Source organism: Leptodactylus fuscus, chromosome 6, assembly GCF_031893055.1.
Source record: "Leptodactylus fuscus isolate aLepFus1 chromosome 6, aLepFus1.hap2, whole genome shotgun sequence".
NCBI classification, from domain to species: Eukaryota; Metazoa; Chordata; class Amphibia; order Anura; family Leptodactylidae; genus Leptodactylus; species Leptodactylus fuscus.
In genome coordinates, this window is record NC_134270.1 from 11,047,829 (window position 1) to 11,109,466 (window position 61,638).

At 45.6% G+C, this 61,638-nt stretch overlaps 2 protein-coding genes across 4 annotated transcripts in view; both read left to right on the forward strand.

Moving 5' to 3' along the window:
• The window catches only part of SDK2 (sidekick cell adhesion molecule 2), a 495,641-nt gene extending 489,046 nt beyond the window's left edge, over nucleotides 1–6,595 (forward strand). For all 3 annotated transcript variants that reach the window (XM_075279361.1, XM_075279362.1, XM_075279363.1), the window contains one exon: nucleotides 5,843–6,595. In XM_075279361.1, coding sequence (XP_075135462.1) covers nucleotides 5,843–6,193 — 351 coding nt within the window. In that variant the 3' untranslated portion in view covers nucleotides 6,194–6,595. The remainder of the gene's footprint in view (nucleotides 1–5,842) is intronic.
• Nucleotides 6,596–32,851: 26,256 nt separating this feature from the next.
• CDC42EP4 (CDC42 effector protein 4) lies at nucleotides 32,852–58,472 on the forward strand. Its single transcript, XM_075279367.1, has 2 exons — nucleotides 32,852–32,954; nucleotides 56,407–58,472. The coding sequence occupies exon 2, from the start codon at nucleotides 56,589–56,591 to the stop codon at nucleotides 57,522–57,524; it is 936 nt and encodes a 311-aa protein (XP_075135468.1). The 5' UTR covers nucleotides 32,852–32,954; nucleotides 56,407–56,588; the 3' UTR covers nucleotides 57,525–58,472.
• Nucleotides 58,473–61,638: the final 3,166 nt, after the last annotated feature.

The window sequence follows — 61,638 nt, forward strand, 5'->3', positions numbered from 1 at the left end:
ATATACAGTGATAGATACAGAAGAGTATAACAAGACCCTATATACAGTGATAGATACAGAAGAGTATAACAAGACCCTATATACAGTGATAGATACAGAAGAGTATAACATGACCCTATATACAGTGATAGATACAGAAGAGTATAACATGACCCTATATACAGTGATAGATACAGAACAGTATAACATGACCCTATATACAGTGATAGATACAGAAGAGTATAACATGACCCTATATACAGTGATAGATACAGAAGAGTATAACATGACCCTATATACAGTGATAGATACAGAAGAGTATAACATGACCCTATATACAGTGATAGATACAGAACAGTATAACATGACCCTATATACAGTGATAGATACAGAAGAGTATAACATGACCCTATATACAGTGATAGATACAGAACAGTATAACATGACCCTATATACAGTGATAGCTACAGAAGAGTATAACATGACCCTATATACAGTGATAGATACAGAAGAGTATAACATGACCCTATATACAGTGATAGATACAGAACAGTATAACATGACCCTATATACAGTGATAGATACAGAAGAGTATAACATGACCCTATATACAGTGATAGATACAGAACAGTATAACATGACCCTATATACAGTGATAGATACAGAAGAGTATAACATGACCCTATATACAGTGATAGATACAGAAGAGTATAACATGACCCTATATACAGTGATAGCTACAGAAGAGTATAACATGACCCTATATACAGTGATAGATACAGAAGAGTATAACATGACCCTATATACAGTGATAGCTACAGAAGAGTATAACATGACCCTATATACAGTGATAGCTACAGAACAGTATAACAAGACCCTATATACAGTAATAGATACAGAAGAGTATAACATGACCCTATATACAGTGATAGCTACAGAAGAGTATAACATGACCCTATATACAGTGATAGATACAGAAGAGTATAACATGACCCTATATACAGTGATAGATACAGAAGAGTATAACATGACCCTATATACAGTGATAGATACAGAAGAGTATAACATGACCCTATATACAGTGATAGCTACAGAACAGTATAACATGACCCTATATACAGTGATAGATACAGAACAGTATAACATGACCCTATATACAGTGATAGCTACAGAACAGTATAACATGACCCTATATACAGTGATAGATACAGAAGAGTATAACATGACCCTATATACAGTGATAGATACAGAAGAGTATAACATGACCCTATATACAGTGATAGATACAGAAGAGTATAACATGACCCTATATACAGTGATAGCTACAGAAGAGTATAACATGACCCTATATACAGTGATAGATACAGAAGAGTATAACATGACCCTATATACAGTGATAGATACAGAACAGTATAACATGACCCTATATACAGTGATAGATACAGAAGAGTATAACATGACCCTATATACAGTGATAGATACAGAACAGTATAACATGACCCTATATACAGTGATAGCTACAGAAGAGTATAACATGACCCTATATACAGTGATAGATACAGAAGAGTATAACATGACCCTATATACAGTGATAGATACAGAAGAGTATAACATGACCCTATATACAGTGATAGATACAGAAGAGTATAACATGACCCTATATACAGTGATAGATACAGAACAGTATAACATGACCCTATATACAGTGATAGATACAGAACAGTATAACATGACCCTATATACAGTGATAGATACAGAAGAGTATAACAAGACCCTATATACAGTGATAGATACAGAAGAGTATAACGTGACCCTATATACAGTGATAGATACAGAAGAGTATAACGTGACCCTATATACAGTGATAGATACAGAACAGTATAACATGACCCTATATACAGTGATAGATACAGAAGAGTATAACATGACCCTATATACAGTGATAGATACAGAACAGTATAACGTGACCCTATATACAGTGATAGATACAGAACAGTATAACATGACCCTATATACAGTGATAGATACAGAAGAGTATAACATGACCCTATATACAGTGATAGATACAGAAGAGTATAACATGACCCTATATACAGTGATAGATACAGAACAGTATAACATGACCCTATATACAGTGATAGATACAGAAGAGTATAACATGACCCTATATACAGTGATAGATACAGAAGAGTATAACATGACCCTATATACAGTGATAGCTACAGAACAGTATAACATGACCCTATATACAGTGATAGATACAGAACAGTATAACATGACCCTATATACAGTGATAGATACAGAACAGTATAACATGACCCTATATACAGTGATAGATACAGAAGAGTATAACAAGACCCTATATACAGTGATAGATACAGAAGAGTATAACGTGACCCTATATACAGTGATAGATACAGAAGAGTATAACGTGACCCTATATACAGTGATAGATACAGAACAGTATAACATGACCCTATATACAGTGATAGATACAGAAGAGTATAACATGACCCTATATACAGTGATAGATACAGAACAGTATAACGTGACCCTATATACAGTGATAGATACAGAACAGTATAACATGACCCTATATACAGTGATAGATACAGAAGAGTATAACATGACCCTATATACAGTGATAGATACAGAAGAGTATAACATGACCCTATATACAGTGATAGATACAGAACAGTATAACATGACCCTATATACAGTGATAGATACAGAAGAGTATAACATGACCCTATATACAGTGATAGATACAGAAGAGTATAACATGACCCTATATACAGTGATAGCTACAGAACAGTATAACATGACCCTATATACAGTGATAGATACAGAAGAGTATAACATGACCCTATATACAGTGATAGCTACAGAACAGTATAACAAGACCCTATATACAGTGATAGATACAGAAGAGTATAACATGACCCTATATACAGTGATAGATACAGAAGAGTATAACATGACCCTATATACAGTGATAGATACAGAAGAGTATAACATGACCCTATATACAGTGATGGATACAGAACAGTATAACATGACCCTATAGACAGTGATAGATACAGAACAGTATAACATGACCCTATATACAGTGATAGCTACAGAAGAGTATAACATGACCCTATATACAGTGATAGATACAGAAGAGTATAACATGACCCTATATACAGTGATAGCTACAGAAGAGTATAACATGACCCTATATACAGTGATAGCTACAGAACAGTATAACATGACCCTATATACAGTGATAGATACAGAAGAGTATAACATGACCCTATATACAGTGATAGATACAGAAGAGTATAACATGACCCTATATACAGTGATAGATACAGAAGAGTATAACATGACCCTATATACAGTGATAGATACAGAAGAGTATAACATGACCCTATATACAGTGATAGATACAGAAGAGTATAACATGACCCTATATACAGTGATAGCTACAGAACAGTATAACATGACCCTATATACAGTGATAGATACAGAACAGTATAACATGACCCTATATACAGTGATAGCTACAGAAGAGTATAACATGACCCTATATACAGTGATAGATACAGAAGAGTATAACATGACCCTATATACAGTGATAGCTACAGAACAGTATAACATGACCCTATATACAGTGATAGCTACAGAAGAGTATAACATGACCCTATATACAGTGATAGATACAGAACAGTATAACATGACCCTATATACAGTGATAGATACAGAAGAGTATAACATGACCCTATATACAGTGATAGCTACAGAAGAGTATAACATGACCCTATATACAGTGATAGCTACAGAAGAGTATAACATGACCCTATATACAGTGATAGCTACAGAACAGTATAACAAGACCCTATATACAGTGATAGATACAGAAGAGTATAACGTGACCCTATATACAGTGATAGATACAGAACAGTATAACGTGACCCTATATACAGTGATAGATACAGAACAGTATAACGTGACCCTATATACAGTGATAGATACAGAAGAGTATAACAAGACCCTATATACAGTGATAGCTACAGAACAGTATAACAAGACCCTATATACAGTGATAGATACAGAACAGTATAACATGACCCTATATACAGTGATGGGCATCCTGGTAGTCAGAACCATCTTCGTATACAGATGTGAATATACATTGGGGTACACAACCTGTTTTTGAGGTGACCTCTGTGTCTAAAGTTTGGTACCTGGTGTACCTGAAATTTCCCCATTGTGGGACTATTAAAGGAATATCTTATCTTATCTCTTATTGTGGCTCAGCTTTTGGAGCGGGACAATAAATTAATAGCAGCTGGAGTGGGACATTAAACTGGGGGCAACTAATGGCAGACATGTTTAATGTCCAATTGCACCCAGTTCAATGTCTCCATCCAGTGACCTCCATGTTTTAATGTCCCCCTCCAGCAGTCCTCAGTTTAATGTCTCTCTTAATCTCCCCCTATTTAATGACCCCACCCCTCCATTTGCCACCAGTTTAATGTCCCTCCCCTTCATCTGCCACCAACTTAATACCCCCTTCATCTGTCTCCAGTTTAATAATCCCCCTTCATCTGCCACCAGTTTAATGTTTCCCCTCCATCACTGCCCCAGTTTCATGTCCCCCTACATCTGTCCCCAGTTTCATGCACCCCTACATTTGCCCCCAGTTTCATGTCCCCCCCCCTTCACCTGCCCCAGTTTCAAGCCCCCCTTCATCAGCCTCCAGTTAAATGTGCCCCTTTCATTTACTCTATTTTCATGTGCCCCTTCATCATGTTCCCCTCAAGATACTCCCCTCTCATCGCTCCCCTGTTACTCTGTCGGCAGTCTCTTCTCCCGGAGTGTTCTAGGAGCTGTAGGCGCGATGTGAGTGATGTCATCACATCGCGCCTACAGCAACCCGGGGTCAGAGTGCACGGGGAGCACAGTGGCGGAGCAGGAGCTGTCCGTGGATATCTCCTGCTTAATTCACTATTGAAGTCAACTCATCTGCATCCTCCGGACACAAATGAGTTGAATCCGGGACATTCCTCCCGCCAACTGGGACTGCGGGACACGACCCACAATCCGGGACTGTCCTGCAGAATCCAGGACATTGGCAAGTAAGGTCATACCATGCAAGGACACAGAGGCCTAACTTCAGGGCCTCAATACAACATGTCTAGCCCCACGAGTCCAAGACCCAGTAGTGACTTCTACATCTGCACCCCTATAGCTGCGTCCTTGCATTTTGGGTCCTCCAGAGCAAGAGACACCTAAAGTTTTTTGAGATGGGTCTTCTGTACCAAAACTAAGAAAAACCGAAGGAAATCCACCCCAAGAGTCTAGTGTCAGCAGATCTAAGCAGACCGTCGTATTCCTGACAGGTCACTGATAAAGTCATAGGAGCGGGCATTGTTGGCCGCCTGTCAGAGCTACTAGGCCTCTGTGTTCTGCCAGCGTGAAATGCCATTACTATGGGAACGTCGCTATTCTCTGACTGGGTAAACAAACCGCACCTTCTCCAAGGCAAATAGGCTGCAGAATCCCATGCACGGGGTTAATTCCTCATTTTGCAGCGTGCGGGTAGCAGGATCAGTGCCCGGGGTTGTGTGCAGGTATCTGCTTGTGGATTGGTACCAGCCCTGCTCCTGTGCTCATTCCTGATATTCCTGGTCTGTTCCAGTTCATACATGTCAATAAACCTACACTGGGCCGACAAACACCTCGAAGGGCGTTTTTTTGGGATAACTTGGGTGAGCTGTAATGATAGAATTCAGATTTGACGCTCCAAGGAGATGGTTTTAAGTACAAGGATCCGATGTACTAACCTGTTGTTCCTTTTGCCTTGTAATTGATGCAGGGGAGCGACAGCGAATACGAAGTCGACCAGAACCAGCAGAAAACCCACTCCTTTGTCAACCATTACATCAGCGACCCCACTTACTACAACTCATGGCGGCGCCAGCAAAAAGGCATCTCCAGGGCACACGCCTACAACTACACAGACGAGCCCGAGGACTCTGAACACTGTATCATACCCAACAGCAACAGCAGTCAACACGGAAGCCTGTACAGGCCCAAATCCAGCCGGACTCCAACCCCTCAGCAGCCTCCGAGTCTACCGACCCAGCAAAACCCCCTATACCGGCCCCCCAGCAGTCTCGCCCCATCATCCCGCGCCCCCATCGCTGGGTTTTCCTCCTTCGTTTGATGACAAACCTTGCATCCTTTTACCATTGTTTCTTTGAATTTTTCGAGAAGCAGATAAATATATATTATATATAAAGAGGTATGTGTGTATATATGCATATACATATATAGAGGAAGAGGAGGAGGAGACTGCTGGAGATTGTGTTGGAGACAATCAGTTGCGAATGGAGTTCTTCATTTTGCTGCTTCAGTTCTGTAGAATATTCCAAAGGTTTTGGGTGCAAAAAAAAAAAAAACACAAAAAAACAAATACAATGGATGCAATGAACCAAGGAAACCTTCATCCTCATGAGGACAGTGGCATCGGTTGTCCTGCCATTGCTTCAGGATATCGTCTTATATAGCTGACGTTTGGTGCGGCCATGACACGCCCTCCGGACTGAACATGGCTTCCCTGAGGACCGTAACCCTCGCCACCCCATGAGGACACTATGGCTATAGGGACACACAGTGTTGGTGTACATTATGCCACCGTTGCAAAGATGGCGCCAGGGCTACAGCCAAAAAACTCAACTTCTAATATGGGAGGACGGTGGAAACAATAAAACATTTCTTGTAGCTACCAACCAGGGTACAATCAATGGTAGGTGACGCCTTCAAGTGCTGAAGGAGCAGGAAATCACATCAGATGCAACCGATATCATAGCCACATTGTAGTCCAGGTGTTATCACGTGCCCACTGAATCCTGACTAGTGCTAAACGTTCAATGCAGAATTTCCCAGGATTCATAGCTATTTGTACATAGGCCTGTTTGCTACCAGACAAGGGTATAGATACAGTAATGGCTGCCGGTAGAGTTGCACAGGTTGGCCCCATTCCTCTTCGCCAGGTGAACTTTTGCAGTCTCTTCTATAGACATGGCTACAAGATGGGGGGGGGGGATCAGCCTATCCTGTAGAAGGGTTTGGGGGTTGTGATGTTCTAGGACCCCCTCTCTGGATGGGTCGGTCATGATGTTGCCACCCACCTTACCCTTCTCCATCGTGTAGGCCCCTACTAGACGTTGGAGTGACGAGGTGCTGCGGTGGTTTGGATTATCCTCTGACATGTCATTGGTGGGTTTCAGGATCTGGGGTCTGTAGTTGGCCCCTTCTCTCCCAAACTCTGTGTCCAAAGTCCAGTCCAGTTTCATTGAATTTCCTTTGACAACGAAAACCCAACTCAAACGCCAAGGCGCATGGCACCTGGTAGAAGGGAATCCCCAGTCCCCGCTTATGGACCCCCACCAATGCCATCATCTAGAGGATAGGTAAAGTCAGAGCTTCACTTTAAACCAAGGATGATGGAATTGTACCTAATATAAGGATTGTGGTGGTGATAGTGTTTGGGGTGTGAACTGGTTGCGAGGCCTGTAGGACCTAGTACTATTACAGCAATCCTATAGGTTATCAGGTTGTATTGCTTTACTCTAGTCCTAGATATAGAATATTTAGGGGTAATAATATGGCTATAACGCTACTCTGACTGTGAAAGTGCTGCTGCCCACCAGTAGTCCTTGTATCTTCTCAGCGTCCTCACGTCCCACGGCATATTGTGGGCAGGGTAGAGTCGTGAGCATTGGCAGAGGCCAGAGATAGTGGTGGGATAGGGTTAAATACCGACCATGTGTGGCCGCCTGGTGGATTGGATTGCCTTTAACGTGTTTGCTGTGCTGGCGTGGTGGGCCTAGGCGTCCAGTGGATATGGTATTTATAAAATAAGTTGGGGGCATCACCCTGTAACCTTCCCTAGCTCTATGGATGGTCCAGTATTAGGATGTCCCAGGGCTCACCCCCTGCACCCAACTAGTCCTGACTATGAGGCCTTCTACTCACCCGCCTCCTGCTTGTAGGTTTGTGCCCAAATATTTCTTGTTTATGGTGGATCTCGCCATCTTCAGGAGCATCTGACGACCAGCCCTGGGCAAGGCTCGCCTCTCTGCAGATCAGTCGATTACACTTTTATAGCGGATCCTTTATTGTTTTGGCGGCGGACATGGTGTCCGGTCGCCATTACCTCTTCTCCCTCCATAGGACTAACACGGATATTTGGCATAAGGTGATAGGACACCGGAGGTTCTCTTCAACCTAGACTAGACAATAGAAAAGATGAAGAGTAGTAGTGGTGACCCTCACAGGAGCCTATACGTAGAGGTAGTAGATGTTTATACACTTAAAGGGAGTGTCACCAGAACCTAGTGTGTCAGCTGAGCCCCGCAGATAGATAGGTTACTGTCCGTGTTTCCTCCATGTGGCCTCCATTGCTGAGTCTTTTTTGTCAATATATAACTGATCTCCTTGGAGCAACGAGGACGTTGCCCTGCCCCCAGTGCTCTAAAGAGCTCATTTGCATATTGATAAAACTAGCACTAGGGTTGAGCCGATCATGAGATTTCAGGATCGATTTTAAAATCCAATTTCCAATCATTTTCCAGGGTGAAATTTGCTTGATCGCCAATTGGAATCCGGATCACTCAACCCTAGTCAATGCTTCTCTATGGGAAAAGTCACTTTTAGGATTGAGCCGATCTTGAGATTTCAAAATCCGATTTCCGATAATTTTCCAGTCGATCCCAATCGTGAAATTTGCTCAATCGCCGATCGAGATCCAATCTTTTCCGATCCCGATCGCTCAACCCTATCTAGCACTGATTCACAAGGGTTCCTACTAGTGTTTGCACTACGTCCAGGGATTCCATTCCCCTCTCCGCATTTTTCGTTCCTTTCAGTGGAAACCACATGGACCCTATTATAGTCTATGGTGTCCACAGGATTCTGGGGGTAACCGTTCATGGGATCACCAAATGGAAACCCGAACATAGATGTGACCCTCGCCATAGGTTAGGGTTACCTAAATCAATCTATCTGGAGGGCTGGGGATAAGATATTAAACTATTGCCAGACACCTCAGATGGCGACTTGTCTCTCCTGAGAACAATAGGATCAGACATGATGAAATGCGACTACCCGAGGTTGATCTCCTTGGACATCTGATGAGGGTCTTGGCACCCCCAAAACATATTAGACGGTTGGCCTGTCCTGGTGAGGTCGGTAGTTTTGGACTAGTTGTTGGGCTCGTAGATGGTTTGTACCCGGGGTAGCGCTATTATATGACATTTGGCCTTACACATAACTTTTTGCTTTCTTTTTGTTCTGTTTTTTTCATCCGTTACACACTAGGACTCCTACACATTGATTGTGGTATCAGCTCATTGTCTCGTGTGGCGTGCACGGACGGAATCCGAAAATTTCCACCTCTATGCACGACCTACACTTATACCAAATCATACGGATTAAGAATTCATTGTTGATGAGCCATCAACAGTACATAGGCCCAAAGGTGAACTAGTGAGGGGGATAAGAGAGCATTAATGGTACCAATCAGTGGTTAGGATCTAAGCCCCACCCTCTTGACTCCTTAGAAACAGGAAGTCCCTGTTTCTTGGGTAGCAGAGTCATCTGATTGGCTTAAAGGGGTTCAGGGAAGGGAAATGATGGAACTATTTTAAGAAGCCAATTCTGTCCGCTGTGTTAATGAGGGTCGTCCATTTTTGGAATGAACCAATATGAATGTGGGGGGCAGGTTTCCTTTAACACATAGAAGAGACCTAAACGGAGGCCTTCAAAAAGATGTGCGAAAACCATAAACGCGTAGCAGCCATTAATGTGAGTCGGCCTCACGTGTGCGATACATGCCTGGCAGAGTAAGGGTTCACTTTATCAGCTGGTAGGAAAGGAGGAGGCGGAGCAAGATCAAATGTCCATGTGTTTTCCTGGTGCGGACGGGGTTAATGCGATTAGGATCCCATCACCTTTTAGGAATTCATTGACTGGCCCATTGTGAGAGAAGGGCTGACAAGATGGCGGCTGTGAAGGTTCCCAACGTGTCCCAGCGTACCAAAGAAAATGGAGTTGTAGTAGTAACTAGACAGGCAGGGACTGGACACGAACCTTGTTGTCATCCCAACCCCCCGTCCCGAGTCTTGTTGTATACTGGAGACCCCCGGACATCTAGAGCGAGAGGCGCTGGAGTCCTACCAAAGCGTCACTCCTTAAGTGTCTCATGTAGACATTCCCCAACATGACCAGGACTCCATCGAAACTCCGTACCATGTCACTGCTCCGATACCGGGCCGAATAACTTTATGAATAAGCATGTTCTGCTCCACCCTGACCACTAGGGGCGCCAGTTTCTAGGCCATTCATATGATTTCCATGCACTTACATTGGTGACATTTTCCAAAGATTTCCAAAATCTATAAAAAAAGGCTCAACAATTTTAAAAAACATTTCCTGGAACTCTCTGATCCCATTAGAAGAGGATTAAGAAAGATCAGGCACGACGATGTGTAACTATTATTATAGGGATTCATTTAGGGATTGGCAATACCCGCAGCCGCCATAGTTGGACTGTTCTATCCTTACCTGAGGTCACAGCTGTATGATGGTACTTTTTGGTTTTAGGTAGAGTTGAGCGATCGGGATCGGAAAGGATCGGATTCCAATCGGTGATCGAGCAAATTTCACGATGGCAGTCGGAATTCCGATTCCGATCATTTCCAGCGGAATCGAGGTCGGAGGTTATCTCAAGATCGGCTCAACCCCAGAGAAGCATTGACGGGTTGAGCGATCGGGATCCGAAATGATCGGATTCCGATCATTGATCGAGCAGATTTCACGATCGCAATTCCGATCTTTCCCAGCGGGATCGAGGTCGGAGGTTATCTCAAGATCGGCTCAACCTTAAAAGTGACTTTTCCCATAGAGAAGCATTGACGGGTTGAGCGATCGGGATCAGTAAAAGATCGGTGATCGGTGATCGAGCAAATTTCACGATCACGATCGGCTGGAAAATGATCGGAAATCAGATTTTAAAATCGATCCTGAAATCTCAAGATCGGCTCAACCCAACTTTTAAGACTTTTTTTGGGGGGAACTCCCTCAAAAATAAAACCCCCAAAAAAATCTAATAGAGAATAACAAAATGATAACACTATAACGGAGGAAATATAAAGCGCCCCCCGGAGCTTCGCGGCTGCTTTCACAAAATCTCGCACACCAAATTTTTCCTTTCTGCTACGAATTCACGGATTTTGGTGGGAACTTTTTTCTTTTTTTTTTTGGTATTTTTCTTTGATTGGGTGTGTTTTTGTACTTTATTCCTCGGGTTTCTGCATGATACAATTTCACAAATGACTACAGACATGAAATAATTATTAGAAATCAAGTGTTAAATTTTACAAAAAAAAAAAAAAAATTCACAGCGGGCCTGTTTTATGTTCATATGTTTTGTTTTTTTTTGTTTTGTTTTTTTTAAGAATACCAACCCGTCAGTATTTGATTATTTTACTGGAGCCGTTTTCTTATTGGTTGCACTTTTGTCTTGTTATATTCTGTAATTCCGATGATTTTTGCAGATAATATTTCACTTTTTTTTTTTTTTACTTCCGATTCTCGCACAGAAAAATGTTTTACTTTTATGTCATTTGTATTTTTTTTTCCTACAAAATATAAAATGTTGTGGTTTTTGTTATTCTAGGCTGCCTTCTAGACCAGTGGTGCTCAGTCTGATTATTTCTACAGGTTTACAACTGCTTAAATAACAATTACATGATTTAAAGGGGTTTTCAGAAAATTTACCATCCTTAGATTGGTGGGACTCTGACTGTTCGGACCACTGCTGTGGCCTCTTCATTGTACCAGGTACAGCGCCATACATTGCATGGTGGCCGTGCCTGGTATTACAACCCGTTTCTGCTGTGGCCCCTTCATTATACAAGGTAGAGTGCCATACATTGTGTGGTGGCCGTGACTGGTATTACAACCCAGTCCCAACCACTGCTGTGGCCTCTTCATTGTACCAGGTACAGCGCCATACATTGCATGGTGGCCGTGCCTGGTATTACAACCCAGTCCCAACCACTGTTGTGGCCTCTTCATTGTACCAGGTACAGCACCCTACACTGTATGGTGGCCGTGCTTGGTATTACAACCCAGTTCCAACCACTATTGTGGCCTCTTCATTGTACCAGGTAGAGTGCCATGCATTGTGTGGTGGCCGTTCCTGGTATTACAACCCAGTCCCAACCACTGCTGTGGCCTCTTCATTGTACCAGGTACAGCGCCATAAAGTGTGTGGTGGACGGGACTGGTATTACAACCCAGTCCCAACCACTGCTGTGGCCTCTTCATTGTACCAGGTACAGCGCCATAAAGTGTGTGGTGGACGGGACTGGTATTACAACCCAGTCCCAACCACTGCTGTGGCCTCTTCATTGTACCAGGTACAGCACCATACACTGTGTGGTGGCCGTGCCTGGTATTACAACTCAGTCCCAACCACTGTTGTGGCCCCTTCATTGTACCAGGTACAGCAAACTACACTGTTTGGTGGCCGTTCCTGGAATTACAACCTAATCCCAACCACTGTTGTGGCCCCTTCATTGTACCAGGTACAGCACCATACACTGTGTGGTGGCCGTGCCTGGTATTACAACTCAGTCCCAACCACTGTTGTGGCCCCTTCATTGTACCAGGTACAGCGCCATACACTGTGGTGGCCGTTCCTGGAATTACAACCCAGTCCCAACCACTTCAGTGGTCAGAGTCACAGCACTGACGCCTCCTTCCATCTGCTGATCGTAGGGCCGTGGGATCAGACTCCGACCAATCCAACTTCGACACCCTATTCTTAAAATAGGCCGTCAATATAAAAACCTTGGAAAATCCCTTTAATAGGCAATAACTGGCCCCCATTAGCTGTGGTAACACGACAACTATACAGCAGAGTGTTTGGGGGGGTTATCGGATTTCAATTGGTCCAGAAACGTAGTCGTAGTCAGGAGAAAATCAGAGAAATGTGGAAGTCTGACTGCATAGGCTTCAATGGGCGCCGACTTCCCCGAGTGCCTTGCTGTATTTTCTGACCCTTCCCGCTTCCCGTAAGGACACACAATGTAATTGTTATTTAGGCGACCCTCTAATGTTCTCCAATGATAACTTTATCGACCCCCAAAAAAATAGTAAATCTGAACAATTTGACCCCTCCCCGGGGCAGGTCACATGACTTGGTTGCCGCTGTCCTTAGCATTTCAACGACCGTCTTTATTTTCTAAGATGTGGCATCGTTTTTTGTTTTTTTTTTGCATCGTTGTAAATTCATAAAAGTAAATTTATTTTTGTTATCAAAAAGTGTATAAATAAAAAACGGTGGGAAACGAGAGGTGTCTGCGGGGCGAATACTGTGTGTGAAGATATGCAATGTAAAGGGTGACGGGCGCTTTCTTCTCATGTTCCTGTTCTTACCCTGCGGGGGTTTTGGGAGATTTTATCATGATGCAGATGTCACTATAAAAGAAGAATATAACCCCGGCCTCAGGATTTTCACATCATGTTTATTGTGGGTGTTCCTGGACGCTCGGGCTCTGGAGCAATACATCACATACACACACATATATACACATCACATACACGCTGGCGCCATCACCTTCTGGCCTCCACTGCAAAATCTGTAATGGGTCCCACGCCTGTCTTCTGCCATTTGGAATAGGGGTAAGTGGACCTTTAGGGTTCCCTCCAGGGCCTGGTAGCAACTACTACTACTGGACGCCATGACGGAAACCAGACAGACCCCCGTTATAATCATGGGGATCTATTGAGTGCCACTTGTGTCCGCCATGTCATGCTGTTATTTTCATTCTTCCACAACAATGGCAGAGGAAAGTGTCCAACAGAAGTGTGACCATACCCTTATGGAGCCTATAGATCCATCTTGGGCCATATAGAGATTGGCGCCCATTGGTTAATCCCACCCCAGTTCGTTATTACGCAGGTGCCTCGACAGGGCCCCAGACGTTGAGGCGCCATAGTCACATATAGTAAAGAATATCAGCGTACTCATACGACGCATTGATTTCAATGTGTCTATTCACATGTCCGTTTTTTGGATGGCCCATTTTGTGTCCATTCATGGTCGTCCCGCTATGGTCATGCTCTGTCTGTGGTTTGGGTTAAAAAAGACAGGCCAATGAAATCCATGCTTAGTATGCAGTGAAGAGGTCACAGTGTTATCTGACTGGTGGGGGCACTGGGGTCAGACCCCCTCAGATTTAATAAGAACGCCTCTCTTTGGGCTAGTTCACACGGAGGGGGGGTGTACTGGCGGATTTTGGTCCTGATTCTGCCACGTCAGAATATGGCCAAAATCCGCCTGCCATGACTTCTGACAGTCGTGACACTCCGGTCCAAATGAATGGGCCTAGTCCGGAGTGTGTTGTCGCGAAGCGGACGCCGTGGCTGAATAAGAAGGGCAGCTTGTTTCTTTTTTCCGCTAGCGGCAACATGCCATTAGTGGAAATGAGAACGCTAGCGGTCTCCATAGACCACCATTGTGAGGGGGCGGATTATGACGTGGATTCCGCGCCAAATTCCACCCCCTCTGTCCCCGTGTGACATATCTAAGTGTTAGAAAACCCCTTTAATTTTACTTCTCTTGGCAGTCAAAAAATGAGGTTGGTCATAAATCCTAATCCCATCATATCCTGCTGAGCGTAAATCTGCCCACACACATACAATCAGATATTCTTCTATTCCAACAACAATTTCCTTGAGTCTTATTATTAAGAAAAATTTAAAGGGATTTTACCACTAAACCAACATTTTTTCTATTGACCATGTCGGAATAGCCTTAAGAAAGATTATTCGTCTCCTACCTTGCTCAGTCGCGCCGGCCCGCCGTTCCCTAGAAATAGTGGTTTTTATCGGTATGCAAATGAGTTCTTTCGCAGCAATGGGGGCGTCCCCATTACTGCCAGAGAACTGTCTCCAGCGACGCCTCTATCTTCAGCTGCCTCTTCTGTCTTCCGTCTGGGTCAAACTGCGGCGCCTGCGCTGTTGGCTCTGCCAGTGAGACACCAGCAGAGCCGAGTGTGCATGCCGGCTGGCGGCCATTTTTGGGAGGCCGCTCCTGTATTGAACTACAAGAGCAAGAGCTGCCACCCAAAAATGGCCGCCGGCCGGCATGTGCAGTCGGCTCTACTTGTGTCTCGTCGGAGTTGACCCAGACGGAAGACGACAAGAGAAGGGGAGGATGCAGCTGAAGATGGAGGTGTCCCTGGAGACAGTTCTCTGGCAGCAATGGTGACGGCCCCATTGCCGTTTGAGCGCTGGGGCCCGCCCCCATTGCTGCGAGAGAACTCATTTGCATACCGGTAAAAAACGGTATTTCTACGGAACGGCGGGCCGGAGGCGACTGAGCAAGGAAGGAGACCAATAGCCTTTCTTAAGGCTATTCCGATGTGGTAATTAGAAAAATATGTCGGTTAGTGGTAGACCAAGATTTTGGTATCCACCCTGTAGCCTCCCGTGGTTTGACTGAATAATTCGGACATGATGGATACAGCTCCCCTTTGACATAAAAAAAATTCATTAAAATACAACCTCTAAAGCCTATGAGCTGTGTCTTCATGGGTGCCCGTCTACCTATCTTCAGGGGTGACTCTTCAGTCCAAGCCTCTTGGGTCACACCCTTGGAGACCAAACACTGATACGACCCACCTAATCTTCATTTGTTTTGGCGTTAGATAGAAGTTTTATTTATCTAGTTTAATCCACCATTGGTAGATTTTATATTGGCCATGAAGCCTCATGAGATGACAAATATTTGGCTTCTGTATTGCTGGGCCGGGGTGATATGTGAGGTGACACGAGGCTCCTGATATGGACCTTCCACCATGTGACCACCCTGCTCCTCCGCACTGACCCTCTGGTATCCGCCGGCACATCGGGTTAAGAGATGTCGATGAGTCTTAATAAAACTCTCCAGATTAGCCGCCACCTGCTCCTGTATTCTTTTCCAGCTTTCATCTACTTATTGGGTGCTGAGTCTGTCTTTTCCGTTTCAAGCTTCTCCGTGTCATCTCGTGATTCAACTCCGTACAAAACAAACTGATCCGAGGAGGCGACATCCCTGGTGGAGGAGCGGGGTGACACGCCGAGCCCATCTGCTAAGCAATTAGAAGTTTCCTACACATTGTAAAGAAGATATGGAACGGCCAAGGACATGTTGTCGCTCCGATAGACACGTGATATGGAGCGCTGATCTCTAATATGTGGATCTGCAGATATTGTAAAATACTCCTGTCAGGGCCTGCTAGGAGTTGTAGTGCCATAACAGGTGGAGAGTCAGAGATTAGAGACCTCCTTAACCTAAGAGATCTGCTCAAAGATCTAAGATAGTAGTTCCCCAGAGAACAAAGCCCTGTCCACAGTCTATATCCAGTGGTGGGCGACCTGCCCGTCTATGATAGACCACTGAATCATGTAGCCAGGGGGCGTAACTGGGGACCTAAGGTGAAATGCCCCTTTACTAGACCCACCTGGTGTACTAGCACCCCTTTATATATTATTGTCCCCTTTATTGTCCATCATACAGTGTATTGTCCGCATTACAGGCCCCTCTACTGTAAGGACCCTTGTTACATCCCTGGACATTATACTGTGTGTGAGGGGACACTTAGGGGACATTATACTGTGTGGGGGGGACATTATACTGTGTGGGAGGGACACTTAGGGGACATTATACTGTGTGGGGGGACACTTAGGGGACATTATACTGTGTGGGGGGGACACTTAGGGGACATTATACTGTGTGGGGAAACACTTAGAGGACATTAAACGGTGTGGGGGGACACTTAGGGGACATTATACTGTGTGGGGGAACACTTAGAGGACGCTATACTGTGTGGGGGGACACTTAGGGGACATTATACTGTGTGGGGGGGACACTATATTGTGTGTGGGGGACACTTAGGGGACATTATACTGTGTGGGGGGGACACTTAGGAGACATTATACTGTGTGGAGGGGACACTATACTGTGTGGGGAGAACACTTAGGGGACATTATGCTGTGTGGGGGGACACTTAGGGGACATTATACTGTGTGGGGGGGACACTTAGGGGACATTATACTGTGTGGGGGGGACATTATACCGTGTGGAGGGGACACTTAGGGGACATTATACTGTGTGGGGGAACACTTAGAGGACATTATACTGTGTGGGGGGACACTTAGGGGACATTATACTGTGTGGGGGGACACTTAGAGGACATTATACTGTGTGGGGGACACTTAGGGGACATTATACTGTGTGGGGGAACACTTAGAGGACATTATACTGTGTGGGGGGACACTTAGGGGACATTATACTGTGTGTGGGGGACACTATATTGTGTGTGGGGGACACTTAGGGGACATTATACTGTGTGGGGGGGACACTTAGGGGACATTATACTGTGTGGAGGGGACACTATACTGTGTGGGGAGAACACTTAGGGGACATTATACTGTGTGGAGGGGACACTATACTGTGTGGGGAGAACACTTAGGGGACATTATACTGTGTGGAGGGGACACTATACTGTGTGGGGAGAACACTTAGGGGACATTATGCTGTGTGGGGGGACACTTAGGGGACATTATACTGTGTGGGGGGGACACTTAGGGGACATTATACTGTGTGGGGGGGACATTATACCGTGTGGAGGGGACACTTAGGGGACATTATACTGTGTGGGGGAACACTTAGAGGACATTATACTGTGTGGGGGGACACTTAGGGGACATTATACTGTGTGGGGGGACACTTAGAGGACATTATACTGTGTGGGGGACACTTAGGGGACATTATACTGTGTGGGGGAACACTTAGAGGACATTATACTGTGTGGGGGGACACTTAGGGGACATTATACTGTGTGTGGGGGACACTATATTGTGTGTGGGGGACACTTAGGGGACATTATACTGTGTGGGGGGGACACTTAGGGGACATTATACTGTGTGGAGGGGACACTATACTGTGTGGGGAGAACACTTAGGGGACATTATACTGTGTGGGGGGACACTTAGGGGACATTATACTGTGTGGGGGGGACACTTAGGGGACATTATACTGTGTGGGGGGGACATTATACCGTGTGGAGGGGACACTTAGGGGACATTATACTGTGTGGAGGGGACACTATACTGTGTGGGGAGAACACTTAGAGGACATTATACTGTGTGGGGGGACACTTAGGGGACATTATACTGTGTGGGGGGGACACAGGGAACATTATTCTGTGTGGTGGGGACGTTTAAGAAATATTAGTTAGTTCACATTTATTAATATTTGCTACTTTCGAGGTACTTGGATGGAACTTTTTTCACTAAGGGATACTTCAATGGCACACACAGCGCACAATGTTGGGAGGTGGTTCGTAGATTTAAGAGTTTAGGATCCATCTTGGTCACAGAACAGGATTAGAAGAACATAGCTGCTTTCTTACAAAAACAGCGCCACACCCGTCTAGAGGTTGTGCTTGGTATTGCAGTTGATCCCCAGTGAGTACAATGGAGCTGAGCTGCAGTACCAGACACAACCCATAGACAGGTGTGGTGCTGTTTCTGTAAAAATACTATTATCTTTCTTCACCCTGTACAGTCACTTTAAAGACAAACTAGACCCAGGAGTAAAATGATGATTCGAGGGTGGACAACCCCAAAAATCCTGGTTTTAGTCGAACTCGAGATTTTGGGAAATTCGTTATGGTCTCTCAAACTCAACATGTCCAACCCTTCCATTTGCCAGGAGACATAAGATAGTCCGTCAGGTCCGTAGAGGGTCCGTCAGGTTTGGGGGTCTTCTCTCTCACGTGTATGGGGCCATAAAGCTCCCCTATAAGGTCACATGGTTCCCTATAGAAATACTATAGCAATATGTCCCAGATCCCAGACAGCAGGGCTCCTGTGTACAAAGACTTCTCCAGCGCAGGTAAGTTTTAGGTAAATAAATCTGGCGAGACGTCAAAGAGAAAACCATAAGAACAACAACACGCTACATGTGCCACGTACAAACTGGTTCAGTAGACAGGGATGGCGGGGTTACATGGAGCAATATGGAGGACTAGAGGTGTATACAGGGGAGGCAACAGAGTAAAATCACCGCTGGATCCTGCGTGACGTCACAAGCGGCTTTAGCGGGATATGTTGCGATGACATCACAAGTGGGATCTTGAGATTTCAGGATCGATTTTTAAAATCCAATTTCCGATCATTATCCTGCAGATCCTGATCGTGAAATTTGCTCGATCGCCGATCGGGATCCGATCTTTCTCGATCGCTCAACCCTAGGATTCACTCTTCTCACACTTGGTGGCTAAAAACTGCGGGAAGACCAAAGCCTTATCCCGTACATGAGGAAACCATTGATGTGGTTGTTATGTTTGGAGAATAACACCGCAGGCACCGTCACTGCCGTATACCGTATACTGTTATTCATGTCGTCTCCTATGAAGCCAGCAGGTAAATGCAACAAACCACAATAGACGGAGGCCTCAATCCCTTGTTATAGTGAATGACGGATATACAATATGAGAATTTCTATCGCTACCATCGAGTCCTGGAGCGGCGCTCCTGTGTGAACATGACTTTGGCCTTTAGAGTCATGAAGGGGTTAAGGCTGAAAGCTTGCACGTATTGGAAAGAGAAGAAACTCCTGGCCAGTTTCCCTCCCCGGTCTCATCTCATGGATGAGATCACGGCTTCACATTGTCCCAAACTACATCACCATGGCAATGCCACAAGGCTCCGGCCCCATCTTTACTGCCTCCAAGGAACGTTTGGGGTCACCGAGACTCTCAATAGCCTAATTAGTTTCAGGGATTTGGTTTTTCAGATCTTCCTGTTAGACCGGGACGGGAATCTCTAATAAAATGTGAGTACAATAAAGGAGATCAACAAGTGAGTCTCCTCATCTCCGCCCGTCTTTGGTGGGGCAAGCACCCCGGAATCTGTGTAATAAAACATGAGGCCTCACCACATGCAATACATAATATTATAATACACAATTGTGGGTTATTATAGGGGCATCCATGTTTGGGGCCTCTCCTGTTTAAGACACATGATGGGGCACCTCTTGCTTTGGAGGACTCCACAAGTCTCTGCATTGCACTGATTTCAGTGGTGACTATGCTATTCTTCGTTTCACCTGTGGTGGCGCTGCAGGGATTGGAGACAATTGTTGCCAGGTTTCCCTAAGGCAGATACTGGGGTAGAGATGGATAAACCTCGCGAGACTCCTTGTTTGGTCCGAACCAGAAGTGTGGTTATTATATTCTGGGGTCTTCTCAGACCCCAGTATAATAAATGGAGGCCCGGGGGAGGTGCGGAAACTTAATAAACACTTAAGTCACCATCCCACACCTGTTCTGGGCTTGCAGTCCTCTATGGTCATTTTATGGTCCCTTTTGACCTTCTGAGTGACATTATGGGCCCCTTCTAGTGCACCAATGTCATGGCACTTGCCTTAAAGCGTCTTGACCCTGGTGCCCCCATGTGACTACTGAGACCCAATCACCGGCCACAGCAGTTTTCCAGGGCCCATGACATCCTCCATGGTGTTGTGGTCACTGGTGCACCCTTGCAGTACTGTTTGGTGGTCTTCCTGGGCCCCAGAGGATGGCTGTGGGCTGTGATTGGGTCTCAGTGGTCACATGGGGTACCAACGTCATGGTGCTTTAATGCAAGTGCCATGACATTGGGGCTGAAAGAAACCAGAAAGCGACCATAGATCCCCCTAAGCCCGGGAGAGGTGAAGCATGGCGACTATCGGTGTTTATTATGTTTCCCGTCTTCCCTGGGCCTTTTGGAAAATTAGCAACTAGAGATGAGCGAACACTGTTCGGATCAGCTGTTCCGAACAGCACGCTCCCGTAGAAATGAATGGAAGCACCTGGCACGGCGGCCGGCCGCCGGCAAAGTGTACGTGCCAGGTGCTTCCATTCATTTCTATGGGAGCGTGCTGTTCGGAACGGCTGATCCGAACAGTGTTCGCTCATCTCTATTAGCAACAAATCCAGTTCACTCGCCTCTGATTGGTTGAATTTCAACATGACTAATCCACTGCACTTGGGGGGAGATAAGCGGCCCCCAGGAATGGTTTAGTCTTCTCTCCCCATTAAAAACATATGCACACTTGCTAAATTGAGTATGTATGTGTATGGGAGGATCAGGGGGAATAGCTGTCCTCCGAACAAGTGTAAATGGAGTATATGGAAATTCTAATAACAGATCCAGGTCACAGTATATGATGTGTCAGGGTCTGACACCCGTACCCTGTACAGATCAGCGGTCGCAGCAGTAGATATACCATCCATATCCTAAAACATTGCAATATGACCCAATATACAAAGCACAAAGATGGCGACACTATTGCAGTTCAGGGCTGGATTATCAGAATTTCAGGATTACCAGAAGTCTTTCTCCATTTCTAATGCACATCTCATATCTATATATTACACCACCACCTCCCATTTATTTCCAGGCCTCATCAGAATGTCTCCCGCACCCGCACCGCGCTCCAGCAGGCAATGAACCTCGATTGTACCAGTCATACACTTGAGTGCTCACCACTAATGGGGCACCCCGGGACTAATCCTGTCACCAGCGCCTATAGAGATGGAAGAGAGTCTTGTAAATCAGTCTGACACCGCTGTCTCATGTAGGCTGATCTCTCTTAAGAACTGCTAGACCCGGGCGGAATTGCTTCAGGAGAAGACGTGACATTCCCAGCTCAGCAAAACAAGAGGCCGAAGAGAAGACGCCACAAATAAATACAGAGAATATTCGTGTCAATTCCTGTCGTCAATTCCAAGAATATCCCATGGAATTATCACATCAGGAACCATTGTGTTATATATATTCACCTGAAGATACCAATATATATATATATATATATATATATATATATATATATATATATATATATATATATATATATTTATATAAGATACCGGTATTATATACAGTACAGACCAAAAGTTTGGACACACCTTCTCATTCAAAGAGTTTTCTGTATTTTCATGACTATTCACACTGAAGGCATCAAAACTATGAATTATCACATGTGGAATTATATACTTAACAAAAAAGTGTGACAACTGAAAATCTGTCTTATATTCTCAGTTCCTTTTGCTTTGATTCCTGCTTTGCACACTCTTGGCATTCTCTTGATGAGCTTCAAGAAGTAGTCACCTGAAATGGTCTTCCAACAGTCTTGAAGGAGTTCCCAGAGATGCTTAGCACTTGTTGGCCCTTTTGCCTTCACTCTGTGGTCCAACTCACCCCAAACCATCTGGATTGGGTTCAGGTCTGGTGACTATAGAGGCCAGGTCATCTGGTGTAGCTCCCCATCACTCTCCTTCTTGGTCAGATAGCCCTTACACAGCCTGGAGGTGTTTGGGGTCATTGTCCTGTTGAAAAATAAATGATGATCCAACTAAACGCAAACCAGTTCTAATAGCATGCCGCTGCAAGATGCTGTGGTAGCCATGCTGGTTCAGTATGACTTCAATTTTGAATCAATCCCCAACAGTGTCACCAGCTTGGCCCCCCCACACCATCACACCTCCTCCTCCATGCTTCACGGTGGGAACCAGGCATGTAGAGTCCATCCGTTCACCTTTTCTGCGTCGCACAAAGACACGGTGGTTGGAACCAAAGATCTCAAATTTGGACTCATCAGACCAAAGCACAGATTTCCACTGGTCCATTCCTTGTGGTCTCTTCTGCTTGTTGCCGGTCCTTAGCAGTGGTTTTCTAGCAGCCATTTTCCATGAAGGCCGGCGGCTGCACAAAGTCTCCTCTTACCAGTTGTTGTAGAGATGTGTCTGCTGCTAGATCTCTGTGTGACATTGACCTGGTCTCTAATCTGAGCTGCTGGTAACCTGCGATTTCTGAGGCTGGTGACTCGGATGAACTTATCCTCCGCAGCAGAGGTGACTCTTGGTCTTCCTTTCAAGGGGACGTCCTCATGTCAGCCAGTTTCTTTGTAGCGCTTGATGGTTTTTGCCTCTGCATTTGGGGACACTTTCAAAGTTTTCCCAATTTTTTGGACTGACTGACCTTCATTTCTTAAAGGGGCTCTATCATTGGGAAAAGTCATTTTTAACTAATCACATCCTTACATAGCCCTTGGAAAGTCTATTCCACGCCTACCTTTAGTATGTAGATTGCCTCAGTGGTTTCTGAATAAGTCCGTTTTAATTCATATGCTAATTAGACGGATGCACCTCTTTGCTATTGTTTCCTATGCACAGGCTGATGATGAGGAGGAGGACTCAGCTTCCTGTTTGCACACACACACATAGGAGATAATAGGAGAGAGGAGGCTGCTGGGAACTTCCTGTGCTGGCTGGAAGCTCATTAGCATATGAATAAAAACAGACTTATTCAGAGACCACTGAGGCAATCTACATACTAAAGGTAGATGTGGAATAGACTTTCTAAGGGCTATGCAAGGATGTGATTAGTTAAAAATGACTTTTCCCAGTGATAGAGCCCCTTTAAAGTAATGATGGCCACTCGTTTTTTTTTACTTAGCTGCATTTTTCTTGCCATAATACAAATTCTAACAGTCTATTCAGTAAGACTATCAGCTGTGTATCCACCTGACTACTGCAAAACACAACTGATGGTCCCAACCACATTCATAAGGCAAGAAATCCCACTTATTACACCTGACAGGGCACACCTGTGAAGTGAAAACCATTTCCGGTGACTACCTCATGAAGCTCATCAAGAGAATGCCAAAAGTGTGCAAAGCAGGAATCAAAGCAAAAGGTGGCTACTTTGAAGAACCGAGAATATAAGACAGATTTTCAGCTGTTTCACACTTTTTGGTCATGAAAATACAGAAAACTCTTTGAATGAGAAGGTGTGTCCAAACTTTTGGTCTGTACTGTAAATCACCTGAAGATACCTATATACAGATGAGATTATTGCAGCCATTTTTTGGTCACATGAATAGATTGGATTTATTGCCCCAAGGAAAAATATTTCAGTCTGCTTTTATTTATAAAGATCAAATCCATCCAGTACTAACATTATTGTCAATGGTGTCATTAATATAATACCGTATTAGTATATACCTGCTATAACACTACCTTCAATCTAAAATAACTATGTAAATATATATAACTACTATAATACTACTCCTATGTACAAGAATATAACTACTATAATACTACCTCCTATGTACAAGAATATAACTACTATAATACTACTCCTATGTACAAGAATATAACTACTATAATACTACCTCCTATGTACAAGAATATAACTACTATAATACTGCTCCTATGTACAAGAATATAACTACTATAATACTGCTCCTATGTACAAGAATATAACTACTATAATACTACTACTATGTACAAGAATATAACTACTATAATACTACTCCTATGTACAAGAATATAACTACTATAATACTACTCCTATGTACAAGAATATAACTACTATAATACTACTCCTATGTACAAGAATATAACTACTATAATACTGCCCCTATGTATAAGAATATAACTACTATAATACTACCTCCTATGTACAAGAATATAACTACTATAATACTGCTCCTATGTACAAGAATATAACTACTATAATACTACTCCTATATACAAGAATATAACTACTATAATACTACTCCTATGTACAAGAATATAACTACTATAATACTACTCCTATGTACAAGAATATAACTACTATAATACTACTCCTATGTACAAGAATATAACTACTATAATACTACCTCCTATGTACAAGAATATAACTACTATAATACTACTCCTATGTACAAGAATATAACTACTATAATACTACCTCCTATGTACAAGAATATAACTACTATAATACTACTCCTATGTACAAGAATATAACTACTATAATACTGCTCCTATGTACAAGAATATAACTACTATAATACTACTCCTATATACAAGAATATAACTACTATAATACTACCTCCTATGTACAAGAATATAACTACTATAATACTACCTCCTATGTACAAGAATATAACTACTATAATACTGCTCCTATGTACAAGAATATAACTACTATAATACTGCTCCTATGTACAGGAATATAACTACTATAATACTGACTGTATGTACAAGGATGTAGCTATGGTCATGGGGCCTGAGAGAGAATTAAGTAGACGCTTCTTCTGACCTGATGCTATAACTCCATAATGGAGGGGGTTCCTTTTGCCCTTTGTTCTGATCCCTCACATCTTCTCTATTCTCCATGACAGACAGGCTCTACATAGCGTATATATGAGTCAGTGTATAGGATCAGGTAATCCCCATGGGAGAATTAGTGTAATAGTTGTCAGGACACATCTTGTCTATTAGCTCTCTGTATTACGGTGTGGCACGCTTACCTTTACGTCATTTGTTATGTTGCCCCAAGCGTGACCTTATAGCGTAGGATTACTGTATATGTCAGGTATGTGTGTATATAGTAGATGCGTCATATACTTCTACTATCACAAGGACTCTTTTATAAAGTGCTATCTGTACTCAGGTACGATCCCGGGCCCCAGTGATGAAGAGTGGGTAGCCTGGCAGCCGCAGGGTGATATCAGTAGGGCAGTGATAAAGTTGTCCTAGTGCAGGCGTAGCTGCGGTGAATCAATCGTGTCACGCCTAGGGTTAATGAGTGCGGACCATGTAATGTGGTCAATGACCAAACCAAAGTCTGAGGAATTGCACAAGGCTGGCGATGCCGCCCATGAGACTATAATATCCAGGGCCATGTGGGACGTCCGTATCGGATGGATTTGCAGCTGCTTTCTTACAGCTTCTTCAGCAGCTCTCACCCAACTTGTGACCCGGACTGGGGTGACTTGAGTCCGTCAGTCATATCCATTTCGGGGGGCCGCACTATGACCACTATGAAATATTATCTGACCCTTGTTTGCATATTCCTAAAACTGTGCCAGCCTTTAGTTTTTAACAATAGTATCTTGCTGTCTAGTTCCTGCCCCGAACTGTTCCAATAATGGCGCCCTGTTATCTGGCTCTTGCTTTGAACTAAGTTTGGAGGAAGTACTGGCCCACCCCAGCTGAGGGGCCCACTGATGTAGTCCAATGTGGGCCAGTCCGTGCTTGTTGTGACCTGTGGTAGGGAGGACTAGTCATTGGGGCTCTGCCACCTCTGCACCCCTATATGTACATCTCTTGGTGCCTAAGGGGGTCCACATTGCACATTATATGGCGAGTAGGTTACAGATTTTGCTCTGGTTCCCATCCTGATAGCCTGACATGGAATTACTCCATAGGCCATCCCATACATATAATACATATCCTTTAACAAGGACTACAGAAATCCTACACAAGGCTATGGCGAGGAGGGTTCAGTAATCTGCCAGCCGCTTCTCAGAGCCGTGTCCTTGTCTCGAAGACAAAACACGAAGCCGGCATTTGATACGGAGACACAACACGGAGATCTCCTCTCCAGTTCTGATGCAGATTATCTGAGAATTAGCAGATCAGTCCAGACGCCTGGAACACAGCGAGCAACAATGGCCACCGTCCAAAAGTGAAACCGTGTCTGCTGGAACTTCCCTCTTGTGTCCCCCCACGTGTAATACAAGATTGTGACATCACCAACACTACAATGAGTCATCTTTCCTAAATTCCCCAAGTAGTGGCAATGCTATAAGTTGTAGGAGTTTCATGAAGTCACGTGACTTCCCCCCATACCATAGTAAGGTCCATGGGTCACCAGTGTAGGGATGGACACGTCTACTCGGTACAGTGCACCAAAACACCAGGGTGTCTTCTGCTGGGCCATAATTGTGAGAGCCTGAGCCCCCCGGAGGATCCCCTGATAATGTGGTGGGCCAGTCTGACAATATATGGGGTCTCATCTCAGGAACAAGAAAGATGCCAAGGGGGTCCGGAGAGAGAGCCCGAGACCATTGGTGGAGTGGAGTAGCTGGATCGGAAAACCGGTGTTATCCCATTGAAATTTTTGAGGTCGCCGTTCCAATAATGGAACTCTAGGCATAAACGGGTTAAAGCAGAGACCTGGTGGGATTTGTCCCGGCATCCACATGAGTGGCGTACCCATCCACTGTAATAATGGTTATTGGCCCGTGTCTCCCAACGAGGGGGATGAATTCTTTAAACATCTTTAAACTGGGTCCAACGATTGGCCAAATCCCACATAATATCTACATATCCAACATTGTTGAGACTGGGGGACAGTCCTTGGGGTCGTCCCTTTGTACAATATATCCTGCAATGTTGCTTATACCCAACTCCTACCCCTATTAGAGGATCTGGATATTACGGGGAGGGTCCTCCATTTGGCCCCAGTCTATGAGGCAGAGCAGCCCCCACTATCTTCCATCACATACCCCATGGCTGTCCCCATACAACTTTCCTGGATCACCAAAGGTTAGAGAAACCGAACCTGTGGCCACCAATGGACTGCCAAGGTGGCTTCTTCCTACATAAGGGTATTCAGGATCCCCAAACCTCCCGTACACCATTCTAGCTGGAGGTGCCCTCTGGTTTCTGGGGCCTCCACCTATAAGGGGTTGAGTGTCACCCTATGGTGTTCGGTTATTTCTAGTGACAACTATCTGATGTCTTCTGTTTCTTTCATTTTCGGGACTGCTGTTGTCGGGTGTCACCTCTCTGTGGTTACTTGTCATTGTATTTTGCAATATTCTTAGTAATCTCCGGATTAACTTCCCTCCACTCCCTGAGAAACCCTACTAAATAGTAATGTCCCCGGTTCAGCCTTGTGACCACTGCCGTGTCATTTCTAATGAGGAAATAATGATATCTTGTGCTCCTTCTCCCTTGTGTGTAAGTCACGTCCGTGGCTGAGGTGGATGACTAATATTTGTGGTGTATATTAATATAGAGTGGCCAAGTTTACATTTTTACATATACATAGATTTGATAGAGATGATCACTACCTTTTGGCACTAGAGGGCGCATCGGAGCTACTGCTTACAGATCGAGCTCAGTAACAGTATGCAGTATGCTCCTGAGCTCCCCCTAGTGCTGGATGCAGGTAACAAGGAAGATTACATTTAAAGGGGTTTTATAGACACACACGTGGGAACGTGGTTCTCTCGTTTAACGAAAGAAAACCCCACAATGGTCGCAGAGATAACGGGAATCTGACCAAAGTAATCCTACTAATATTATAAATGTGAAAGTTTGTGTGTTTGGATGTTTGATCCTCAATTTGGCTCAAATTTAGAACATGCATACCTTGGAACCTGGTAAGATACATAGGCTACATACTGAGCCGGTAAATGCCCACACAACGCCACCGCAAGCCCCGAGTTCGCCATTCCGCAAGGTTAATGGAGCTGAGATGACGTCATACGCTCTGCTTCAGCTGCTTTCCGATAGGTCCGCGGCATTGTGTGGATGGCGCTAAGGATGCTGTACACACTGTAGCACATGCCTCCTGCTGCAAGCTCTGGACTGTCCAGAGCGAGCGCGGCCGTGCTGTAGGTGCGCAAGAAGTGCACACACGCTGGGGACTCAACGATTCAACCACTGCTGTGGAGGGGTTGCTTGCCCCACTGTTGCCAACGACAAGTCTGCCTGCGGTGCTGCAGCGGCTACTGTCAGATGCAGCCTATTGAGTCCGGCATGTTGCGACCATGCAGCCTCTGTCTACAGTTGTGCACACTCTCGCCTGCCAAACATGTCGTGCGTGCGCCAGGTGTTCTGGCTCTGCTACCTATGCCGCGGGGGGTCAGAGGCCCTCGGGATGGGGGTGCGCATGGCACGGCAGTTTGGGGAGGAGGGGGATGGGTGGCATGAGGGGGGGGGGGGGCCACAGTGGCGATCATTTGGGGTGGGGAGCAAGGGGTCCCAGGTCGGGGTGGGTAAATGTTGGGGGCAAAGGGTGAGGAGGGGGTCCAGGGACCCATGGTACTTCAAGGGACCCCGGGACGGCGGTCACATGCACACGCGAGGGTGCTTGGGGTTGCCGGTCCACACCTGCATATACTGCACAGCCCGGTGGTAGAGGGGAGAAGAGGGGGGGCGAGCTGTTGACGAGAGGGAGCGCACCGGAGGACGGCGCATATGAAGTCGTGGGAAATGCTAGTAATAAATTAAAATCAACAAATGAAAGTCAGACTTTGCTTTTCACTTCAACAGAATGTTAAAAAAAAAGACGTTTCAGCTTCTTCCAAAGATGCTCAATAGGATTTAGTTGCCGGCTCGTAGAAGGCAACTTCAATATAGTCCAATGTTTTCCTCTTAGTCATTCTTGTGTGTTTTGGGTCATGATCCTGTTGCAAGACCCACGACCTGCGATTGAGACCAAGCTTTCTGACACCGGGCAGCATATTTCTCTCTAGAATCCCTTGATAGTCTTGAGATTTCATTGTACCCTGCACAGATTCAAGACACCCTGAGCAAAGCAGCCCCAGAACATAACAGAGCCTCCTCCATGTGTCACAGTAGGGACAGTGTCTTTTCAGGGTAGGCTTCATTTGTCCATCTGTGAACATAGAGCTGATGTGCCTTGCCAAAAAGTTCTGTCCATAGGACATTCTCCCAGAAGCTTTGTGACTTGTCAACCTGTAGTTTGGTTATTATTACTACTGTCAGATTCCTGTTATTTCTGTTGCCATTGTGGGTTTGTCTTTCATTAAATGAGGGGGGACAACAATTTTGTCCACGTGTGTATAACCCTAGAGGGTACCAATTAAAATTACACCTTGTCCCACAAAGATGTCTTACCTAGCCTGATCAATTGAGACATTCTGGCTTTCAGGGTCCCGGGAAATAATCAGATCACAGACTGTACTTTACATGCAATGACTCTGGAGCATCTTTTCTTATAGCTCTGTGTTCCTCTGTTATTCCTCCTGTAATGTATGAAGTAATTGACAACTGGGTGTGTCCCTGCACAATCTATCTGACACTGGCAACACTGATTGGACAATGTCAGTGTGTGCAGGAACACACCAATAACTGGTAACAGCGGTCAAATTATTCCTACATTTCTAGGAGGAATAACAGAGGGACGACAAAATGCAGAGCTGTGAGAAGCGAGCGATGGGGAATGCAATGGTGACAGGTCCTGTTCACACTGTACACACACTGCTTAGTGTCTTGGTGACAGTGACTGTCCTCCTCTGTGCTGCTGTGGTGCTGATCCCTCCCTGAGTGATGACAAACACTTCTTATCAGATTAGATGCCTATATCCAGCCATGGGTGGTCAGTGTGCACCCTTGAGGGGGCAATCCAGGAAAAACAATAGCACTCACTTGCAGAAGCATTTATTTAACCCCTTCCTGCTCTGCACTGTCCAGAAGTATTGCAGTATATTGCATTGGAGATCCCGGGAATCCCAGGATACAGTCCCCGTGCAGGACAGGAAAAAAAGTGTAAACCCATTGCTGTGGGGGTCTCTGGGGTCTTAAAGGGATTCTACCGTTAAAAACTTTTTTTTTGTGGATAAGACGTTGGAATAGTCTTTAGAAAGTCTATTCGTCTCTTACCTTTAGACGTGGTCTCCGCTGCGCCATTCCTTAGAAATACCGGTTTTTACCGGTATGCAAATGAGTTCTCTTGCAGCGATGGAGGCGTTCCCACCGCTGCCAGAGAATTGTCTCCAAGCGCCGCCTCCTTCTTCGTCCGCAGCATCATCTTCAATGTCTTCTTCCGGCACAGGCTCGTAACTTCTAGGCCTCGGGCAGAGCAGACTGCGCAGGCGTACAGGCCACGGGAAAATGGCTGCTTGCACAGTATTGTTAGCGGCCATTTTCCCGTGGCCTGTGCGCCAGTTACGAGCCTGCACCGGAAGAAGATGACACTGCGGATAAAGAAGGAGGCGGTGCTGGAGACAATTCGACGGACACCATTGCTGTGAGAGAACTCATTTGCATACCGGTAGAAAACAGTATTTCTAAGGAATGGCGCAGCGGAGACCACGTCTAAAGGTAAGAGACGAATAACCTTTCCGACGTCTTATCCACAAAAAACAACAAAAAGAAAATGGTTTTAATGGTAGGATCCCTTCAAACAATTGTGTGGGTTGCATTATGGCCAGATTTGCCCCGATCATACTCATTGGCATCTACAGTATTAACACTACTCTGAGTGGCTGCCTATCCCTTATTCCAACGCTTGGAGACTATGGTGAAGGCTGCAGATAATGTGCAAGCCTGAAATTTCCCAGCATTCCTTTCTGGTGTGGGATCTGGCGTACACTAGGCAGTGTGGTCTGTATGTCCATGATCCTAATAACATATTACATTTCCCATGACTTGTATGGCTGACCGTGCAGGCGCCCTCTCTAGCACATCACACGGCTGTCGTACACAACAAGGATTATTGTGCGACCTGCGATGACATTAATAATAGTTATCTCTGCTCCATAATTACAGCCCACAACTCCGCAGATTTCTGAAGACTATCGGAAAGATCCAGGGCTCGCCAAATGACGATAATTCAATTTAGTCTACACGCATGACGCTCACGCGCCTTATGTGACGATGTGGAAATGTGTCAGAGCCAGATCTCAGGAATGGGATCCAGTAAAGATTTCCCTGGGCCTGGTAGTTATAATAGTGGCACATGGCGGAGCGCCGGACCATACTGTGGGACCCTCGGGGTAGACCCCACAGTAAAAAAAAAAGCCCTATGGGAAAAATCATGGCATCGCGCTTTTCACACCTCTGCGGACTCCCCTGCTTCCATTATACTTGATATACTGCAATTTCCAAAACCACGACAATTTTGTAAACCGCAGCATGTCCGCTGCATGTATTTTCCATCAAAGTGGGGATGGGATTCGCTAGACCTACTGATAGGGAATGTAGATTGTGAGCCCTATAGGGGCAGTGACCACAACGTCTGCGGAATACCATGGCGCTATATAAGTAAGGCTGGACTTACACGACCGTAGTGGTTTTTGCAGTCCACAATTTGCGGATCCGCAACACAAATTTCCCTCTAAAAACTCATTCCGCAGACGTCCATGCCCGACCGCAAAGTGCATTCACAACGTTCTGTGTGTATCAGTATTCTGCAAATCCGCAAAAAACAAAACACACATGTTGGCATCCGCAATTGCGGATATACACTGAAGTATGTTCAGTGTATATCTGCAAAACTGCACTCACCCATAGACTTGTATGGGACAGTCCGTGCCGTAAAAACACGGCCATTACGGACATGCGGTATACTGTCCGGACCACGGTTACGGCACGCCACACCACGGACAAAATCTACGGTGGTGTAAGAGGGTGCATAGAAAACACTGGGTCCGCAAATGGTCTGCAATTTAAAACCCGCAATTGCGGACCATTTGCGGTCTAAAACTACGGTCGTGTAAGACCAGCCTAAGTAAAGCAAATAAATAGCTGCGACTGATCCCGGGAACTGTGAGCGGCCGTGAGGGTCTTGCCAAATCTGCAGCGCTGACATTGTCTCTTGCTTCTTGCATTAATCCCAGGTCAATATGGGAAGTATATAATCTACTTAACCTAAGCATTGTAGGGTAAAACTTGCAATCTGCAGCAGGTAACGTGCACACAATGGCCGCCGCTCCTTCAGGGCAAATCTCCCCTCTCTCTCCCTAATTCAGTAGTTTCACCTCTGGCGTCCTTTTGTCCCATTTCCTAAGTGTCCCCAGCCCCCGGGGAATTTCATTTGTCTTTATAGAGAGACCCTCGAACTCTGTGCTGGAGGGGGTGTGGCCTTGGAGGGGGTGTGGCTTTGGAGGGTGGGTGTGGCCTGCATTGTACTGCAGCTCTTTATGTGAGTGCTGGTACAGTCATCCATACACTGGGGAGTTCTGCAGAGAGCTGGACTATACAGGGCGCCCAGGACCGTGCCAGTCACTCGTGGCTCTGGATTGCACTCCTGTGCCACCTTCTTTTTTGGGATTAGGGTTTTTGGAGGTGAGTACAGTGTGCCGTCAATGTCTCCTTCTCGTCTATTGTTCCTTTCTTTAGATTGTAAGCTCCTATGACTGCCTGGATCTCGTCGATACACGTACGGTGCTGTGGAATATGTTGGTGCTATATAAATAATGATATTATTGGGATTTATAAGCGGTGACGGGTTGCAATTCACTGCCCGCTCGGGTCGTGCCAGCACCCGGCCGTGCCTATGGGTTCAGCACTGCAGTGGCTACAACCAGGGGAGACGTCGGCTGGTACGGCGCCGCCTGGATCCCGTCCCGTTGCTTCGTCGCGCTCTGGACTGTGCCTGTGTGTGTTCGGAGGGACACAAAGGCCTGCATCCAAATGACTGCCCCTCATTGTTGGGGGAAGGGGGGTGGTCTCTGTACCCATTCAGTAGGATGAGCTGTTGTAGGGGCTTTGTGATGGGGACCGTATTTACTCCCTCTCCAGATCTGTCACCAGACGGCGGTCGGAGGGGTTAAAGTTCCCCTGTCCTTGTCACAATAAGCCCGCACAGTGATAGGCTCCGAGTTATGACTGCTATGTAAATACTTAGGGTTTGCAATCTGTACAGCTCTGCTACATCGGTGGGAAGAGTCGCACACACGTGCTGCTGAATAATGATGGAAAATGATATAAATACATCTGAGCAAGTCCTTCCATGTCGGGGGTCCCTGTGTAGGGGGGTCTGCCATGGCTCTAGTAATGAAGGAAGAATGATGCAAGTTGTTGTCTTCCATCAAGAGGTTTTGTCTTGTGATCTGGCTCTGGGAAAGCTGGGTGACATCCAGTAGGGCTGCAATGATCCTATCTTAATAATAATCATTGGACTGCTGCTTAACTAGGTTGCTCTTCAGGACCCTGGGACAGTTGGGTGACTGATTAGATTCCAGGACTTTTTGCTGGTCCTGTATGTTGTGTAAATTGTATGACATGCACAGAGAGGTATGTAGCAGAGCTGCGTGTGACATTTAACTCTTTAGGGGTTGCGTTCTTTGTGCACTTTGACAACTCTAAATGCAAAAGCGTTACAGAAGAAACATTTGCAAGTGTGGCGCCATTTTTGGAAGAAATCAGCCATGTTTTTCTACTTTGGATTAATAATTGAGGGGCGAGAGGTATACGGTGAAGTTCCTGGGTCCTAATGCAATATATATAACATAGTATCTATAATACTTGCTATGTTGTAGTGTTTGCTACCTCTGCACCCCTTCTTGCCATCCCCCTGGTTGGGGCCCATCATTGCCTGCTATAGGAGCCCCTGGACAGCAAGGGGCCCGCAATGTTATTGCACAGAGGCCTTGTTTGTGGCTATGGGTAGAGCGCTGTATCGCTCCAGGTATATACTATATACTATTCTTATCCCTATACGTATCTAGTCCACATTTTATATCCATCACATAAGTTCTGTAGCTTTTATATACAGTAACATGTCTGCTTATTGTCAGTCATAGAGACAATGTGTTTCTAGAATTGTATCCAGTCTATAGAAGACTCTGGACTTCAGACTGATACATTGTAGCGATACTTCTTGGCCTGGATTTCCTTCCTTCAGGAGGTTGCCCTTTTACCTGTCCCTTGTGTCACCTGCTCTATAGGGATCATCCCTACGACCACATGATGTGAACAGCGTCCTGACGTCTCCGGCCACTGAACTTTTTTTCATTGTGATGATTTTTACGGCGTACAAGTGATTGTAGCTGGCGGTTAGTGGCAGGTCCCATCTGGGAATCCGCCATCTGTCACCACAGATTTTATCTCGTCCTTGTGATGAGAGGAAACAGGATCTGTAACGACACTTAACGGCACATATGGACGGAGGAGCCACATGCTAAGCGGAGTGGTACCGATACCCCCTCCCATAGGACGACAGCCATCAGTTCTGGATTTTGCATTCACGTCTAGGAAGGGATTGTTTAATCTGAAACAAACGTGTTGCATTGCCCGGAATAGTTATAAGAGGGACTCGGTAATCCAACATAGAGTAACCGGCGCCTGCAGAGTCACTGGGATGCCAGATTATGGGATTATCAAACAGGGCATATACTACTCAGTGGCGTAACTAGGAGTGGCGCGGCCCCGTGGCGAACTTTAGACATGGCTCCCCCTGACTGACGCCGAAGACCCTGACCGACTCCCCCCCACCCCATTCCTGTGCGCTCTATTATCCCCCATAGTGGCCCCTGCACACAGTATTATCCCCCATAGTGGCCCCTGCACACAGTATTATACCCCATAGTGGCCCCTGCACACAGTATTATGTCCCATAGTGGCCCCTGCACACAGTATTATCCCCCATAGTGGCCCCTGCACACAGTATTATACCCCATAGTGGCCCCTGCACACAGTATTATGTCCCATAGTGGCCCCTGCACACAGTATTATACCCCATAGTGGCCCCTGCACACAGTATTATGCCCCATAGTGGCCCCTGCACACAGTATTATGCCCCATAGTGGCCCCTGCACACAGTATTATGCCCCATAGTGGCCCCTGCACACAGTATTATGTCCCTTAGTGGCCGCTGCACACACTATTACGCCCCATAGTGGCCCCTGCACTTAATATTACGCCCCATAGTGGCCCCTGCATTTATTAATATTATGCCCCATAGTGGCCCCTGCATTTATTAATATTATGCCCCATAGTGGCCCCTGCATTTAATATTATGCCCCATAGTGTCCCCTGCACACAGTATTATCCCCCATAGTGTCCCCTGCACACAGTATTATGTCCCATAGTGGCCGCTGCACACACTATTACGCCCCATAGTGGCCCCTGCACTTAATATTACGCCCCATAATGGCCCCTGCATTTATTAATATTATGCCCCATAGTGGCCCCTGTCTTTTCAGGTCCCAGAGTATGATAATCAGACACTGGGGGGGGAACCAACATAAAAAACACTGTCACTTACCTATCTCTGGCTCCGCTGCATCTCCTCGGTGGTGTCGACCATCTTCAATGTCGTCCGGGACATCACATGACCTGGGACGCAGGTCCTAGTCATGTGATGTCAAGAACATCACACAACTAGGCCCGAAGCCTGCCCCGAGAGGTAAGTAACACAATTTTTTTATGTTCCCTTACCTCTCCCGGGCCACCGATCATTATACTCGGGGGTCTGAAAAGATGGCGTCACTTACCAATCCCAGCCCCTGTCGGAATCGTTAAGTAAGTAGGGCCCGTTACCAGCTGGAGTAACTCAAACCAGTAACGGCCTTCTAAGAAAAAAAAATTAACGCAGTGGTAGCATCTGTCACCCCTAATGTCCCGGGCCTGTGGCAGCCACTACCCCGATACTTACGCCCCTGCCTATATATTCTATAATCTGAATCTCTCTTTGTGGAAGCGATCAGACATCAGGGCTGGTAAATGGAGGGAAAATAAACTGTACTCAGCACCCATCAGTGTACAGAGGCCGAACCATAGGCAGCCTGTATTCTGCTGGTGGAATTGGAGGGCAATGGTGGTGAATTTAATGTTTGGATGATAGAAGATATTAGGGAATTGTTACATAAGCGATTAACAAGAGGCAAAACTACTGCTGTGGCCGGGGGTGTAAGCTCCTGGGCTCCCGACCTAGGTCCTGGTAGCCGCTGTGACCGCTGCACCCCCTATGGCTATGACTGGCAGTGGCGAGTGTTGGGACTATTAAAGGATTATCTTATCTTATCTTATATACAGACTACATGCCAGGTAATGCCAGCGCTGCCAGGACATAAAGGGTGCAATAACTAATGTCATGCAGAAATGAACCTTGTAAGTGAATGGCCCGGAGGCCTCTGCGTGTTCGTGTTCCCGTCTTTTCTTCTGTCCTGGCAGGAGTTCTTAGTTTAGATTGGTTTTGTGCAAGAGCGAGCAAGATATGTTTTATGTAAATATCACACGGCATCGCTTAAATGTAATGTCATGTGACCTGCGGCAAACCTTACACTGACACCCTACTACTCTATTACATACAGTAATGTGCAAAAGTTTTAGGCAGGCATGGATGTAAGTGAGAGTAAGTAAGTTTTAGTCAATGAGCAAAAGAGAAATGTAAATCCCATCAATATTTAGGGTGACCTTTCCCTATGGAGGAGGAGTCCTGGAAGTGATGATCCGGCCCCCACAGATATAGCCCTGATCTCATCATCATCATCCAGTCTGTCTGGGATGACATGAAGAGACAGACGGATTGGAGCAAGCCTACATCCACAGAAGATCTGCGCTTAGTTCTACAAGATGGCGGCGGGAACAACCTCCCTGCCCAGTTCTTCCAAATATTGTCTGCAAGTACCGAGAAGAACTGATGGAAGGCAAAGGGCAAACCGAATATTGATGGGATTTACATTTCTCTTCCGTTTCGGACCCTTCTCACTGAGCAGCATTTTTTTCACACCTGCCTAGAACTTTTGCACCGTACTGTATAGAATTGGCAATGCGGCACTGGTACGTAGGGTTGAGATTTCAGGATCGATTTTAAAATCCAATTTCCGATCATTTTCCATCCGGTTGCGATTGCGAAATTTACTCAATCACCAATCGGAATACGATCTTTTCCAATCGCTCAACCCTACTTGTAAGCAGAAACTCATTGTATTAGGAAATCGGCACAAACTTTTGTCGAAACGCACCTATAAGTTGTTCTGCCAGTGAGCGACTGCCGGAAACCTCTGGGACTTGTCTCCCTGTTCCGTATTCTAGAAGGGAAATGAGTCGGAGAGATGGCTGTACATGACTGCAGCTCTCTCTGAGGCTAGGGTTAGGGACTAGAGATGAGCGAGTACTATTCGGATCAGCCGATCCGAACAGCACGCTCGCATAGAAATGAATGGACGTAGCCGGCACGTGGGGGGTTAAGCGGCCGGCCGCCGTCAAAGTACCAGGTGCATCTATTCATTTCTATGGAGCGTGCTGTTCGGATCGGCTGATCCAAACAGTACACACTCATCTCTATTAGGGACGACTTTGGCCAAGGCTCTAGTTGTGTCATCAGGGGTCACCATGTGGCTCCTTGACTAATGTAAGTGAATGAAGTTACACTGTGACCCCCAGAGTCACAACATCCAGTAGGTCACAAGTCACCTCCATTTATTTACGGCAGGGTGACAAGGTGATCCTTGGTCACGTCACGGGAGTTGCGGCCAATTTGCTGTGTAGCCCCAATTAGTTTGAGGTATGCTTGGTTGGTTCCCATAGACTAATGGACGTGAAGGCTCCGAGGTGTGGGCACTTTGTCTCCACTTCTCTGAAGGGTTTCCACCTATCACACATTCATGGCACATATTGCTATGTTCCAGTTTGCAGCGCTGAGTAGTATTACGTCTGTCGAGGTAAGCGACAATGTTGCATCCAGCGATGGAGTCGCTTGGGAAATGTTACCAGATTTGTCAGTTTATGAAGTTCCCTCATCTTCCAGGGACTTTCTAGTCTACTTGTGATGCAATCCCCAGCTAGGACTCGGTAATTCCCCTCTGAAAAGAAACTCCCGTGAGTTGCAATTCTAAGAAATAATATGAGGAGGGACAGAGGTGCCGTGTGTTATCGTGCCGCCAACCCCAATGGGATAGACCTCTCTTAGGATATACTAAAAAAAGCAACAAGTGTCTAGATCTCCAAACCTACCAAAGGGTATTACATAGCAATTCCTTGTTGTAGTGTGAAGCATTGCGTACTCGGGGAGGACATGTCTTCTTCATTATCACCCTGGTCTTAGATTCTTCACAATTTTGCAGCAAAATATTCAATTGCTAGTTAAAGGATTTCTCTTATGGACATAACCAATGGATGTGACTAGGAATGAAGGAACTTACTATAATCTGAAACACAGCCATGATGTCCTTATTGTGGAAAGGTAATCAGGAGGACACTACATGTATGAGAATATAACCCGACCACAATAAGGACATCATGGCTGGTTATCAGGAGGACACTACATGTATGAGAAGATAACCCGACCACAATAAGGACATCATGGCTGGTTATCAGGAGGACACTACATGTATGAGAAGATAACCCGACCACAATAAGGACATCATGGCTGGTTATCAGGAGGACACCACATGTATGAGAAGATAACCTGACCACAATAAGGACATCATGGCTGGTTATCAGGAGGACACTACATGTATGAGAAGATAACCTGACCACAATAAGGACATCATGGCTGGTTATCAGGAGGACACTACATGTATGAGAAGATAACCTGACCACAATAAGGACATCATGGCTGGTTATCAGGAGGACACTACATGTATGAGAAGATAACCTGACCACAATAAGGACATCATGGCTGGTTATCAGGAGGACACTACATGTATGAGAAGATAACCTGACCACAATAAGGACATCATGGCTGGTTATCAGGAGGACACTACATGTATGAGAAGATAACCTGACCACAATAAGGACATCATGGCTGGTTATCAGGAGGACACTACATGTATGAGAAGATAACCCGACCACAATAAGGACATCATGGCTGGTTATCAGGAGGACACTACATGTATGAGAAGATAACCCGACCACAATAAGGACATCATGGCTGGTTATCAGGAGGACACTACATGTATGAGAAGATAACCCGACCACAATAAGGACATCATGGCTGGTTATCAGGAGGACACTACATGTATGAGAAGATAACCTGACCACAATAAGGACATCATGGCTGGTTATCAGGAGGACACTACATGTATGAGAAGAAAAAAAACCTTTTAAACAATTAGTTTTATAGTCTGGAATAACTTTCTCCTACTCTGGCTTTTATATGCAGGGCATTACATTGTGCAGCCAGTAGGGGAAGTTTTCATTGGAGGCAAATTTTCACGGATGAATCAAAAATGATGCAAATTGTGCTAGGAAACTGCAAATTAGTTACTAATGAAATCTAACGTCTGTTAACCCCATAACATCACCTTGATGATAAACTTTCTGTTGGTCTGCAGAACTATGAATGCCGCTCTGGAGTCTAGCACGGGCTGTCATTTTTGTAAACCGTCCTATACCAGGTGTTTCTCTTGCGGAGCAAAAATGGTGGATTTTTTTTCTTTGGTTGTAGAGAATGTAAACAATGATGTTGCTGATTAAGTTGGAGCGAGCGCAGCACATGGCCGGGATCGGGGCCCCTCCTTACATTTATATAGCATGAGGTAACATGTCCTCCAAGTAATTACCAGCCACTTACCTCATAAATCTCTCATCACACATTACATGTTTATTCTCTATGCGCTGGATTATACGTGACGTGCAAAAGTAACCAGAAGACACCTTTAACCCCCTCCGTGCCATACACACAGCCTATGGCCCATATGGGAAATATGCCGATCTGTTTTCCAGCCGAAGATGGCTTTGTAAGTCTCCATACGCCTGCAAAGGCGCTCTCTCCTCATGGAGCGATATTATCCCCAGAATCAGATCTGATAGGTCATCAATAAGGCTTGGCAGTGAAATACAACTTCCGTAGTTTTAAAGGGATCCTATCATTCACACACTATTTTTTCTAGGTACCACGTCACAATAGCCTTAAGAAGGGCTACTCGTCTCCTACTTTTCGTTGTCTTCTCCGCGCCGCTGTTCGCCTACAATCCCACCTACAAATTAGCTCGGGCCTTGGGCAGAGCAGACTGCGCATGTCCACAGGCCACGAGAAAATGGCCGCTGAAAATACTGTGCAAGAGGCGAGATGCTCATTCTTCAGGCCGCGATTCAGCCTGAAGACACTTCCTCCTCCGGACTAGGCCCATTCATTGGGCTCCGGAGCGGAGCGCGTGACTGGATGCCGTTTTTTTGGACGGCCTCCTGTGTGAACTTACCCTCAATGGGGTTTTACAAAGCAGCCTCATTTAGATGTATGGGATTGAGTGTCAGTCGCAACAAATCGGGTGTGTGAACATGCCCTAATGTACATCATTAGGAGTTGCTGCTGAAGGTTTGGTCATTGGGGAGGCCGACACTCGGAACCACACCGATCAGCTGTTCATCTTTCACATGGTAGATCTGCAACACAGTCCCATTTGTGTGAATGGGTCTGAGCTGTAATACCAAGCTCAGCCACTATGATATGTATGGCGCTATGCCTGGTGAAGAGGCTGCAGCACCCGCATAAGGTTTCTCACTGATCACATATTGATGATCTATCCTTAGGGTAGGTCATATATATATATATATATATATATATATATCCTGGAAAACCCCTTTAGGCCGAGGCCCCCGGTAGTGTAAAAGCTACAATTTGGCCACAATTGGTTTTACAGTACCTGTAAAATGGATGAGATTCTAGCTAATCCCATCTACACATGGTAGAAAAATATCCGCAGCATAAATGCCACGGTTTCAAAAACCGTCGTGTTTCTGTAAATCGCAGCATGTCAATGGGAACACCGGCTTTTTCCCTATAGCTATGATAGGGAGAAAAAGTCTGCAGAGGAAAACTTTGCAGAATTTCTGCGGTTCGCAACAGTATGAGGCCTGTATCTATAGCTCCAGCAGGGAAGGATTGCATATATATACCCTAACAGTATGAGGCCTGTATCTATAGCTCCAGCAGGGAAGGATTGCATATATATACCCTAACAGTATGAGGCCTGTGTATATGGCTCCAGCAGGGAAGGATTGCATGTATATACCCTAACAGTACGAGGCCTGTGTATATGGCTCCAGCAGGGAAGGATTGCATATATATACCCTAACAGTACGAGGCCTGTGTATATGGCTCCAGCAGGGAAGGATTGCATATATATACCCTAACAGTACGAGGCCTGTGTATATGGCTCCAGCAGGGAAGGATTGCATGTATATACCCTAACAGTACGAGGCCTGTGTATATGGCTCCAGCAGGGAAGGATTGCATATATATACAGTATGAGGCCTGTGTATATGGCTCCAGCAGGGAGGATTGCATATATATACCCTAACAGTACGAGGCCTGTGTATATGGCTCCAGCAGGGAAGGATTGCATATATATACCCTAACAGTACGAGGCCTGTGTATATGGCTCCAGCAGGGAAGGATTGCATATATACCCTAACAGTACGAGGCCTGTGTATATGGCTCCAGCAGGGAAGGGTTGCATATATATACAGTATGAGGCCTGTGTATATGACTCCAGCAGGAAAGGGTTGCATATATACCCTAACAGTATGAGGCCTGTGTATATGACTCCAGCAGAGAAGGATTGCATATATATACCCTAACAGTATGAGGCCTGTGTATATGGCTCCAGCAGGGAAGGGTTGCATATATACCCTAACAGTATGAGGCCTGTGTATATGACTCCAGCAGGAAAGGGTTGCATATATATACCCTAACAGTATGAGGCCTGTGTATATGGCTCCAGCAGGGAAGGATTGCATATATATACCCTAACAGTATGAGGCCTGTGTATATGGCTCCAGCAGGGAAGGGTTGCATATATACCCTAACAGTATGAGGCCTGTGTATATGGCTCCAGCAGCGAATTATTGCATATATATATATATACCCTAGCAGTATAGGGCTGATATCTATGGCTCCAGCAGCGAATTATTGCATATATACAACCCTAACACTGAGGCCTGTAGCCATAGTCCTTGAGGTCACCTCTCTGGAGGACACGCAAAATTACATTTAATCGTCGTTGCACCACTTTTTAGCGACTACGAGCCACCGTGTAGCCATGGCTGGATACGTGATATTACAAGCTGTGCAGACTCGCCCTCTTCAATAAACGTTATTTTTCCAGGGTCAGATATCCCCTTGTGAAGTCTCCTCTCCCCCCAGCCCATAGCGACCGTGTTACACACTAGGCCCTTGTGTGATGGAGACTTGTGATGTTGGGCCATCATTAGGAGTCAGTGGCGTTGGTGGTTTGGTAGATGACTGCAGAGTATAAAGGAGGCCATTGACGTGTCTCGGTCACAGGATCCTAAATATTGAGGCTCCTTCAGAGATATTTTGAGTGTGACGTGTGATGTTATTGCTCTTTGGTACTTGACAGACGGGGCTGCAGCACATAGCTCTACTGTAAGGAGAACAGAGGTCTCTTATGTAGGCCATAGGCCTTCCGAGGACATAGGAGGGTTCATGAGCCCCGGCTACGTGGTTATATTCTGCTTTTCGATAATTTTGCTCCCCAGGAAGTAGAAGAAAGTCTGATCGGTTCTGTTATACTGCTCCGAAACAGAAAAGGGGAAAGAACTTACTGTAAGATTTTGGCATCATTTGTACTAAAACATAGGACAGTCATCACCTACCCACAGAATACATGATACATTGGTGATCCGTGGCCCCCAGAATTCACTAGAATGGGGGTTCCAAGCCCCCCCCCTTCCCATCTCACTGTACATAGAAGTGAATGGAGCGATGGTTACGTGAGCGCACGGGCACTTCATTCACAAGGAGGCCTTAAGGGGACGTTCAGTCCCGTTGTCCGAGTCACATGATGTTTGTACTTTGAAATGGCCAAATTTAATATCCTGTACAATGTACTGGGAAGCGGAGAAAAAATTCAGCATGAGGTGGAATTGGAAAAAAAACGCATTTGCACCAATTTCTTTGGGGTCTCATTTTTACGGCGTTCATTATGTGTTACAAATGTTATGTATATTAAAATCCAGTGACTTCTATTGCAGGCTGCCTATGGCATCATGTAATATTACTAATGTAATGACAAGCCTGGGAGCCTTCAATGGGGTCTGTCATGGCAAACAATCACCGCTCTTTGATGATGTTCTGGAGGGTGGTGATTGGGAAAGGATGGCTGTACCCATCGCGCTGCGGGTGCTTTTTACCGTTGCATCTAAAGTGTGAACGGCTGCAATTGGTGCTGTTAGTGCTAGGTGCTGACTGTATTATACCGCTTACTTAGGGTTACTAAAACCTATCTATCTGCGGGGCTGGGGTGATATACTGGTTCTGGTGACACTAACCTATCTATCTGCGGGGCTGGGGTGATATGCTGGTTCTGGTGACACTAACCTATCTATCTGCGGGGCTGGGGTGATATGCTGGTTCTGGTGACACTAACCTATCTATCTGCAGGGCTGGGGTGATATGCTGGTTCTGGTACAGTAACCTATCTATCTGCGGGGCTGGGGTGATATGCTGGTTCTGGTGACACTAACCTATCTATCTGCGGGGCTGGGGTGATATGCTGGTTCTGGTGACAGTAACCTATCTATCTGCAGGACTGGGGTGATATGCTGGTTCTGGTGACACTAACCTATCTATCTGCAGGGCTGGGGTGATATGCTGGTCCTGGTGACACTAACCTATCTATCTGCAGGGCTGGGGTGATATGCTGGTTCTGGTGACACTAACCTATCTATCTGCAGGGCTGGGGTGATATGCTGGGTCTGGTGACAGTAACCTATCTATCTGCAGGGCTGGGGTGATATGCTGGGTCTGGTGACAGTAACCTATCTATCTGCAGGACTGGGGTGATATGCTGGTTCTGGTGAATATAACCTATCTATCTGCAGGGCTGGGGTGATATACTGGTTCTGGTGAATATAACCTATCTATCTGCAGGGCTGGGGTGATATGCTGGTTCTGGTGACAGTAACCTATCTATCTGCTGGGCTGGGGTGAGATGCTGGTTCTGGTGACACTAACCTATCTATCTGCGGGGCTGGGGTGATATGCTGGGTCTGGTGACACTAACCTATCTATCTGCAGGGCCGGGTGATATGCTGGTTCTGGTGACACTAACCTATCTATCTGCAGGGCTGGGGTGATATGCTGGTTCTGGTGACAGTAACCTATCTATCTGCTGGGCTGGGGTGATATGCTGGTTCTGGTGAATATAACCTATCTATCTGCAGGGCTGGGGTGATATGCTGGTTCTGGTGACACTAACCTATCTATCTGCAGGGCTGGGGTGATATGCTGGTTCTGGTGAATATAACCTATCTATCTGCAGGGCTGGGGTGATATGCTGGGTCTGGTGACAGTAACCTATCTATCTGCTGGGCTGGGGTGAGATGCTGGTTCTGGTGACACTAACTTATCACTTTTTTTGCTGTGGCCCGCTATGTGGGGGTCTTATCCTAAAGTGCTTGTTTCTTGATGTCGGCCTCTGATCCGCGCACCTTATTAGACATACTGTATGTACATCATAGAGTTGGTCCTATGAGTCAGAATGGAGACACTATGTATGAGCAGCTCCAATCTAACAATCTCGGACCTTCCTTGTGATACCAGGGTGGACCAGAACGGACACCATGATGTCTGCTGCAGGGTTAATAATTTGCTAATGTCTAGAGACTGAAAACCAAACCTAATAGTCCACATAGCTGGAAGTTTGTTACGCTTGTCATTCAGTCTAGACAGCCCTCTGTGAGCGATTAGAAACAGCATTTCCTAATATTTTGCAACAATGTATCAGTGCAGATGAACTGTATCAGCCTGGAGTTCCATCTGATAGAAGGCAGTACAGACTGGATGTGGGTGCAGTTATCTAACGCTAGGAGAGGTGGGTGAGGTTGTAACCCAGCTTTCCAAGAAACAGATGCAGACAAAACATGGTTCTACGAGTACTAGATGCTGGAACAGTCGTACAGGGCGAGACTTGAGGATTTTATATTGGGCGCGAATTCCTCCAGTCAGTGCTGTGTCTGAAGGAAGGTTATTTCTGTGGCTGTGAGTCAGGAGAATGCTATGCCTTGTTAGGCCGTGTCTGCTCCGCTGGATGAGCATTGCTCGCAACCTCCTGGAGACAGCAACGTTTTTTTATGTCATTGTTGAGCTTGAAGAGCGGCACAAGATAGGGAAAATGCACAAAAAAATAAAAAAATATAGCCAAAAATCTTCCCTATATACCCCAGGAGGTCAGCCATGTCCCCCTCCCCCTCACCGTGTCTGGCTGTAGACCTAGATTCACATGACTGTGTGCATTTCTCAGTCGTGACAAAGGACAAATCAGACGGTTTTTAACGCCCGTTTTGCATCCGTTCCATGTCCATCTATTTTGTATCCTAAAAACAATGGAGTGTCATCGGTCTATTCTTTTTGACCCAACCCGTTTTTAATGGACGTCACTCGGACATCAATCATTCTTCATGTCAGACATTGATTTCTATGGTGTCCATCTGTCTGTCAAATCGGACAAATATAGAACACTAGCCTCTGCCTCCAATTTCGTCTGCGTGTTGTTGGTGTCAACGAACCGCCTATATTCAGCAAATTGCTGCCGTCAAGTTTGCCTGCTCCAGTTTCGACAGCTCTCAAGCTGGCCTGCTGCTGGACTCGTTCCTCGGGCTGTGTCCGTGATTGTTCCGGCATCTCAGCAGCTCGCTGGGATGCCATATAATGAGCGTGTTGTTGGCGTCTAGGATCTCCCTCAGCTCCACTTGAGGAGACCTCTGTGACTTCTGGCTTCTTTCATAGCTCTCGTTGTTTGCAACAAATTAGATTTTCTTTTTACTAGCATGTTTAAAAGGAGCAAATTGCCAATTTGGATTAAAGTGTTTGCCCATCCAGTGTGTCAGCACTGCCTGGAGCAGATCAGATAATATGCAGATACATGTACACAATGGACTGAGGGTTAGCTGTGTGTGTACATAGATAACAGACCTGGCTCACTGAGGACGACCATATTTCCCCTCTACTTTCTGCATTCATTTCTAGGTCTCCTTGTCTTGTACGACTCACTATAGGAGTAGCACTGTATTCTGTGACTGAGTAACACTGTATATAATAACACAGACCTGCAATGCACTAGAAATGGATCATATATTTATAGTTATTCCCATCAGGTAGAGGAACTTTACAGAACCGTTTATTATACAATGATTAAGCCTTTCTGGACTTTGCACCAGGACACACTTGTCATTTTCCACTCTTACTTGTAGTTGGCTGTAAATACTGTAAATGACGTTTTCCATATCTATCATATGTTTTGAGCACTGCCTGAATGTTGCTTTCCAGCTAAGGTCGGAGCTATGGGGCCAGTTTGGCCAGGTTACAGATCAATAGTATACCTGGATTGACAATAAAGTGAAAGTGAATGTGGTCATGTTGCAACACAATAGTTACCAAGCTTGCATTGTCTGGTGGATTTCTAGTGATTGCAATGTCACAGTGACAGTAACATGACCACATGCACTCTCAGAAGTTGCAATGCAGGCACCAAGTTATCTGCAAGGTAGAGCATAAGACTGCAGCCACATATTGCTGCACTTGTTGTTGCTTTTTTGCTGCAGTTTTTTGACCCAAAGTCAACTAAACAGAAGGCAGAGGTATACAAACCTCCTTTATATTATATTACTCCTCCTTTTGAGGTCACTATTGACTTTGGATTAAAAACATGGCTGCAAATTCTGCAACAACCCCCCCCCCAAAAAAAAACAAAACAAAAAAAAAACAGCTTTTCCATATCGTGTGGCCTTAGCAGAAGGGTACATGCACACACGGAAAATCCACCCCAATGGGAAAAATAGATACATTGGTCATGTATATATACCCTTAAGGGTCAGTTCACATGTTGCAGATTTGTTGCAGAAAATGTTGTGTTTGTCCCATGTCCCTGAACAGTCCTTGCAGAACTGCTCCACGTGTGAGCTTCCAAAACGACACAATTAAAATATATACATGAGATATTTAGTTGCAGAAATGTCTCTGTGTGAATTCCCCCGGAAATCTTCATAAGGTTTCTGTAATGGAGCCTTGGAATGATCTGCAGCAAGGCTGCTGGCAGGGGATGTTGCTATAAATTATGATATGGTTATTCCAGTCGATGGACTGACGTTGCGCTCGGTGTAACGCTGTGATTCTTCCAGTTAGGGAGATGCAGATACTGACTGACTCACTGGTGGGGAATCTGTAGTATACAGTCCTGTGGTAAACAGTCTCCAGGGTAGGACGTCTCCAGATCTCATCTATATAAACTCAAGATTGTAAAAGGCTCATTTGGACAACTTCGTCGGTGTTACTATAGGGGGTGCAGAGCTGGGCCCTGGTGCACTAGAGGTCCTTGTGCCACATAGGAGGGGTCCAGTAATATCAGTGGCACATAGTATATTGCAGGTTTTGCAGCTTCACATACAGTATTTTTCGCTATTACTTTCTATTATCAGCAGTGTCATGGGGTAACGAATAACCCCTACTGTCATGGTCACTACTGTTATCTCATGATCTCCAGGAACACATGACTGACTACATATCTGCACTATATAAGCTGCTGACTTTAGGTTAGTAGCCCTTTAAGTCTTGTGCAAACACATTCTGGCTTTGGATATGTAAAATGCTCAGTCAGGGTTTCCAGCAGCTGATGTACACCCAGGTTAGTGGATTGTGCAGGGCAGGCACATTTACACCCCTCATAGGATTTGTTTACATGTGTGCTGAAAGCCACCGGGTTTAGATTTGGACGGTTTTGCTGATGGATCCATTGCACTTGTATCCCATTATTTAACCCTGACTGCTCTAGGCTCCTTGTGTAAAACCTTCAATGTAGAGATTGCAAATGCAAGCCAAGAAGCAAAAACAAGGTGCCTTGAAGGGTTAATCTGGCAACAGGAAGTAGCTATAGGTGGAGCAAAGGTAGCAACGCTACTGGTCCCTGGCGCCTAAGGGGGCCGAAAGGCCTATACAATATAAGATGACACTAGTATTATAGAGAGTACATTGCACTAGGGCCCAGAAAATCCAAGCTCTGCCTCTATTGTTAGTTTCTAGGGATAATGTCACTTCCTTAGGAGAAATCACCTTCACGGGCGTATGGAGTCTTACAAAAAGCCATTTTAGCTCCACTAGGGGGGATTATGGGAAAAATATGCAAATCTGTTTCCCAAGATGTAAATAGGGAAACAGTGCCTCTGTTTGCTGCCCTCTATGGGTAGCTCCCTTAAACATCATGCCCGACTTTCCAACAAGCCATTACTGCTATGATGCCAAGTCAGTCTCCCAGCTTTGGACAGCGCTGTTTCGATCTTTTTGGATCTCTTCAGCACAGCCTAGGGAAAACTGACTTGGCAGAGGTGAGAGACTTCGAGACTAGGTTATGGGGATAACGTCACTCCCTAAGGAGAGACCACCTTCTCCGGCGTATGGAGCCTTACAAAAAGCCATTTTAGCTCCACTGGGGGGTCAGTGTGAACAACTACAGGACGCAAAATGAAAAAAGCCAGGTCAACTTTTGGACATATCTGCCTTCAGTCGCCATCTGTCACACTTGTCTGGATGGTGGTTACCAGGCCAGCCCAAGGTAACCCTTATATTAGGGAATTGTTGCCTAGTATTGTATGGATTGTACAATGTAAGCAGCACATCATTCTGCTGTCACCCCAGCACCGGGACAGGTAATCCATTACACATCACTGACAGCTTTGTGGGGATCAGCGGGGATCAGATCTGAGGGACTGCTGGAAACTGGTGACGGAGCAATTCTATTCCCAGCAGCCAAAATACTTTCTGTGTGAGTATCATTTATATTACTGGCATATAGATTAGGCGAAGCCGCCCAGGAGAATTCATGGCCGGCAACATTTCCATTATTGTCCTCAAGAGAGGGCAATGACGTGAACGGCCGTAGACGTCAGTGTCAGGGCTGGATGGGAGTCAGTTATATTCCGATATATGGAGGGCTACCTGCCATAATGGATTGGTTGCCAATTTTCCAATTTTTTTATTTAAGAATTTATTGCCAATTTTTTTTTCCGATTGTAGATTTTTTAATTGCATTTTCTGTACATGATTGTGGGGGCGGCCATCTTGCCTGAGCTTTTCCTTTGCTCTGTTAACAGCATTTTGTGATCTGCTTTACTGCAGTGTCATGGCCATAGGCAGCAATAGTCTGGAACTGACACATTGAGGTCTATGCAGAGGCGTAACTACTGGGGTAGCAGCTGCCACAAGGCTCAGGACATTAGGAAATTCTTAATAGGCCTTTACCGGCGGTAACGGGCACTATTTACTTACGGGATCGGGATCGGTAAGTGACGCCACAGGCCCCACAAACACTATTATTATACTCGGGGGCCCCCTAAGTATAATGATCAGGGGCCCGGGAGAGGTAAGAGAACATAAAAAAACAGTGTTACTTCCCTCTCCGGGATCCAGACAGGCTTCGGGCCTACTTCTGTGGCGTCCCTGATGTTACATGACCGGGGCCTACCTCCCGGGTCATGTGAAGTCCTGGACATCATTGAAGATGGCCGACACCACCGAGGACTGCAGCGGAACCAGGGAGAGGTAAGTAACAGTGTTTTTTATGTTGGTATCCCCTCTCGGTCTCCGATTATTATACTCTGGGGTCTGAAAAGACCCCAAATTGTCAAAAGTTCCCCACCATTCCTAGTTATGGGAGAGATTTCTAGACACGCTCTGTGCAGAGAATGGATGTAATGATGGATCAGTGGTGTTATCTATAGAGGTGTTATCTTCTTTTTTTTTTTTTTATCTGTCTGAGGTGACTTCTGCAAAGAAAACCCTTACAAAATTGGCAAGTGTCATTTATTATTAGGCTCGGTGGCCCTCGGGAAAATGTAAATATATATAATGACGTGAAAATTTAAAAAAAAAAAAAATATATATGTTTAACATAAATTAAAAAAAAAAAATAGTTGATTTTTAGTGACACATTCTCTTTAAGAACAGATAGATCTCATGAATAGATATATACCAGTATATACTCTGACAGTAGAGGGAGCTGTAATAGGAAGATTCACTAGGCTTTCTATTGGAACAGAGGAGGTGTCACTTAGCTAGTATGTAAATAATACTGCCGATGGAAAAATTGTTATTTTATAGGTATTTATGAGCCGTCAGAGGAGACGACGGTGCGGGACATACCTCGTGCCACGCTGAACCCACAACTACTGATTCCAAAGGAATGTTATCGCCTCCGTGACATACAATACCAACCACATGCCATGGTTTTATAGTCTGTGACTAAAGGCCCTAAGAGATGAAGATCATGTACCAGAGATAATCCTGTAATTACTCCTCATTACGAACGTATAATCTGTGTGCACAGAGACGGTGCAGAACGTAGGCCGCAAGGAAGAGGCCGCGCAGTATGGAGGTGCGAAGGAAAGGACTACCAAAATGAAAACCACCCTGAGCAGCATTTTATAGATTTATAGAGTTGTCACGTCCCTCTTTCGGTGTCGTCCTGAATTTAAAGGCAAAGTGTCCCCAGGAAATGACTGGAGATGAGCGAGTAGTATTCAATCAAGTACTACGGTATTCGATCAAGTACTACGGTATTCGAAATACTCGTAATCGTTCGAATACTATCGCTATTCACAGTAAAGATTCAGAACCAGCATTGATTGGCCGAATGCTATGCATTTGGCAAATCAATGCTGGTTCTGCAGCAGGCTCGTCCTTGCTAGTCGGGAGAGCTGACAGCTTGCCGTTACGAGGGAGCTTACTTTTTCTTATAGGAATGAATTGACCAGCAATGATTGGCCAGTGCACAGCATTCGGCCAATCAACGCTGGTTCTGCCGGAGGCTCTCCTGTGAGGAGGCGGAGACTAAGATCGGATCACAGCAGTCTCCATTGTGTTCCGATCTTAGACTCCGCCTCCTCACCAACGAGCCTCTGGCAGAGCCAAAGTTGATTGGCCGAATGCTGTACACTGTATAGCATTCGGCCAATCAACGCTGGTCAATGCATTCCTATGAGAAAAAGTCAGCTCTTGCATAAACGCAAGCTGCCAGCTCTCCCAACTAGCAAGGACGAGCCTGCTGCAGAAGCAGTGTTGATTGGCCGAATGCTATACACTGTATAGCATTCGGCCAATCAATGCTGGTATTGCAGGATGAGTAAGGGCCGGATCACATTAGCGCTTGCCTCCTGTCTGGAGGACCCCCCCCCCGAATGGAATATAAGCGCAACTGCAAGTGCTGTGCAGTTAAAGCACACGGACCCCGTAGACTATAATGGGGTCCGTGCGCTTTAACTGCACTTTGCTCCTCCTAAACACTCTCCTCCTGCTACTCGTGGACTTGGTGACTCTCCTTTAGTCGAATAGTGGTTTCCCATGAAACGAGCATTTTTTTTCCCATAGACTATAATGGGATTCGATCGAGTAGTCGAATATTGAGGCTCTACTCGAAACGAATATCGAATCTCGAATATTTCACTACTCGCTCATCTCTAGAAATGACCTATTGCTTAAGTTACATTGTTATATTAAACATATATTTTAAAGAATTTTTGATTCATTTAATTCTATATTATTATCTATCTTTAAAAAAAAAAAACTAAAAATCTCGCAATTCCAACTCTCACCTCTAGGTCCAAAATATTTAGTGACTTCCTGTCTCCTGGAGATGGACCATAGACACAATGGTCAGGAGCAGACCCGATATGGGAGAGTTTTCTCGGTATGTTCAGCGATTTCGGCAAAGGCCATTGTGTAGAGGTGGAGTTGCGGGGGAGTAGATAAAATGTGACATCCCCTTTATGACTGGTGGATTCTCCGTCCTACCTACATAGACATGATAGCTGTGCTGTAAGTGAGGTGACTGCTGCAAAGAAGTGTTCTACAGGAAACGGAAAGTCTACCCATTTACACCTACCGTTACATGCCATGCAAGGGCCGCTAAGGCAGCGCTATAATGTGAGGATCGCAGCAAACAGCCTCACAGATCTCAGCTTCCAGGACTCGTCGCACCTGAATTTTACCGAATAGGTTAATTTACAGTTTTATTAGTTGTAGCGGTAAAATGTGAAGATCACGGAGAAGCGATAGAAGGGAACGTCAGCTCATGTTTTACACATTTCCCCGTCTTTCGCTACGGTACTGTCACCCACTTCATCTGTCACGTTCCTGGCATGTAACTCAGATTGTCAGCGCTGCCTTTGTTTTCTGCGCGGTTACCTTTGTCTCTCTCCTCTCATATTAGGGGAATATAAGCTTTGACGGCTGTCACCATTAATTCCCAAACCTGTCTTTTCCTGGCGCGTAATAGATAGGAAGCGTTCCCTCCAGCTGCCTCCATGGTAGTGAAGCTTGTCATAGGAAACGGGTTTAATAAAGTAACAAAAATAGGTAAATTATGGAGTAAGTTAAAATGTTTTTGGGTTCTTTATATCATCTCTGGCTCTCTTCACTACAGGCACCTCAATGCTTGGGGAGATTTTTTTTTTTTAGATCTGGAAGAACACTAAATATTTCCAGTTGGTGCCGTCTGACGCTAAAGTCTACGGTGGGGTTGAGCCGATCTTGAGATTTCAGGATCAATTTTAAAATCCGATTTCCGATCATTTTCCTGTCGATCGCGATCGTGAAATTTGCTCTGCTAGATTATATATACAGTAGGGATGAGCCGATCTTGAGATTTCAAAATCCAATTTCCGATCATTTTCTAGCAGATCGCGATCGTGAAATTTGCTCGATTGCTGATCGGGACTCGATCTTTACCGATCCGGATTGCTCAACCCTGATTGTATATTATATATACAGTGGGGTTGAGCCGATCTTGAAATTTCAGGATCGATTTTAAAATCCAATTTCCGATAATTTTCCAGCTGATCCCGATCGTGAAATTTGCTCAATCACCGATCGGGATCCGATCTTTCCCAATCCCGATCGCTCAACCCTAATTGTATATTATATATACAGTAGGGTTGAGCCAATCTTGAGATTTCAAAATCCGATTTCCGATCATTTTCCAGCCGATCCCAATCATGAAATTTCCTCGAACGTCAATCGTGGTCCGATCTTTCCCGATCCCGATCGCTCAACCCTAATTGTATATTATATATACAAAAGGGTTGAGCCGATCTTAAGATTTCAAAATCCGATTTCCGATCATTTTACAGCCGATCGCGATCGTGAAATTTGCTCAATCGCCGATCGGGATCCGATCTTTCCCGATCCAGATTGCTCAACCCCAATTGTATATTATATATACAGAAGGGTTGAGCCGATCTTAAGATTTCAAAATCCGATTTCCGATCATTTTACAGCCGATCGCGATCGTGAAATTTGCTCAATCGCCGATCGGGATCCGATCTTTCCCGATCCAGATTGCTCAACCCCAATTGTATATTATATATACAGAAGGGTTGAGCCGATCTTAAGATTTCAAAATCCGATTTCCGATCATTTTACAGCCGATCGCGATCGTGAAATTTGCTTGATCGCCGATCGGGATCCGATGTTTCCCGATCCCGATCGCTCAACCCCAATTGTATACTATATATACAGTAGGGTTGAGCTGATCTTGAGATTTCAAAATCCAATTTCCGATCATTTTCCAGCCAATCCTGATCTTGAAATTTCCTCGAACTCCGATCTTTCCCAATCCCGATCGCTCAACCCTAATTGTATATTATATATACAGTAGGGTTGAGCCGATCTTGAGATTTCAAAATCCGATTTTTGATATTGTCCAGTCAAACCCGATCGGGATCCGATCTTTCCCGATCCTTACTGCTCAACCCTACTCTATAGCATTGTACCCGTCTGCAGGATATCAAATTTTGGTTTCTTTTTCTGCATTGTACAGTAACAAGGCCCAGTGACAATAGTAGTCATCCTGCCAGAGGTGTAACTTGAAGCTCCTGGGCCCTAAGGCTAAATCTGTAATGGGTCCCTCATGTGCTATCTAAGATACTAACAATTTCTTATATTGTGGAGAGGCTTTTGGGCCCCCACAGGCTCCAGAGCCCTGTAGCGATTTCTGCCTTACACCCCCTATAGCTACGCTCATAACATTGCACGCCACAGTCTGTGATGTAGTCACACGTAGAAAGGGGGAATACCATAATCTGCCCCATATTTAGTTACCATCCATGGCTGAACATTGCTACCTACTGAAATTCAGAAATCACAAAAGACCACTAATATGTCGTACATTGGTCTTTCCTCTCTAGAAGTGTCTACAGGATATATCTGACTTAGTATATTCAGGTTTGTTATGCCGTTATCTCCCCACATACCATAGTCTCATTCTCCAGTCATATCTTCTAAGAATCCGATCCTATGGAGGACCCCTATTGATCAGAAAAACAAGACAATGGGTTACTATTGCACCTGGAAAAATACTGAAAGGACAAGGATTCTCCGGGAAGTGGGGCAGAGCCTTACGTTTGGTTCCCTGATGGCCCATTTCTAGGATAGTCCTTCAGTGTGTCTTCCCTATAAAGTCTACAGGTTTGTCCAGCCATTCTGTTCCCATTCTCCGGTTACGTCTTTCACGGGTTCTTTTTCCCAGCCGCAAACAAACAAAGACATTGTGAGCTCCAACATTCCCCATGTTTATTTCCCCTGACATTAGTCAGGAGGAAGAAGGGGACCATAAGCAGATGCAACTCATTTTTTCCAGGGGTGTGGAGTCGGATGGTCAAACCACTGACTTCTCTATTTCTGCACAGCCCGACTTCAGCTCCTTCATACATGGCTGACAGTCAGATCCAGAAACAAGTAGTAAGGCTCATGTAACTTTTTGCTGATTCCACAACTGGTCCTGACTCCAACTCCACAGCCCTGCCTTTATCCAAAATTTATGGACACCTGCCTTGATGGATGCCCATCAAGGCAGGCGATATAGGCTAAGGCTGGTCATGCACATTCTAGATTGCAGTTGCCTGAATCTCCCGACTTCTCCACATACACAGTCCAGTCCCATTAATGTGACCACCAAATTCCAGAATAACCCCCTTTGGCAGAGCGGACCACAGCGAAACGTGCAGGAAGAGAGGGGATGTTGTGATGATGTCACTGGTATGTTGAGCCATGCCGACTCCAGTGCCGTGGCCAGCTGCCCTGGACGCGGTTGAGCATCCATGGCGCGAGCAACCCGATCGAGATGGTCCCACAGATTCTCGATTGGGTTCAAGTCCGGGGAATTTGCTGGCCAAGGGAATACGGTAAACTCATCCTGGTGCTCCTCCAACCACGCACGTACACTGCGAGCTTTATGACACGTCGCATTGTCCTGCTGGTAGATGAGGAAAAACAATTCGCATGTAGGGGTGAACATGGTCCGCAAGGATAGATGCATACTTGTGTTGATCCATCGTGCCTTCCACAATGATGAGTGTACCCAGATTGGTTATTTAACGTGGTGGTCACATTAATATGGCTGGACTGTGTATATGCACACTCAGTTTAGCCAAGCATGCATGTGTCTTCAACTGGAAGAATACACACCTGCCAGAAACCTGGTACAAGATTCTCGATCCTTACCCAATCGATCAGAAGACCCCTCCCCATGCCCAGTTCTGCCAAAGTTGGTGCATTCGGCTGACGTTAATCCAATGCGTATGGCCACTTGTGCAGAAAGTTGTAGACTCCAGTATAAAATAACTTTTTCCAGATTTTCCGTGTTTTTTTGCTTGATCGCTGTATTTGGCAGCCATATAGCAATGACTACTCTGCCAGGTTTAGCACAGATGGAAAAATAATATACAAATGTTTAATATAGAAATCATGAATATTCACGCACTTGCGAACATGAGCATGGCTGTGGTCACGTGAGACTACATCAGAACTTACATGTTATCTCCTCTTCTGTCTTCTCAGGATTTCATGGACGCCCGTGATTCCCGGTAAACCGGTCACTACATCTTCAGATTGTCGGTTCCCTGAAAACTCCCCGTAATCTTTCTTCGGGACACTCCTTATACAGTTGACTTATTGCACTGTAGCCTTCAGCTCCTCGCTTTGGAATCTTCTTAGAGATCGGATTGGGTACAATAGCCAAGATGCCAATTCTGAAGCAGCTGGTCGCCAACCCAAATGCCTCCAAGAGACGATCACGGGCAGATCTGACGGCAGAAATGATAAGCGCTCCCCTTGGAGACTTTCGTCATACCATGCACATAGGGCGGTCCGGAGACGCCTTTGGAGACACGTCATTTCTTAGCAAAAACGATGAGCATCCAGAACCGGAAGAATCTACCTCCAAACCGGGTCTATTGTCCCGAACCTTTCGAAGCAGCAAACGCTCCCTGTCAGTCACTAGGGGCGAACGGAGAGACATGCTGGGGTCTTTGAGGGACTCAGCTCTTTTTGTTAAGAACGCCGTCTCGTTGCCGCAGCTGACGGAAAAAGAATCGGAGAAGGGCGCGTCCAGCAAAAAATTACCCAAGAGCCTTTCATCCAGTCCAGTCAAGAAGATGCCTGAAGAGATACAACACATAAACGGGGCCTCCGCCCGAAGTCCTTTGCCCAGCCCGGTCCCCATTTCAGATATTAGCTTAGCAGAGAAAGATTTTGGAGAATTAACAGACCTGCCAGACACAGCCCCGAAAAGTAGCTATGGCATGAAACATGCAGAATCCATCATGTCGTTCCATATTGACCTGGGCCCTTCCATGTTAGGAGATATACTAAGCGTAATGGAGAAGAGTCAGTGGGAGAAGGATCTGGATCGCAGCCTTGACGAGTTGGAAGGAAGCAGGACAACCTACAACCAACCTTCTGTACCAGCCAAGCAGAGCGGCTCTTCTTCAGTCATCCCACCCATTCAAGCCCACGATAATGGAAGCCTTTCCACATCGAGCAGGAACCATAAGAGCCAGTCCACCAAAGAGTCCCACTCCAGAGCTTCTTCAGGCCTTCCAGAGGAGAAACCAAGGCGAGGAAGAGACTTTTCATTTATGGATGAAGAGGAAGACGAGGACGAAATAAGGGTGTAGGAAAGACGTACAGGCTACTTAATAATCTGAGATGTAAACCATGAACAGAGCAGACTTGCTCGCCCCCGTTTTGATTTGAGCTTGGTAGCACAGGGCTATTCTGGCAATAACCCTTTGACCTATGTGCTCTCTATACGCTACCCATGGAACCATGAATGGAATTAACAAGCTACACAAGGCACCCTGACAACAATGCTAGAAATAATCCGAGGGTAGACCGTGTGGACGCAATGATGGAGTTGCAAGGAACCATCACAACACGTGCCTCAAGTCAGGAGGAGAAAATGTCAGGCCGAGCAAGACGAGTCACTACAAAACCCTGGATATGTTTTTTCTAAGTTCCCCCCCACCCATAAACCTGACTTTGCTGGTTTTGTATCTCGTCACACCACCAAGATCTCCTCTGCTTCGTTGCCTTGTAAGTGGAACCCTAAAAACCTGGTCCCATTACAGAGACTGGATTAAGACCAAAGGGTCTTGGACATGTGTTAAGCCTGTAACATAAATTGCTGGAATTATTTTCAGAATGAACTGAATTCCAGACGCTAAACTGACACGGACATAGGAGTCGCTAGGACCGGTGCCCATGTACATTGACAATCATGAGGATGATGATGGGTTCCAGCGGTGGGAAGCTACACGAGATGACCAAGAGGCGCCAACAACTCCTTAGTAATGCCAAAACACTAGAACTTTATCGATACTACGATGATCGCCGGCCGCAGGATTCAGTCCTAGGATTCTTTGCCAATGATTAACCATTACTTTGCCAGTATAATGTACAGTCGGAACATCTCCTTCATCGAGCAGAGATTACTTTTTTTTTTCCTGTGGGAATTAATACTAATCTTTAGAGGAACTTATATCCCTAAAAACTTCTTGTGTATGAGAAGGTATTTTTTTTGTATTGTTATTATTTATGGTGCTTGGAGTAAAATAAAAACAACACTATGCATCCTCCTGTGCGCTTACTCATGTGAAGGCCTCGCTCTCGACATTAACACAGGCTTAAAGGGATTCTAACATTCAAATCATTTTTTTTTTTGGTTGACACGTAGGAATAGCCTTAAGGGGGCATTAACACTACGTATACTGAAGCTTATTCTGAACGTAAAACACGTTCAGAATAAGCGGCGTATAAAGCAGCTCCATTCATTTCTATGGGAGCCGGCATACGAGCGCTCCCCATAGAAATGAATGGACTGCTTCTTTCCCTGCGAGCAGTCCCATTGAAGTGAATGGGAAGTGCCGGCGTGTACGGCTCGGCATGAGCAGAGCTTGCCGTATACGCCGGCACTTCCCACTCACATCAATGGGACTGCTCGCAGTGAAAGAAGCAGCCCATTCATTTCTATGGGGAGTGCTCACATGCCGGCTCCCATAGAAATGAATGGGAAGTGTTCGGCAGCCCTGCTGTAACACCGGCGTGTACGGCTGTGATACACGCTGGCGTTACGTAGTGTGAATGCACCCTTAGAAAGGCTATTCTTCTCCTACCTTTAGATGTCTTCTCCGGGCCACCGTTCCGTAAGTTTTCTTCGGTATGCAAATGAGTTCTCTTGCAGCACTGGGGGCGGTCCTCTGCGCTCATATAGCACTGGGGGCGTCCCCATGCTGTGAGAGAACTCTTCAGCGCCGCCTCCATCTTCTTCAGGAGCGTCCTCTCTTTGCGTCTTCATCTGGCATTAGCTTCAAACTTCTAGGCCTCGGGCAGCTGACTGTGCATGCCTGCCGGCCACAAGAAAATAGCCTCTTATACAGTATTGTAAGCGGCCATTTTGTTGTGACCAGCAGGTATGCACAGTCGGCTTTGCCCGAGGCCTAGAAGTTTGAAGCCACCGCCGGAAGAACACAAGACGAGAGGACGTTCTTGAAGAAGATAGAGGCGGCGCTGGAGATTTCTATCACAGCATTGGGGACGCCCCCAGTGCTGTTTGAGCGCTGGGAACTGCCCCCAGTGCTGCAAGAGAACTAATTTGCATACTGACGAAAACCGGATTATATAGCGAACAGTGGCGCAGAGAAGACATCTAAAGGTAGGAGAAGAATAGCCGTTCTTAAGGCTATTCCTATGTGGTAGGCAGAAGAAAATTGAGTTTTAATGATAGGATCCCTTTAAGACAGGGTTACATGTATACCATGTACATTAGAAGGTTAGAGGGTGACTTTACTTTTGCAACACTTCACAGCCAAAACTTGCAGTGTTGCGCTGTTTGCATGACAGATAATGAAAGTAATCGCGGTAACATTGTGACCCACAACATGTTGGATTTCTGGTGACAGCCCCACCATGTAAGTCACATTGCAATCACATGTACTTATTTAGCTTCACAGCCTGACATTGCAGAATTTTGCATCTGTAGGGGTTTGTGAGTCTGTACCCCGTCCCCTACCAATTGTTCACATATACCCAATAGACACCTACTGTACCCAAGGACTACAAGCGTCTCATGAGAGTGTCCCCTAATAAGATATTACGGATATTGTGGCATCAGATGCCAATGCAATGTTGGTATAATTATGGTGAATAACCTATTACTCACGCCCGTCCTCATGTCACATAGAGAACATGTGATAGGTGATACTCCATGACGTGGTAAATTCTGCATTGCTTACACACCGCACTTGTCGTCTCCCTCTCCTCTCTCCTTGCCAGTCTTCTATCTGTTCTGCATAACAGAAGAGAAACATCAGACCTTCATGTTATTCTAATCTTCAGTGATCCTATTAAAGAGGGAAATAAAGAGACTTTCAGGCCATTCCCTGCACTGGATAAGGCAACTTACTAATATATATGGTGGCCCCCACCTGAGCATCCGGGGAAAGCAGACGAAGAAGACTTGCTTATACATTAGTAATTAGGCTTATCCGGTGTAGAAACTTTTTATGTCCTCGCATAACCCCTTTAAAGTGAGCCTCATATTACGCCCCTCGCACCTAAGGTAACCGCTTTTCGTGCGGATTAGGTTTCTGCTTGGGGACCCCCCCCCCCCCCCCAAACTTAAAGCTCATACGCAGATGTGAAGCGGCCTTAGTAAGAATCTAGTATCCTCCGATCAGTACAATTGCCAATGCCAATTTTCCAAAGAGTATCATACTTGGGTCCTAATCTAATGGCACCCTGCGCAATATCCTCCAGGCATTGTATGGATGCATTAGCACATGCAGTGGCCCCATTTTAGTTTTTGGTATGGGGTGTTCTATGTGTACGCATCCGCGTTCGGGTCATTCTGTTCCCCTATCCGCATGAAATATGCAGAGAGAAAAGTCTTGCAAACAGCACTTTTTGTGCAGAAACCACATAGACCCCATTATAGTCTAGGGGGTCTGCGGGTTTCCTTAGGGAACTGTTTTTTTTATGCGGATAGGTTTCGGTTAAAGGGATCTTATCATTCAGACGACGTTAAGAAAGGCTATTATTCTCCTACCTTTCGTTGTCTTCTCTGTGCCGCTGTTCGCCTACAATCCCGGTTCTCTTGGTATGTAAATTAGCTTTCTTGCAGCACTGGGGGAGGGCCCCAGTGCTCAGACAGCACTGGGGGCGTCCCCAATGCTGCAAGAGAACTCTCTCGAGCGCCGCCTCCTCTTCTTCAGCAGCGTCATCTTCAGCCTCTTCTTCCGGCGGAGGCTTGTAACTTCTAAGGCCTGTGGCCTTGGGCAGAGCAGACTGCGCATGCCCATAGGCCACGAGAAAATGGCCGCTTGCACAGTATTGTAAGCGGCCATTTTCTCAGGGCCTGTGGGCATGCGCAGTCTGCTCTGCCCGAGGCCTACAAGTAAGAAGACACCGCCGGACAAAGAGAATGAAGAGGCTGTTCCTGACGAAGATGGAGGCGGTGCTGGAGAGAGTTCTCTCGCAGCATTGGGGATGCCCCCAGTGCTGTCTGAGCGCTGGGGCCCGCCCCCAGTGCTGCAAGAGAGATAATTTACATACCGACAAGAACCGGGAATGTAGGCAAATGGCGGCACGGTGAAGACGATGAAAGGTAGGAGAAGACTAGCCTTTCTTAAGGCTATTCCCACATGGTACTTAGAAAAAATGATGTCTGAATGATAGGATCCCTTTAAGGGAGTCTCCAAATGTAATCCCTGGACACAAATGTGAACCGGGCCT

What these genes read in the sequence shown, in the direction of transcription:
- CDC42EP4 (XM_075279367.1), top strand. Translation starts at nt 56,589, where the DNA reads ATGCCAATTCTGAAGCAGCTGGTCGCCAACCCAAATGCCTCCAAGAGA.